The following is a 72,089-nucleotide window of genomic DNA, read 5'->3' on the forward strand; positions in this document are numbered from 1 at the left end:
TCCTGTGTAATGAGTCAGGATTAATTAATAATGTCCTAGTTAAGGATCCCCTTGGAACGAGCGACCACAACATGGTTGAATTCCATATCCAATTAGAGGGTGAGAAGGTTGATTCTCAAACAAGCGTACTGAGCTTGAATAAAGGAGACTATGATGGTATGAGAGCGGAATTGATTAAAGTGGACTGGGAAAATAGATTAAAGGGTAAGACGGTACATGAGCAGTGGTGTTCATTTAGGGAGTTATTTTACAACTTTCAAAATAAATATATTCCACTGAGGAAAAAAGGGTGTAAAAGAAATGACAGCCATCCGTGGCTAAGTAAAGAAATCAAGGATAGTATCCGACTAAAAACAAGGACATATAAGGTAGCCAAACTTAGTGGGAGGATAGAAGATTGGGAATTCTTCAAAAGACAGCAAAAAGTAACTAAAGGATTGATTAAGAAAGGGAAGTTAGATTATGAAAAGAAATTAGCAAAAAATATAAAAACAGATAGCAAGAGTTTCTATAGTTATATAAAAAGAAAAAGGGTGGCTAAGGCAAACGTAGGTCCCTTAGAGGATGAGACCGGGAAATTAATGGTGGGAAACATGGAGATGGCAAAAATGCTGAACAAATATTTTGTTTCAGTCTTTACAGTAGAGGACACTAAGAATATCCCAACACTGGACAAACAGGGGACTCTCGGGGGGGAGGAGCTAAATACGATTAAAATCACTCAGGAGATGGTACTCAGTAAAATAATGGGACTCAAGGCGGATAAATCCCCTGGACCTGATGGCTTCCATCCTAGGGTCTTGAGGGAAGTGGCAGTAGGGATTGTGGATGCTTTGGTGATAGTTTTCCAAAATTCCCTGGACTCAGGAGAGGTCCCGGCAGATTGGAAAACTGCTAATGTAACACCGTTATTTAAAAAGGGTAGTAGGCAGAAGGCTGGAAATTATAGGCCAGTTAGCTTAACATCTGTGGTGGGTAAAATTTTGGAGTCTATTATTAAGGAGACAGTAACGGAACATTTAGATAAGCATAATTTAATAGGACAAAGTCAGCATGGCTTTATGAAGGGGAAGTCATGTCTGACAAATTTGCTTGAGTTCTTCGAGGATATAACGTATAGGGTGGATAAAGGGGAACCAGTGGACGTAGTGTATTTAGACTTCCAGAAGGCATTCGACAAGGTGCCACATAAAAGATTATTACTTAAGATAAAAAATCACGGGATTGGGGGTAATATTCTGGCATGGGTGGAGGATTGGTTATCGAACAGGAAGCAGAGAGTTGGGATAAATGGTTCATTTTCGGACTGGCAACCAGTAACCAGTGGTGTTCCACAGGGGTCGGTGCTGGGTCCCCAACTCTTTACAATCTATATTAACGATTTGGAGGAGGGGACCAAGTGCAACATATCAAAATTTGCAGATGATACAAAGATGGGAGGGAAAGTAGAGAGTGAGGAGGACATAAAAAACCTGCAAGGGGATATAGACAGGCTGGGTGAGTGGGCGGAGATTTGGCAGATGCAATATAATATTGGAAAATGTGAGGTTATGCACTTTGGCAGGAAAAATCAGAGAGCAAGTTATTTTCTTAATGGCGAGAGACTGGAAAGTACTGCAGTACAAAGGGATCTGGGGGTCCTAGTGCAAGAAAATCAAAAAGTTGGTATGCAGGTGCAGCAGGTGATCAAGAAAGCCAACGGAATGTTGGCTTTTATTGCTAGGGGGATAGAATATAAAAACAAGGAGGTATTGCTGCAGTTATATAAGGTATTGGTGAGACCGCACCTGGAATACTGCATACAGTTTTGGTCTCCATACTTAAGAAAAGACATACTTGCTCTCGAGGCAGTACAAAGAAGGTTCACTCGGTTAATCCCGGGGATGAGGGGGCGGACATATGAGGAGAGGTTGAGTAGATTGGGACTCTACTCATTGGAGTTCAGAAGAATGAGAGGCGATCTTATTGAAACATATAAGATTGTGAAGGGTCTTGATCGGGTGGATGCAGTAAGGATGTTCCCAAAGATGGGTGAAACTAGAACTAGGGGGCATAATCTTAGAATAAGGGGCTGCTCTTTCAAAACTGAGATGAGGAGAAACTTCTTCACTCAGAGGGTGGTAGGTCTGTGGAATTTGCTGCCCCAGGAAGCTGTGGAAGCTACATCATTAGATAAATTTAAAACAGAAATAGACAGTTTCCTAGAAGTAAAGGGAATTAGGGGTTATGGGGAGCGGGCAGGAAATTGGACATGAAGCTGAGTTCGGATCGGTCAATGCCCTGTGGGTGGCGGAGAGGGCCCAGGGGCTATGTGGCCGGGTCCTGCTCCGACTTCTTGTGTTCTTTAGATTTGTGGTTGGGATCAGATCAGCCATGATCTTATTGAATGGCGGAGCAGGCTCGAGGGGCCGATTGGCCTACTCCTGCTCCAATTTCTTATGTTCTTATGTTCTTATGACCCAGCTTTTTTAACCATCCCACTGATAGGTTCCAGTATATTTATCAATCCCTTTGATAGGTCCAAGGTTGTTTATTCATGCCTCTGATAGGTTCCAGTTTATTTATTAATCGCTTTTATAGGTTCCAGGATGTTTATCAATCCCTCTGATAGGCCTCACTGTGTTTATCAGTCCATCTGTTTGGTCACATTGAATTGATCAATTCCTCTGATATGTCCCAGTCTGTTTATCTGTCTCTCTGATAGGTCCCATTGTATTTATCAATCAATCTGAAAGGTCCCAGATTCTTTTGAAAACCTTCTGCTAGGTCCTCGTGCATTTATCAAACCCTCTGATAAGCCCCAGTGTCTTTATCAATCCCTAATAGGTTCCATTGTTTTTAACAATCCCGCTAATAGGTCCCAATATGAATATAAAGTCCTCTGTTAGGTCCAAATGTGTGTATCAATCCCTCTGCTAGGTCCCAGTGTGATTTTCAATCTCTCCCATCAGTCCTACTGTGTTTCTGATTATCTCTGACAGGTCACACGGTGTTTGTCAATCCCTCTGATAGGTCTCAGTTTCTTTACCAATCACTCTGGTAGGTCCCAGACTGTTTATCAATCCCTCTGATAGGTCCCAGTGTGTTTATCAATCTCTCTGATAGGTCCCACAGTGTTTATCAATCTCTCTGATAGGTCCCACAGTGTTTATCAATCCCTCTGATAGGTCCCAGTATGTTTATCAATCTCTCTGATAGGTCCCACAGTGTTTATCAGTCCCTCTGATAGGTCCCAGTATGTTTATCAATCCCTCTGATAGGTCCCACAGTGTTTATCAATCCATCTGATAGGTCCCACAGTGTTTATCAGTCCCTCTGATAGGTCCCAGTATGTTTATAAATCCCTCTGATAGGTCCCACAGTGTTTATCAATCCCTCTGATAGGTCCCACAGTGTTTATCAATCCCTCTGATAGGTCCCACAGTGTTTATCAATCCCTCTGATAGGTCCCACAGTGTTTATCAATCCCTCTGATAGGTCCCACAGTGTTTATCAATCCCTCTGATAGGTCCCACAGTGTTTATCAATCCATCTGATAAGTCCAAGTGTGTTTATCAATCCTACTGACTGTTCCCATTGTGTTTATCCATCCCTCTCATAGGTCCCACTATGATTATCAATCCCCCTGATATATACCACGGTATTTGTCAATCCCTCTTTTAGATCCAAGTGTGTTTATCAATCCCTCTGATAGGTCCCAGTGTGCGTCAATCCCTCTGAAAGATCCCAGTGCATTTATCAATCCCTTTGATAGGTGCTGGTGTGTTTATCAATCCCTCTGGCAGGTCCTAAGTTATTTAGCAATCCCTCTGTTAAGTCCCACAGTGTTTATGAATCCCTGTGATAGGACCCAGTGTGTTTATCAAACCCTCCGATTGGTTCCAGTGTGTTTATCCATCCCTTTGATTGGTCCTAATTTATTTTTGAATCCCTCTGCTAAGTTCCACGATGTTTATCAATTGCTCTGATCGTTCCCAGTGTGTTTATCAATTGCTCTGATCGTTCCCAGTGTGTTTATCAATTGCTCTGATCGTTCCCAGTGTGTTTATCAATTGCTCTGATCGTTCCCAGTGTGTTTATCAATTGCTCTGATCGTTCCCAGTGTGTTTATCAATTGCTCTGATCGTTCCCAGTGTGTTTATCAATTGCTCTGATCGTTCCCAGTGTGTTTATCAATTGCTCTGATCGTTCCCTATGTTTTTATCAAAGTTCCACGATATTCATGAATCACTCTGATTGGTCCCATGTGTTTATCAATCACTCTGATTGGTCCCATGTGTTTATCAATCACTCTGATTGGTCCCATGTGTTTATCAATCCCTCGGATTGGTCCCAAATGTTTATCAATCCCTCTGCAGGTCTCAGTTTCTTTATCCAATGCTCTGATAGGTCCCAGTGTGTTTTCTTCAATCCCTCTGATTGGTCCCAGTCAGTTTATCAATCCCTCTCATAGGTCCCAGCGTGTTTGTCAATCCCTCTGAAGCGTCCCAGTGTGTATTCAAATCCCTTTGATTGGTCCCATTGTATTTATCAACCACTCGGATAGATCCCAGTGTGTTCATCAATCCCTCTGCTAAGTCAATCCATCGATTAGGCCTAAGTTTGTTTATCAATCCTTCTGAGAGGACCCAGTGTGTTTATCAGACCCTCTGTTAGGGCCCTGGATGGGTCCCAATGCCTTTTTCCATCACTCTGATAGGTCCCAGTTTATTTATCTATCCCTCTGTTAGGGCTCGACAGGGTAGATGCTGGGAGGATGTTTCCCCTGGCTGGAAAGTCTAGAACCAGGGGTCACAGTCTCAAAATAAGGGGTCGGCCATTTAGGACTGAGATGAGGAGAAATTTCTTCACTCAGAGGGTGGTGAATCTTTGGAATTCTCTACCCCAGAGGGCTGTGGAGGCTCAGTCATTGAGTACATTCAAAACAGAGATTGATAGATTTCTAGATATTAAAGGCATCAAGGGATATGGGGATAGTGCAGGAAAATGGGGTTGATCTTGTTGAATGGCGGAGCAGGCTCGAGGGGCCGGATGGCCTACTCCTGCTCCTATTTCTTATGTTCGTATGTTTTTATGTCCCTGCGTGTTTATCCATCTCTCTGATAGGTTGCAGTGTATTTATCAATCCATCCGATAGGTCCCAGTCTGTTTCACGATCCCTCTGATAGATCCCACTATGATTATGAATCACTTTGATAGGTCCCAGTGTGTTTATCGATCCACTGGATAGGTCCCAGTGTGTTTATCAGTCCCCTGGATAGGTCCCAGTGTGTTTATCAGTCCCCTGGATAGGTCCCAGTGTATTTATCAGTCCCCTGGATAGGTCCCAGTGTGTTTATCGATCCACTGGATAGGTCCCAGTGTATTTATCAGTCCCCTGGATAGGTCCCAGTGTGTTTATCGATCCACTGGATAGGTCCCAGTGTGTTTATCGATCCACTGGATAGGTCCCAGTGTGTTTATCAGTCCCCTGGATAGGTCCCAGTGTGTTTATCGATCCGCTGGATAGGTCCCAGTGTGTTTATCGATCCGCTGGATAGGTCCCAGTGTGTTTATCGATCCACTGGATAGGTCCCAGTGTGTTTATCAGTCCCCTGGATAGGTCCCAGTGTATTTATCAGTCCCCTGGATAGGTCCCAGTGTGTTTATCGATCCACTGGATAGGTCCCAGTGTGTTTATCGATCCACTGGATAGGTCCCAGTGTGTTTATCAGTCCCCTGGATAGGTCCCAGTGTGTTTATCGATCCGCTGGATAGGTCCCAGTGTGTTTATCGATCCGCTGGATAGGTCCCAGTGTGTTTATCGATCCACTGGATAGGTCCCAGTGTGTTTATCAGTCCCCTGGATAGGTCCCAGTGTGTTTATCAATCCATCTGATAGGTCCCAGTCTGTTTCATGATCCCTCTGATAGGTACCACTGTGTTTATCGATCATTCCAATCGGTCTCAGTATGTTTATCAATCTCTCTGACATGTACCACGGCGTTTGTCAATCCCTCTTTTAGATCCAAGTTTGTTTATCAATCCGTTTCAAAGGTCCCAGTGCATTTATCAATCCCTTTGATGGGCTTCAGTCTGTTTATCAATCCCCTGGATGGGTTCCAGTTTGTTTTTCCCTCACTCTGATACGCCGCAGTTTATTTATCCGTCCCTCTGATAGGTACAATGATGTTTATCCATCACTCCGATAGGTCCCAGTGTGTTTATCATAGTACTGTAGTAGGTACAGCACAGAAGGAGGCCATTCAGCCCATCGAGTCTATACCGGCTCTATGCAAGAGCAATCCAGCTAGTCCCACTCCACCGCCCTATCCCTGTAGCCCTGCAATTTTTTTTCCTTTCAAGTACTTATCCAGTTCCCTTTTGAAGGCCATGATTGAATCTGCCTCCACCACCCCCTCGGGCAGTGCATTCCAGATCCTAACCACTCACTGTGGAAAACAGTTTTCCCTCATGTCACCTTTGGTTCTTTTGCCAATCACCTTAAGCCTATGCCCTCTGGTTCTTGACCCTTCCGCCAATGGGAACAGTTTCTCTCTATCTACTCTGTCTGGACCCTTCATGATTTTGAATACCTCGATCAAATCTCCTCGCAACCATCTCTGTTCCAAGGAGAACAACCCCAGCTTCTCCAGTCTATCCACGTAACTAAAGTCCCTCATTCCTTGAATCATTCTAGTAAATCTTTTCTACATCCTCTCTAAGGCCTTCACATAAAAACATAGAAAATAGGAGCAGGAGTAGGCCATTCGGCCCTTCGAGCCTGCTCCACCATTCAATATGATCTTGGCTGATCCTCTATCTCAATACCATATTCCCGCTCTCTCCCCATATCCCTTGATGCCTTTTGTGTCCGGAAATCTATCCAGCTCCTTCTTAAATATATTCAGTGACTTGGCCTCCACAGCCTTCTGTGGTAGAGAATTCCACAGGTTCATCACCCTCTGAGTGAAGACATTTCTCCTCATCTCAGTCCTAAATGTCCTACCCCATATCCTCAGACTGTGACCCCTCGTTCTGGACCCCCCAGCCAGGGGAAACATCCTCCTGCATCCAGTCTGTCTAGCCCTGTCAGAATTTTATATGTTTCAACGAGATCCCCTCTCATTCTTCTAAACTCGAGTGAATACAGGCCGAGTCGACCCAATCTCTCCTCATGTGACAGTCCTGCCATCCCAGGAATCAGTCTGGTGAACCTTCGCTGCACTCCCTCCATGGCAAATATATTCCTTCTTAGGTAAGGAGACCAAAACTGCGCACAATACTCCAGGTGTGGTCTCACCAAGGCCCTGTATAACTGCAGTAAGACATCCTTGCTCCTGTACTCAAATCGTCTTGCAATGAAGGCCAACATACCATTTGCCTTCCTAACTGCTTGCTGCACCTGCATGTTTGCTTTCAGTGACTGATGTACAAGGACACCCAGGTCCCTTTGTACATCAACATTCTCCAATCTATCACCATTTAAATAATACTCTGCCTTTCTGTTTTTCCTTCCAAAGTGGGTAACTTCACATTTATCCACATTATACTGCATCTGCCATGTATTTGCCCACTCACTCAACTTGTCTAAATCACCTTGAAGCCTCTTTGCATCCTCCTCACAACTCACGATCCCACAATTGGTTCCCTCATCCAAATTGTAAATAGCTGGGGCCCAAGCACTGATCCCTGCGGTACCCCACTAGTCACTGCCTGCCACCCCAAAAAAGACCCATTTATTCCTACTCTCTGTTTCCTGTCTGTTAACCAATTTTCTATCAATGCCAATATCTTACCAACAATCCCACGTGCTTTAATTTTGCACACTAACCTCTTATGTGGGACTTTATCAAAGACCTTCTGAAAATCCAAATAAACCACATCCACTGGTTCTCCCTTATCTATTCTACCAGTTACATCCTCAAAAAACTCCAGTATGTTTGTCAAACATGATTTCCCTTTCATAAATCCATGTTGACTTCGTCTAATCCCGTTGATATTTTCTAAGTGTCCTGTTATCACATCCTTTATAATTAACTCTAGCATTTTCTCCACTTCTGATGTTAGGCTAACCAGTCTGTAATTCCCTGTTTTCTCTCTCCCTCCTTTTTTAAATAGTGGGGTTACATTTGCCACCCTCCAATCTGCAGGAACTGTTCCATAATCTATAGAATTTTGGAAGATGACAACTAATGCATCCACTATTTCCATGGCTACCACCTTTAGTACTCTGGGGGTTTATCAGCTTTCAGTCCCGTTAATTTCTCCAGCACTTTTTTTTACTAATCTTTCACATCTTTCCTAAATTGCGGTGCCCAAAACTGGACACAATACTCCAGTTTTGACCGAACCAGTGTTTTATAAAGGTTCATCATGGCTTCCTTACTTTTGTACTCTGTGCCTCTATTTATAAAGCCCAGGATCCCGTATGTTTTTTTTAACCTGCCCTGCCATTTAACCTTTCTCAACCTGCCCTGCCATTTCAACATACACCCCCAGATCTCTCTGTTCCTGCACCCCTTTTAGCGTTGTGCCCTCTAGTTTATTTTGCCTCTCCTCGTTCTTCCTACCGAAGTGTATCACTTCGCATTTTTCTGCATTAAATTTCATCTGCCCCGTGTCCGCCCATTCATCTACTAGGTCCCACTATGTATAACAATCCCTCTTATACATCCCACGGTGTTTGTCAATCCCTCTTTCAGGTCCAAGTGTTATTATCAATCTCCCTGATGGGTCCCAGTGTCTTTATCAAACTGTCTGAGAGGTCCCAATGCATTAATCAATACCTCTGATCGTTCCCAGTGCATTCATCACTCCCTTGGCTAGGTCCCAGTGTGTTTTCCATCACTCTGATACGTCCCAGTTTACTTATCCATCCCTCTGACAGGTCCTAAGTTATTTTTCAATTGCTCAGTTAAGCCCCTCGAAGTTTAACAATCCCTACGATAGGTCTCAGTGCATTTGTCCAATCCTCTGATACATCCCACAGTGTTTGTCAAACCCCCTTCTATGTCCAAGTGTGCTTATCAATCCCTCTGATCAGTCCCAGCATGTTTATCAATCCCTCTGATGGGTCCCAGCGTGTTTATCAATCACTCTGTTAAGTCCTACTGTATTTATCAATCCTTCTGATATATCCCACGGTGTTTGTCAATCCCTCTTTTAGGTCTAAGTATGTTTATCAATTCCTCTGATAGAAACATGGAAAGTAGGAGCAGCATTAGGCCATTCGGCCCTTCGAGCCTGCTCTGCCATTCAATATGATCATGGCTGATCCTCTATCTCAATACCATATTCCCGCTCTCTCCCCATACCCCTTGATGCCTTTTGTGTCTAGAAATCTATCTAGCTCCTTCTTAAATATATTCAGTGACTTGGTCTCCACAGCCTTCTGTGGTAGAGAATTCCACAGGTTCACCACCCTCTGAGTGAAGAAAATTCTCCTCATCTCAGTCCTAAATGTCCTACTCTGTATCCTGAGACTGTGACCCCTCGTTCTGGAGCCCCCAGCCAGGGGAAACATCCTCCCAGGTTGAAACATATAAGATTCTGAGGGGACTCGATAGGGTAGATGCTGAGAGGATGTTACCCCTCATGGGGGAATCTAAAACTAGGGGGCATAGTCTCAGAATAAGGGGTCGCCCGTTTAAGACGGAAATGAGGAGGAATTTCTTCTCCCAGAGGGTTGTGAATCTTTGGAATTCTTTACCCCAAAAAGCTGTGGAGGCTGAGTCATTGAATACATTCAAGGCTGAGTTAGACAAATTTTTGATCAGCAAGGGAGTCAAAGGATATGGGGAAAAGGCGGGAAAGTGGAGTTGAGGTAAAAATCAGATCAGCCATGATCTCATTGAATGGCGGAGCAGGCTCGAGGGGCCGAATGGCCTTATCCTGCTCCTATCTCTTATAGTCTCCCTGCGTCCAATCTGTCTAGCCCTGTCAGAATTGTATATGTTTCAATGAGATCCCTGCTCATTCTTCTAAACTCGAGTGAATACAGGCCGAGTCGACTCAATCTCTCCTCATGTGACAGTCCTGCCATCCCAGGAATCAATCTGAAGAACCTTCACTGCACTCCATCTATGGCAAGTGCACTCCCTCTATGGCCCTCAATGGTAGGTCCCAGTGTGTTTATCAATGCCTCTGATAGGTCCCAGCATGTTCATCAATGCCTCTGATAGGTCCCAGCATGTTCATCAATGCCTCTGATAGGTCCCAGTGTGTTTATCAATCCCTCTGATAGATCCCAGTGTGTTTATCAATCCCTCTGATAGATCCCAGTGTGTTTATCAATCCCTCTGATAGATCCCAGTGTGTTTATCAATCCCTCTGATAGATCCCAGTGTGTTTATCAATCCCTCTGATAGGTCCCAGTGTGTTTATCAATCCCTCTGATAGATCCCAGTGTGTTTATCAATCCCTCTGATAGGTCCCAGTGTGTTTATCAATCCCTCTGATAGGTCCCAGTGTGTTTATCAATCCCTCTGATAGATCCCAGTATGTTGATAAACCCCTTTGATGGTCCCACTGTGCTGATCAATCCCCTGGTGTGCATCAATCCCTCTGCTAGGTCCAATTGAGTTCATCAATCCATCTGATAGGCCCAAGTTTGCTTACAAATCCTTCTGACATGACTCAATATGTTTATCAGACCCTCTGTTAGGTGCCAGTGTGTTTATCCATCTCTCTGATAGGATGGCCCCACGTCTGTTTTACGATTCCTCTGATAGGTCCCATGTTGTTTATCAAACAATCTGATAGTTCTGAGTATGTTTATCAATCCCCATGATATGTCCCAGTGTGTTTTTCCCTCACTCTGATACGTTCCAATTTATTTATCCATCCCTCTGATAGGTCCCACTATGTTTATCGATCCCTCTGAAAGATCCCAGATTACTTATCAATCCCTTGGATAGTTCTCACTGTGTTTTCCATTACTCTGATAGGTCCCAGTCTATTTATCCATCCTTCTGATAGGTGCCATGGTGTTAGTCAATTGATCTGATAGGTCCCAGTGTGTTTATCCATCCGCCTGATAAGTTCTAAGTTAATTTTCAATCCCTCTAAGTTCCACGATGTTTAACAATCCCTCTGATAGGTCCCAATGTGTTTATCAATCCCTCTGATTGGTCCTAGCGTGTCTACCCAGCCCTCTGGTAGATCCTAACTAATTTTTCAATCCCTCTGTTAAATCTCAAATTATTTATCAATCCCTCTGGATGATCCTATAGTTTATATCAATCCCTCTGATAGGTCCAACTGTGTTTATCAAGCCATTTGATTGGTCACAAGTTATTTTTCTTATTTATCAATACCTCTTTTAGGTCCAAATGTGTTTATCAAACCCTCTGATAAATTCCAGTGTGTTTATCAATCCCTCTGATAAATTCCAGTGTGTTTATCAATCCCTCTGATAAATTCCAGTGTGTTTATCAATCCCTCCGATAAATTCCAGTGTGTTTATCAATCCCTCCGATAAATTCCAGTGTGTTTATCAATCCCTCCGATAAATTCCAGTGTGTTTATCAATCCCTCCGATAAATTCCAGTGTGTTTATCAATCCCTCTGATAAATTCCAGTGTGTTTATCAATCCCTCTGATAAATTCCAGTGTGTTTATCAATCCCTCCGATAAATTCCAGTGTGTTTATCAATCCCTCCGATAAATTCCAGTGTGTTTATCAATCCCTCCGATAAATTCCAGTGTGTTTATCAATCCCTCCGATAAATTCCAGTGTGTTTATCAATCCCTCCGATAAATTCCAGTGTGTTTATCAATCCCTCTGATAAATTCCAGTGTGTTTATCAAACCCTCTGATAAATTCCAGTGTGTTTATCAATCCCTCCGATAAATTCCAGTGTGTTTATCAAACCCTCTGATAAATTCCAGTGTGTTTATCAATCCCTCCGATAAATTCCAGTGTGTTTATCAAACCCTCCGATAAATTCCAGTGTGTTTATCAAACCCTCTGATAAATTCCAGTGTGTTTATCAAACCCTCCGATAAATTCCAGTGTGTTTATCAATCCCTCCGATAAATTCCAGTGTGTTTATCAATCCCTCTGATAAATTCCAGTGTGTTTATCAAACCCTCCGATAAATTCCAGTGTGTTTATCAATCCCTCTGGTCAGTCCCAGTGTGTTTATCAATCCCTCTGGTCAGTCCCAGTGTGTTTATCAATCCCTCTGGTCAGTCCCACTGTGTTTATCGATCCCTCTGGTCAGTCCCAGCATGTTTATTAATCCCTCTGGTCAGTCCCAGCATGTTTATTAATCCCTCTGGTCAGTCCCAGCATGTTTATTAATCCTTGTGGTCAGTCCCAGTGTGTTTATCAATCCCTCTGGTCAGTCCCAGTGTGTTTATCAATCCCTCTGACAGGTCATGTGTTTATCAATCACACTGCTAGGTCCCAGTGTGTTTATCAACCCATCTGCAAAGCCGAATTACTTTTGAAAGTTACTATCGATTCTGCTTCCACCACCCTTTCAGGCACTTCATTCCAGATCATCACAACTCACTGTGTAAAAACATGTTTCCTCATGTCGCCTCTGGCTCTTTTGGTGCTCATCTTAAATCTGTGTTCTCTGATAAGTCCCAGTTTGCTTATCAATCTGTCTCAAGGGCCCATTGTCTTTATCAAATGCTGTGATATGTCCAAGTGTGTTTATCGTTCCCTCTGACATGTCACAGTGAGTTTAGCAATCCCTCTGATAGGTTCCAGTGTATTTATCAATCTCTTTGATAGGTCCCATTGTGTTTATCAATCCCTCTGATTGGTCCTAGTGTGTTGATCAATCTCTCGATTACGTTTTTCTCATAGATCCCAGTTTGTTTATCAATACCTCTGATAGGTCCCACTGTGTTTATTAGACCCACTGATTATGTTTATTAAACCCTCTGATAGGTCCCAAAATCTTTATTAATCCTCCTGGTAGGTCCCAGTGCATTTGTCAATCCCTCTGCGAGGTCACAGTGTGTTTATCAAGGCCACTGATAGAACGTAGTGTGTTGATTAATCTCTCTGAAAGGCCCCAGTGTGTTTTTCCATTTTTCTCATAGGTTCCCGTTTGTTTACCAATACCTCTGACAGGTCCCAGTGTGTTTACCAATACCTCTGACAGGTCCCAGTGTGTTTACCAATACCTCTGACAGGTCCCAATGTGTTTATCAATACCTCTGACAGGTCCCAGTGTGTTTACCAATACCTCTGACAGGTCCCAGTGTGTTTATCAATACCTCTGACAGGTCCCAGTTTGTTTACCAATACCTCTGACAGGTCCCAGTTTGTTTACCAATACCTCTGACAGGTCCCAGTGTGTTTATCAATACCTCTGACAGGTCCCAGTGTGTTTACCAATACCTCTGACAGGTCCCAGTGTGTTTACCAATACCTCTGACAGGTCCCAGTTTGTTTACCAATACCTCTGACAGGTCCCAGTGTGTTTATCAATACCTCTGACAGGTCCCAGTGTGTTTACCAATACCTCTGACAGGTCCCAGTGTGTTTACCAATACCTCTGACAGGTCCCAGTGTGTTTACCAATACCTCTGACAGGTCCCAGTGTGTTTATCAATACCTCTGTCAGGTCCCAATGTGTTTATCAATACCTCTGACAGGTCCCAATGTGTTTATCAATACTTCTGATAGGTTCCACTGTGTTTATCAATCTCTCTGATAGGTCCCAGTGTGTTTATTAATCACTATGCGAGGTCTGAATGTATACATCAATCCCTCTGATAGGTCACAGTGAGCTTATCAATAGCTCTGATAGATCCCAGGGTGCTTATCCATCCCTCTGATAGGTTCTATTATATTTATCAATCCCTCTGCTAGATCCCAGTTTGTTTATCAATCCTTCTGAGAAGTTTCAGTTTGATTATCAATTGCTCTGATAAGAACCTGTATGTTTATCAATCACTCTGAAAGGACCCAGCGTGTTTAGCAATCCCTCTGATAGGTCCCACTGTGTTTATTAAAACCTCAGGTGCAGAAAATGATTAATAAGGCTAATGGAATGCTGGCCTTTATATCTGGAGGACTAGAGTACAAGGGGGCAGAAGTTATGCTGCAGCTATACAAAACCCTGGTTAGACCACACCTGGAGTACTGTGAGCAGTTCTGGGCACCGCACCTTCGGAAGGACATATTGGCCTTGGAGGGAGTGCAGCGTAGGTTTACTAGAATGATACCTAGACTTCAAGGGTTAAGTTACGAGGAGAGATTACACAAATTGGGGTTGTATTCTCTAAAGTTGAGAAGGTTAAGGGGTGATCTGATCGAAGTTTATAAGATATTAAGGGGAACGGATAGGGTGGATAGAGAGAAACTATTTCTGCTGGTTGGGGATTCTAGGAGTAGGGGGCACAGTCTAAAAATTAGAGCCAGACCTTTCAGGAGTGAGATTAGAAAACATTTCGACACACAAAGGGTGGTAGAAGTTTGGAACTCTCTTCCGCAAACGGCAATTGATACTAGCTCAATTGCTAAATTTAAATCTGAGATAGATAGCTTTTTGGCAACCAAAGGTATTAAGGGATATGGGCCAAAGGCAGGTATATGGAGTTAGATCACAGATCAGCCATGATCTTATCAAATGGCGGAGCAGGCACGAGGGGCTGAATGGCCTCCTCCTGTTCCTATGTTCCTCTGATAGGTTCCAATGTGTTTATCAATCCCTCTGCTAGGTCCCACTGTGTTTGCCATTCCTTTGATAGATTCCAGTTTGTTTATCATTCCCTCTGATAGGCAAAAGTGTGTTTATCAATTCCTCTGATAAGAACATAACAAATAGGAGCAGGAGTAGGCCATACGGCCCCTCGAGCCTCCTCCACCATTCAGTAAGATCATGGCTGATCATCTACCTCAACTTCACTTTCCTACCCTATCCCCATACTCTTAGTGTCCAAACATCCATCGATCTCAGTCTTGAATATACTCAACGACTGAGCATCCACAGCTCCCTGGGGGAGAGAATTCCAAAGATTCATAAACCTCTGAGTGAAGAAATTTATCCACATCTCGGTCCTAAATGGCCAGGTCCTTATCCTGAGACCATGGCCCCTAGTTCTAGATGCTCCAGTCAAGGGAAACAGCCTCTCAGCATCTATGTTCCAGTTTGTTTATCAATAACTCTGATAGGTCCCAGAGTGTTTATCAATCCCTCTGATAGGTCCCAGTTTGTTTACTGATTCCGCTGATAGGTCCCAGTTTGTTGATGAATCACACTGATAGGTCCTTGTGTGTTTATCTATGACACTGATAGGTCCCAGTGTACTTATCAATCCCTTTGATTTGACCCAGTGTTTTAGTTAAAGCCTTTGATAGATAGGTAAGAAAAAATGGTAATACGACAAATAGGGCCATGGTACAAAAAAATGTTAAGATGTCTAAAAATGTTAAAAAGATAAATCTAAAGGCACTGCATCTGAATGCATGAAGCATTGATAATAATGTAGAGGAATTAACAGCGCAAACAGATATAAACGGATATGATATAATTGTAATTACGGAGACATGGCTGCAGGGTGTCCAAGGCTGGGAGCTGAATATCCAAGGGTATTCGATATTTCGGAAGGACAGGCAAAAAGGAAAAGGAGGTTGGGTGGCGTTGTTAGTAAAGGATGAAATCAGAGCAATAATGAGAAAGGATATTGGCTCAGAAAATCAAGATGTAGAATCAGTCTGGGTGGAGTTAAGAAGCACCAAGGGGCAGAAAACACTGGTGGGAGTTGTCTATAGGCCTCTAAACAGTAGTGATAATGTAGGGGATGGGATCAAGCAGGAAATTAGAGATGCATGTAACAAGGGTACTACAGGAATCATGGGTGACTTTAATCAATGTACAGACTGGCCAAACCAAATTAGCAATAATACTGTGGAGGATGAATTCTTGGAGCGTGTATGAGATGGTTTTTTAGACCAGTACGTTGGGGAGCCAACCAGGGAACAGGCTATCCTAGATTGGGTATTGTGCAATGAGAAGGGGTTAATTAATAATCTTGTTGTGCGGGGTCCTTTAGGGAAGAGTGACCATAACATGATAGAATTCTTCATTGAGATGGAAAGTGAAGTATTCCATCCGAAACTAGGGTCCTAAATCTAAACAAAGGAAACAACGAAGGTATGAGGAGTGAGCTGGCTATGATAGATTGGGAAGCTTCATTAAAAGGCATGACGGTGGAGAGGCAATGGCTAACATTTAAGAAACTAATGCATGAATTGCAACAGTTATACATTCCTTTCTGGCGCAAAAACACAAAAGGAAAAGCGGTCCAACAGTGGCTAACAAAAGAAATTAAGGATAGTATTAGATCCAAAGAGGAGTCATATAAAGTTGCCAGAAAAAGTAGCAAGCCTGAGGATTGGGAGCAGTTTAGAATTCAGCAAAAAAGGACTAAGAGATTGATTAAGAGGGGAAAAATAGAGTATGAGAGTAAACTTGCAAGGAACATAAAAGTGGACTGTAAAAGTTTCTATAAGTATGTCAAAAGAAAAAGATTAGTGAAGACAAATGTAGGTCAGAAAGGGAGAATTTATAATGGGGAACAGGGAAATGGCAGAGCAATTAAACAAATACTTTGGATCTGTCTTCACGGAAGAGGACACAAATAACTTCCCAGAAATGCTAGGGAACTAAAGGACTAATGAGAAGGAGGAATTAAAGGAAATTAGTATTAGTAAAAAAATAGTGCTGGAGAAATTAATGGGACTGAAAGCTGATAAATCCCCAGGGCCTGATAATCTACATCCCAGAATACTAAAAGAGGTAGCCATGGAAATAGCGGATGCATTAGTTGTCATCTTCCAAAATTCCATAGATTATGGAACAGTTCCTGCAGATTGGAGGGTGGCAAATGTAACCCCACTATTTAAAAAAGGAGGGAGAGAAAACAGGGAATTACAGACCGGTTAGCCTAACATCAGTAGTTGGGAAAATGCTAGAGTCTATTATAAAGGATGTAATTAACAGGACACTTAGAAAATATCAACAGGATTTGACAAAGTCAACATGGATTTATGAAAGGGAAATCATGTTTGACAAACCTACTGGAGTTTTTTGAGGATGTAACTGGTAGAATAGATAAGGGAGAACCAGTGGATGTGGTTTATTTGGATTTTCAGAAGGCCTTTGATAAAGTCCCACACAAGAGGTTAGTGTGCAAAATTAAAGCACATGGGATTAGTGGTAATATATTCGCATAGATTGAAAATTGGTTAACAGACAGGAAACAAAGTAGGAATAAATGGGTCTTTTTTGGTGTGGCAGGCAGTGACTAGTGGGGTACCGCAGGGACCAGTGCTTGGGCCCCAGCTATTCACAATATATATCAATGATTTGGACGAGGGAACCAAATGTAATATTTCCAAGTTTGCTGACGACACAAAACTAGGTGGGATCATGAGTTGTGAGGAGGGTGCAAAGAGTCTTCAAGGCGATTTAGACAAGTTGAGTGAGTGGGCAAATACATGGCAGATGCAGTATAATGTGGATAAATGTGAAGTTATCCAATTCGGAAGGAAAAACAGAAAGGCAGAGTATTATTTAAATGGTGATGGATTGGGAAATGTTGATGTACAAAGGGACCTGGGTGTCAGGGTATTTATCAATCCCACTGATAGGTCCCAGTGTGTTCACCAATCACTCTGATTGATCCCAGTTTTTTAACCATCCATCTGATAATTCCATTATGTATATCAATCCCTCTGATAGGTTCCAGTATGTATAACCATCCTTCTAACAAGTCCCGGTGTGATTATCAATCCCTCTGACAGGACCCAGCACGTTTATTTTTCTCTCTGGTAGGTCCCAGAGTATTTATCCATCTCTCTGATCGAACCCAGTTTGTTTATCAATAACTCTGATTGGTCCCAGTGAGTTCATCACTCCCTCTGATAGGTCCCAGTGAGTTCATCACTCTCTCTGATAGGTCCCAGTGTGTTTATCACTCTCTCTGATAGGTCCCAGTGAGTTCATCACTCTCTCTGATAGGTCCCAGTGTGTTTATCACTCCCTCTGATAGGTCCCAGTGTGTTTATCAATCTCCATAGGTCCCAGTGTGTATATCAATCCGTATGATTGGCCATAGTTTGTTTAACAATCTTGCTGATAGGTCCCAGTGTGTCTATCACTCCCTCCGATAGGTCCCAGTGGTTTAAATCTCTCTGATAGATCCCAGTGAGTTATTCAATCCCGCTGAAAGGTCCCAGTTTGTTTTACAATCCCTCTGATAAGTCCGAGAGCATTTATCATTCTCTCTGCTATGTCCCAGAGTATGTATCAATCTCTTTAATAGATCCCATTTACCAATAACTCTGATACAGTTCAGTGCGTTTATCAATCCCTCTGATAGGCACCTGTGTGTGAATCAATCCCCCTGATAGGTCCCAGTTAGATAAACTATCCCATTAATATGTCCCCGTGTGTTTATCAATCCCTCTGGTAGCTCCCGGCATCTTTAACCAGCCATCTGACAGGTCCCAGTGTGTTTATAAACCACTCTGATATGTTCCACAATGTTTAACCACCCCTCTGATAGATACCAGTGTGATTATCCATCCCTCTGATAGTTCCCTGTGTGTATATCAATTCCTCTGAGAGGTCCCAGTGTATTTATCAACCCCTCTGTTAGGTCCCAGTGTGTTTAACCATCCCTCTGATATGTCCCAGCGGATTAAACCATCCCTCTAATTATTCCCAATGCGTTTATCAGATCCTTTGATAGGTCACAATGTATTTGTCAATGTCATTGCTATGTCTTGGTGTTATCAATCCTCCCGCTAGGTCCCAGTGAGTTTATCAATCCCTCTGCTAAGTCCCAATGTGTTAAATCAGCCCTCCGATAGGTCCCAGTGTGTACATCAATCCCTCTGATAGGTTCCACACTGTTTATCAATCCCTCTGATAGGTCCTAGTGTGTTTATCAATCCCTCTGACAGGTCCTAATGTGTTTAATTATTGTTCTGATATGTCCCAGTGTTTTTAAACATCCATTTGATAAGTCCAACTGTGTTTATCAACCACTCTGCTAGGTCTCACACTCAATCCGTGTGAGACGCCCTAGTGAGTTTATCAATCCCACTGATAGGCCCCAGTGTGTTTATCAATCCCTCTCACAAGTCCTGGTTTATTTATCAATCCCTCTGATAGGTCCCAGTGTGCTTATGAATCCCTCTGAGTTTTTTTAACTATCCATCTGATAATTCCATTATGTATATCAACCCCTCTGATAGTCTCCAGTATGTATAACCATCCTTTTGACAGGTTTCAGTGTGTTCATCAATCTCTCTGATAGGCCTCAATGTATTTATCCAACCCTCTGATTAGGCTCAGTGTATTTATTACCCCCTCTGACAGATACCAGTATGCTTAATCAACCCTCAGCTAGGTCCCAATTTGTTAACCAAGCCCTCTGTTAAGTCCCTGTGCGTTAAACTAGCTCTGACAGCGCCCAGTGTGTTTATGAACATAAGAGCATAAAGAAATAGGAGCAGGAGTAGGCCATACGGCCCCTCGAGCCTGCTCCGCCGTTCAAATGATCATGGCTGATCTTTGACCTCAACTCCAAATTCCCGCCCGATCCCCATATCCCTTGGTTCCCTTAGAGTTCGAAAATCTATCGATCTCAGTCTTGAATACACTCAACGACCGAGCATCCACAACCCTCTGGGTTAGAGAATTCCAAAGATTCCCAGCCCTCTGTGTGAAGAAATTCCTCCTTATCTCAGTCCTAAATGGCTGACCCCTTATCCTGAAACTATGCCCCCTAGATCTACACTTTCCAGTCAGGGGAAATAGCATCTCAACATCTACCCTGTCAAGTCCTCTCAGAATCTTATATGTTTCAATGAGATCATCTCTCATTCTTCTTAACTTCAGACACTATAGGCCCATTCTACTTAATCTCTCCTCATAGGACAACCCTCTCATCCCAGGAATCAATCTAGTGAACCTTTGTTGCACCATTTCCAAAGGCAATTATATCCTTCCTTAAGTAAGGAGTCCAAAACTGTACACAGTTCTCCAGGTGTGGTCTCACCAAACCCCTGTCCAATTGCAGCAAGACTTCCTTACTCTTATACTCCAACCCCCTTGCAATAAAGGCCAACATATCAGGTGCCTTCCTAATTGCCTGCTGTACCTGCAGATTAACTTTCTTTGTTTCAATTACAAGGACACCCAAGTCTCTCTGAACACCAGCATTTAATAATTTCTCACCATTTAAAAAATATTCTGTTTTTCTATTCTTCCTACCAAAGTGAATAACCTCACATTTCCCCACATTATACTCCATCTGCCAACTTCTTGCTCACCTGTCTATATCCCTTTGCAGCCTCTTTGCGTCCTCCTCACAAACGTATTTTCCCACCTAGCTTTGTATCATCAGCAAACTTGGATACATTACATTCGGTCCCTTCATCTAAGTCATTAATATAGATTGTAAATAGCTGAGGCCCAAGCACCGATCCTTGCGGCACCCCACTAGTTACAGCCTGCCGACCTGGAAATGACCCATTTATTGCCACTCTGTTTTCTGTCCATTAACCAATCCTCGATCCATGCTAAAATATTACCCCCAACCCCATGAGCCCTTATCTTGTGTAACAACCTTTTATGTTTGTAAACAATTTTACAACACCAGGTTCACCTGAGGAAGGAGGAAGCCTCCGAAAGCTTGTGAATTTAAAATAAAATTGCTGGACTATAACCTGGTGTTGTAAAATTGTTTACAATTGTCAACCCCAGTCCATCACCGGCATCTCCACATCGTGGCAACCTTTTATGTGGCACCTTATCGAATGCCTTTTGAAAATCCAAATATACTACATCCACTGGTTCCCCTTTATCTACCCTGCTAGTAACATCCTCAAAAAACTCCAGAAATTTTGTCAAACACGATTTCCCTTTCATAAAACTATGCTGACTCTGCCTAATCATATTATGATTTTCTAAGTGTCCCCATTACTATGTCCTTGATAATGGTTTGCAGCATTTTCCTGACGACTGATGTCAGGCTAACTGGCCTGCAGTTCCCTATTTTCTCTCTCCCTCCAATTCTGACTGTCCCTGTGTCCGCACTTTAGGAAGGATGTGAAGGCCTTAGAGAGGGTGCAGAAAGGATTCACTAGAATGGTTCCAGGGAATAAATTATGTGGATAGACTGGAGAAGCTGTTGTTCTCCTTGGAGCAGAGAAGGTTGGGAGGAGATTTGATAGAGGTGTTCAAAATCATAAAGGGTTTAGATAAAGTAAATAAAGAGAAACTTACCATTGGTGGAAGGGTCGAGAACCAGAGGACACAGTTTTAAGGTGATTGGCAAAAGAAACAAAGGCGACATGAGGAAAAACTTTTTTAAGCAGCCAGTAGTTATGATCTGGAATGCTCTGCTTGAAAGGGCGGTGGAAGCAGATTCAATCAAAAAGGAATTGGGTAAATAGAAACAGAGAAAAAATTATGGCACAAAAGGCCATTCAAGCTCATTGTTGAAGGGAAAAAATTTGCAGGGCGACAGAAAAAGAGCGGGGGAATGGGCCCAACTGGATGATTCTTACACAGAGCCAGCACAGGCTGGATGGGCCCAATGGCCTCCCCCTGATTCTTGGCCTCGCGCGCCCTCTTGTTGCTATGACGAGGGGGCTGAGCGGCCGCGCACGCGCACTGGGCCCCGTCGGGTAATGGGCGTGGCCGGGTCGAGCCGCGCCTGCGCAGTGTGCGGTGTTGCGAGGCGGGAGGCGCTGGGCCGCGGCGATGGCGTACCAGCTGTACCGGAACACGACCCTCGGCAACAGCCTGCAGGAGAGCCTGGACGAGCTGATACAGGTACCGGGAGAAGCGGCCCCGGCCCCGGCCCCGGCCCCGGGCAGGAGAGGCGTCCGACACCGGACATCAGGCCGCACTCCTCGGGCCGCCCGGGTTCCACCCCCGCCCGCGGGCCCCTTCCCCCCCCCCCCCCTCAAACCCCCTGGTCTCTCCCTCTCTCTCTCCCCCCCCCCCCCCCAAACCCCCGGTCTCTCCCTCTCCCCCCCCCCCCCCCCCTCAAACCCCCTGGTCTCTCCCTCTCTCTCCCCCCCCCCCCCCAAACCCCCGGTCTCTCCCCCCCCCCCCTCCCCTCAAACCCCCGGTCTCTCCCTCTCCCCCCCCCCCCCCTCAAACCCCAGTCTCTCCCTCTCTCCCCCCCCCCCCCAAACCCCCGGTCTCTCCCTCTCCCCCCCCCCCCCCCCTCCCCTCAAACCCCCGGTCTCTCCCTCTCCCCCCCCCCCCCCTCAAACCCCCTGGGGTCTCCCTCTCTCTCTCCCCCCCCCCCCCAAACCCCCGGTCTCTCCCTCTCTCTCCCCCCCCCCTCCCCCCCCCCTCCCCCTCAAACCCCCGGGTCTCTCCCTCTCTTCCCCCCCCCCCCCTCAAACCCCTGGTCTCTCCCTCTCTTTCCCCCCCCCCCCCCCCAAACCCCTGGTCTCTCCCCCTCCCCCCCCCCCCTCTCAAACCCCTGGTCTCTCCCCCTCCCCCCCCCCCCCCCCCTCTCAAACCCCTGGTCTCTCCCCCTCTCTTCCCCCCCCCCCCCAAACCCCCGGTCTCTCTATCCCCCACCCCTCAAACCCCCGGTCTCGCGCTCTCCCCCACCCAAAACCCTTGGTTTCTCTTTCCCCCCCCCCCACCCCTCCCCCAAAACCCTCGGACTCTTTCCCCCCCCCACCAATCCCTAGGTCCCCTCCCCCCCCCTTCCCCCCTCCTCCCCCCCCCCCCCTCCTCCCCCCCCCCCCCTCCTCCCCCCCCCCCCCTCCTCCCCCCCCCCCCCTCCTCCCCCCCCCCTCCCTCCCCCAGGTCTCTGTCTCTCTTCCCCTTCTTCCCCCCCACCCACCGGGCTTTCAGCCTTTCTCCCTGCCCCCCCCCCAGTTTTCCATGATTTGAGCTCACCTCAAGTAACAAACTGATGTTGTTTTCTGAATCGATCGCTGTCGATTCTGTTATCGATCCGCACTCTGAATGCAGGGTTCGTGCCATTTGAACATTTGTGTTATAGCATTTCTGTTTGAAGTAATTTCTCTGCAATGTTTATCCCACAGTCCCAACAGATCACTCCTCAGCTGGCACTCCAGGTCCTGCTACAGTTTGACAAAGCAATCAATAACGCCTTGGCTCAGAGAGTGCGAAACCGAGTCAACTTCAGGGTGAGCTCACTCTGCACTGGTCTACCTTGTTTTTTATTTACTTCCATTTGTCTGTGTTTTGTTTTACGAACTTGCAATCTTTCCAGGGAAGGGGAGCCATGTTTCAAGAATCAACTCTGTTGGTCCAGTTTTGTTTGCTTTGTAACCAGATATTCGATTATTCGAAATTGTTAATCACCATTTCAACAGGGAAAATGTCCTGTATCTGCTGCACGTCAGTTGGGAACGTCTGGGGAGGGGAGTGTTCGATGCCTCACAGGCCACACTGCTGAGCAGTCATTATCCTCCCCCTGGGCCCGAGGTGCTACACCTAAAAAGCGACTGATCGTTCCCTGAAAATCTGAACTAGAATTTTAATTAATAAGTATCTTTCTGGATAGGACACTAATCTTGGAAATGCAGTAAACAATGTGGAGCATCGTAACAGACTTCAGGAGGACATATACTGGTGAAATGGGCAGACATACGGCAGATGAAATGTGAAGTGATACATTTTGGTAGGAAGAACGAGGAGACGCAATATAAACTAAATGGTACAATTTTAAAGGGAGTGCTGGAACAGAGAGACCTGGGGTTCACAAACCTTTGAAGGCGACAGGACAAGTTGAGAAGGCTGTTTTGAAAAAAAAAGCATATCGGATTCTGGGCTTTATTAATAGAGGCATGGAGTACAAAAGCAAGGAAGTTATGCTAAACCTTTATAAAACACTGGTTAGGCCTCAGCTGGAGTATTGTTCAATTCTGGGCACCACACTTTAGGAAGGATGTCAAGGCCTAGGAGAGGGTGCAGAAAAGATTTATTAGAATGGTGTCAGGGATGAGGGACTTCAGTTATGTGGAGAGACTGGAGAAGCTGGGGTTGTTCTTAAAGCAGAGAAGGTTAAGGGGAGATTTGATAGAGATGTTCAAAATCATGAAGGGTTTTGATAGAATAAGTGAGGAGAAACTGTTTCCAGTGGCAGAAGGGTCGGTAACCAGAGGACACAGATTTAAGGTGATTGGCAAAAGAGCAAGAGGCGACATGAGGAAACATTTTTTTTACGCAGCAAGTTGTAATCTGGAATGCACTGCCTGAAAGGGCGGTGGAAGCAGATTCAATAGTAACTTTCAAAAGGGGAATTGGATAAATACTTGAAGGGGGAAAAAAATTACAGGGCAGGGGAGTGGGACTAATTGGATAGCTCTTTGAGGGCCGACACAGGCCCGATGGGCTGAATGGCTGCCTCCTGTGCTGTACCCACTATTATACTACGATATGGGTTGAGACAAGGAGGTGGGGCCTGAGAAGCATCTGGAAATAGGTTTGGGGGCAAATACTACTTGGAGGAGGAAAGGGAAATGTTTGTAACATTTAAAAATGAAATATTAAATAATCTTCGCCCTCACATCAGCATGGAGTGTTGGATCAGATGCACCCGGCTCCCACTCAAAGTCAGGGAATGTCACATTAATTGGAAAATTCTCTAAGAAACATTACAGGTTTCACAGGAAGGGAGTCAGAGAGAGGTGTGCCCACATTTAACATGGGGAGTCCTACAGGGAGATGTTTTCATAGGAGTTTCTGATGAACACAGCATCTACTGATTTTAGTAGATATGTAATAAATTGTTAAATGCTATAATAGCTGTGTCTGTCACATCGGTCGAGAAAATATATTGTACAAATTCAATTTTGCAATCATACAATCCACTTTGCCAATATATTGTGCTGGTTAAGTATCAGTATTTCTCATGTAGTGAGATTGAAGCAGTGGCATTCGAATGGCTTCATGTTGAAAGCTTTAGGGTACTGAGCTGGAATGTGGGAATCTGTTTGGAAACCTGTAACTTTTTAAAATCTGTTTTGGTTTTGACACCTTGTGCATTATTCTTGGTAAAATGGTTCACTTTGGGCCAGTGGTTTAGAAACTGATACTCCATGCAATTGGTGAATTGTTTCATGGTTTTGTTTATTTTAAAGGGCTCTTTGAATACGTACAGATTCTGTGATAACGTTTGGACATTTGTGCTGAATGATGTGGAATTCCGAGAGGTCACTGAACTCGTGAAAGTGGACAAAGTGAAGATTGTAGCATGCGATGGCAAAAGTGAGTTGGGACTTGATGAAAAAGCTTCTCGTGCTCTGAATAAACATTTTAATTAAGGACTGTAACTTTTTTTGTTATGTAAATGTAAACTGATGAGACTAACTCCTGTTAAAATCGAATGCACTGCTTTGTGAATTAAATTCCATTGAGAACTTTTTAGTTTAAAAATTAGTTTTTCTCGCGCTGTAACGTGGACTATCCATGTGTATCTGCATCAGTGTGGAACTGCGCACAGCACATTAACATTAACAGGTCCTGGTAACTGTTCATAACCCAAGATGCCATTGAAGAAGGGGCTTTTGAGAAGGGTTTTAGCAGGAGAATGGGAGTGCAGAGAGTGGCTTTGGGTGGGAGAAGTACATTCACAGAAACACATGCCAGTTGCACACGAGCAAATTGTCCCAAAAAAGTCAAGTCTTGTGGAGCGGAGTAGCGATTTCGGTAAAAACAAGCTGTGTGTCAAGAAGGGACAGTGTTTAACAAAGGGCATTAGTGACTACGGTCACATCCAGGAAAAATAGTAAAAAGTTAAAATTACATGCACTATATCCGAATGCACGAAGCATTCGTAACAAGATCGATGAATTAATAGTACAAATAGAGATAAACGGGTTTGATCCAGTAACTATTAGAGATATGGCTGCAGGATGACCAAGGTTGGGAACTAAATATTCCAGGGTACTTGACAATTATAAAAGACGGACAAAATGGAAAAGTAGGGGGGGTGGGAGTGTAGCCCTGATAAAGGATTAGATAAAGGACAATAGTGAGAAAGGATCTCAGCTCAGAAAATCAGGAAGTAGAATCAGTCTGGGTGGAGATAGGAAATAACAAGGGGCAGAAAACACTGATGGGAGTAATTTATAGGCCCCCGAATAGTTATAGTGTTGCACAGAGTATAAATCAGGAAATTAGAGGAGCTTGTAACAAGGCAATAATCGTGGGGGACTTTAATCTTCATATAGAATGGACAAACCAAATTGAAAAAATAGTTTGGAGGACGAGTTCATGGAATGGATTCAAGACAGTTTTCTAGAACAATATGGTCGAGGAGCATAGAAAATAGGAGCAGGAGCAGGCGTAGGCCATTCGGCCCTTCGAGCCTGCTCTGCCATTCAATATGATCATGGCTGACCCTCTATCCCTATCATATTGCTGCTCTCTCTCTCCATACCCCTTGATGCCTTTTGTATCCAGAAATCTATCTAGCTCCTTAAATATATTCAGTGACTTGGCCTCCACAGCCTTCTGTGGTAGAGAATTACAGGTTCACCACCCTCTGAATGAAGAAATTTCTCCTCATTTTGGTCCTAAATGTCCGACCCCGTATCCTGAGACTGTGACCCCTCGTTCTGGACCCCCCCAGCCAGGGGAAACATCCTCCCTGCATCCAGTCTGTCCAGCCCTATCAGAATTTTATATATTTCAATGAGATCCCCTCTCATTCTTCTAAACTCGAGTGAATACAGGTTGAGTCGACCCAATCTCTCCTCATACGACGGTCCTGCCATCCCAGGGATCAGTCTGATGAACTTTCGCTGCATTCCCTCCAAGGCAAGTATATCCTTTCTTAGGTAAGGAGACCAAACTGCACACAATACTCCAGGTGGTCTCACCAAGGCCCCGTATAACTGCAGTAAGACATCCTTGCTCCTGTACTCAAATCCTCTTGCAGTGAAGGCCAACATACCATTTGCCTTCCTAACTGCTTGCTGCACCTGCATGTTTGCTTTCAGTGACTGATGTACAAGGACATCCAGGTCCCTTTGTACATCAACATTCCCCAATCTATCACCATTTAAATAATACTCTGCCTTTCTGTTTTTTCTTCTGAAGTGGATAACTTCACATTTATCTACATTAAACTGCATCTGCCATGTATTTGCCCACTCACTCAACTTGTCTAAATCGCCTTGAAGCCTCTTTGCATCCTCCTCACAACTCACGATCCCACCTAGTTTTGTGTCGTCAGCAAACCTGGAAATATTACATTTGGTTCCCTCGTCCAAATCATTGATGTATGTTGTGAATAGCTGGGGCCCAAGCACTGATCCCTGCGGTACCCCACTAGTCACTGCCTGCTACCCCAAAAAAGACCCATTTATTCTGACTCTGTTTCCTGTCTGTTAATCAATTTTCAGTCCATGTCAGTATATTACCCCCAATCCCATGTGCTTTAATTTTGCACACTAACCTCTTATGTGGGACTTTATCAAAGGCCTTCTGACAATCCAAATAAACCACATCCACTGGTTCTCCCTTATCTATTCTACCAGTTACATCCTCAAAAAACTCCAGTAGGTTTGTGAAACATGATTTCCCTTTCATAAATCCATTTTGGCTTTGCCTAATCCTGTTGATATTTTCTAAATGTCCTATTATCACATCCTTTATAATGGACTCTACCATTTTCCCTACTACTGATGCTCGACTAAGTGGTCTGTACTTCCCTGTTTTCTCTTTCCCTCCTTTCTTAAATAGTGGGGTTACATTTGCCACTCTCCAATTTGCAGGAACTGTTCCATAATCTATTGAATTTTGGAAGATGACAACTAATGCATCCACTATTTCCATGGCTACCTCTTTTAGTATTCAGGGATGCAGATGATCAGGTCCTGGGGATTTATTGGCTTTCAGGCCCATTAATTTCTCCTGCACTTTTTTTTTACTAATACTAATTTTCTTTAATTCCTCCTTCTCACTGGTCCCTTGGTTCCCTAGCATTTCTGGGAAGTTATTTGTGTCCTCTTCCGTGAAGACTGAACCAAAGTATTTGTTTAATTGCTCTGCCATTTCCCTGTTCCCCATTATAAATTCTCCCGTTTCTGATGTAAGGGACCTACATTTGTCTTCACTAATCTTTTTCTTTTTTCATAAGTGTAGAAGCTTTTACAGTCAGTTCCTTACAAGTTTACTCTCATACTCTATTTTTCCCCTCTTAATCAATCACTTGGTCCTTTTTTGCTCAATTCTAAACTGCTCCCAATCCTCAGACTTGCTACTTTTTCTGGCAACTTGGTATGACTCCTCTTTGGATCTAATACTATTCTTAATTTCTTTTGTTAGCCATGGTTGGGCCACATTTCCTTTTGTATTTGTGTCAGAAAGGAATGTATAACTGTTACAATTCATGCATTCGTTCCTTAAATGTTAGCCATTGTCTGTCCACCGTCATGCCTTTTAATGAAGCTTCCCAATCTATCATAGCCAACTCACTCCTCATACCTTCATAGTTTCCTTTGTTTAGGACCCTAGTTTCAGATTGGACTACTTCACTTTCCATCTTAATGAATTCTATCATGTTATGGTCACCAACTGGGGAACCGGCTATTTTAGATCTGGTATTGTGATTAGACAGGGTTAATTAGTAATCTTTTAGTTAAGGATCCTCTGGGGTAGAGTGATCATATGATGGAATTTCATATTGAGTTTGAGTGTGATGTAGTTAAGTGGAAACTAGTGCCTTAAATGTAAACAAAGCCAATCACATAGATATGAGGGGCGAGTTGGCTAAGGTTGATTGGGAAATTAGATTAGAAGATATGACAGCAGATAAACAATGGCGAACATTTAAAGAAATAATTCATACACTCCTTTGAGGAATAACAACTCCACGGGAAAAGTGATCCAATCATGGCTAACTAGAGAAGTTAAGGATCGTATTAGATAAAAAGGAGGCGTGCAATGTTGCCAAAAAGAGTAGTAAGCCTGAGGATTTGGAGGGTTTTCAAATCCGCAAAGGATGACCAAGAAATTGATAGAGGGAGAAAATTTAAATGAGAGTAAACGAACAAGAAATATTAAAAACAGATTGTAAGAGCTTCTACGAGCATATAAAAGGGAAGAGACCAACAAAGATAAATATGGGTCCTTTAGAGGCAGACAGGAGAAATTATAATGGGGAATAAGGAAATGGCAGACACGTTAAACAAATATATTATACCTGTATTCACAGTAGAAGGCACAGATGAGAGTGAGGAATTATTGGAGCATAGGAAATAGGCCATAAGGCTCCTCGAACTTGCTCTGCCATTCAATAAGATCATGTCTGATCTTCAGCCTCAACTCCACTTTCCCGCCCGATTCCCATATCGCTTGATTCCCAAAAATTTATCGATCTCAGCCTTGAATATACTCAACAACTGAGCATCCATAGCCCCCTGGGGCAGAAAATTCTAAAGATTCACAACACTGAGTGGAGAAATTCCTTCTCATCTCAGTTTTAAATGGCTGACCCCTTATCCTGCGACTATGCCCTCTAGTTCTAGACTCCAGCAGAGGAAACAACCTCTCAGCATCTACCCTGTCAAGCCTCCTCAGAATCTTATGTTTCAATGAGATCACCTCTCATTCTTCTGAACTCGAGAGTATAGGCCCATTCTACTCACTCTCCTCATAGGACAACCCTCTCATCCCAGGAATTAATCTAGTGAACCTTCGTTGCACCATATCTAAGGCAAGTATATCCTTCCTTGGATAAGGAGACCCAAACTGTACACAATACTCCAGGTGAGGTTTCACCAAAGCCTTGTACAATTGGATACTAAGGAGCTTTTTCCCTTCGTTGAGGGTTCTATAACAAGGGGACATAGATTCAAGGTAAAAGGCGGGAGGTTTAGAGGGGATTTGAGAAAGAACTTTTTCACCCAGAGGGTGGTTGGAGTCTGGAACTCACTGCCTGAAAGGGTTGTGGAGGCAGGAACCCTCACAACATTCAAGAAGCATTTGGATGAGCACTTGAAATGCCATAGCATACAAGGCTACGGACCAAATGCTGTATTTTTGGGATTAGAGTAGACAGGGCTTGATGGCCGGCGCGGACACGATGGGCCGAAGGGCCTCTATCCGTGCCGTATAACTCTATGACTCTATGACTCTAATTGTAGTAAGACTTCCTTACTCTTGTACTCCAACCTCCTTGCAATAAAGACCAACGCACCATTTGCCTTCCTAATTGCTTGCTGTACCTGCATACTAACTTTTTGTGTTTCTTGTTTGAAGACATCCAATTCTCCCTGAACAGCAACATTTAATAGTTTCTCAGCATTTAAAAATATTCTGTTTTTCTATTCTTCCTACCAAAGTGAATAACCTCACATTTCCCCTCATTATACTCCATCTGCCACCTTCTTGCCCACTCACTTAACTTGTCTATATCCCTTTGCAGACTGTTTGTGTCCTTCTCATAACTTACTTTCTCCACCTAGCTTTGTATAGTCAGCAAACTTGGATACATTACACTCGGTCCCTTCATGTCAGTTATTAATATAGATTGTAAATAATCGAGGCCCAAGCACCGATCCTTGCGATACCCCACTAGTTACAACCTGCCAGCCTGAAAGTGACCTGTTTATCCCTACTCTCTGTTTTCTGTCTGTTAACCAATTCTCTATCCATGCTAATATATTACCCCCAACCCCATGAGCCCTTATCTTGTGTAACAACCTTTTATGTGGCAACTTAAAGTAATTAAGATTAGTAAAGAAAAAGTACTGGAGAAATTAATGGCTGGATCTAATGGCCTACATCCTAGGGTTTTAAAGGAGGAGGCTGCAGAGATAGTGGATGATTTGGTTTTGATCTTCCAAAATTCCCTAGATTCTAGAACGGTCCCCGTGGATTGGATGGTAGCAAATGTAACCCCGCTATTCATGAAAGCAGGGAACTACAGGCCAGTTAGCCCGACATCAGTAGTAGGGAAAATGCTAGAATCTATTGTTAAGGACATAGTAACATGGCACTTAGAAAATCATAATATGATTAGGCAGAGTCAACACGGTTTTATGAAAGAGAAATCGTGTTTGACAAATCTATTATTTTTTAGGGTGTAACTAGTGGATGTGGTATATTTCGATTTTCAAAAGGCATTTGATAAGGTGCCACCCGAGGTAGTTACACAAGATAAGGGCTTGTGGGATTGGAGGTAATATGTTAAAATGGATCGAGGATTGGTTAATGGACAGAAAACAGAGTGTAGCAATAAATGGGTTATTTTCCAGTTGACCAGTGGAGTGCCGCAAGGATCAGTGCTTGGGTCTCCGCTGTTTACAATCATATCAATGACTTAAATGAGGTGACCGAGCGTAATGTATCCAAATTTGCTGATTACACAAAGCTATGTGGGAAAGTGATCTGTGAGGACACAGAGTCTGCAAAGAGAAATAGACAGATGAAGTGAGTGGGCAAGAAGGTGGCAGATGGAGTATAATGTGGGGAAATGTGAAATTATCCACTTTGGTAGGAAGAATAGAAAAACAGAATATTTTTTAAAAGGTGAGAGAATAAGAAATGTTGGTAGTCAGAGGGATTTGGTGTCTTTATATACGAATCCCAGAAAGTTAACGTGCAGGTACAGCAAGCAGTTAGGAAAGCAAATGGTATGTTAGCCTTTATTGCAAAGTTGGAGTATAAGAGTAAGGAAGTCTTGCTGCAATTACACAGGGCTCTGATGAGACCACCGCTTGAGTACAATGTATAGTTTTCGTCTCCTTACCTAAGAGAAGATATACTTGCCTTAGAAGGGTGCAGTGAAGGTTCACCAGATTGATTCCTGGGATGAGAGGGTTGTCCTATGAGGAGAGATTGAGTAGAATGGGCCTATATTCTCCGAGTTCAGAAGAATGAGAGGTGATCTCATTGAAAGGTATAAAGTTCTTGGAGGACTTGACAGGGTAGATACTTGTAGGCTGTTTCCCCTGGCCAGAGTGTCTAGAACTAGGGGTCATAGTCTCAAGATAAGGGGTCAGGCATTTAGGACCCAGATGAGGAAAAATTTCTTCATTGGGTTGTGAATCTTTGTAATTTTATACCCCAGAAGACTGTGGATGCTCAGTCATTGAGTATATTCAAGATTGAGATCGACAGATTTTTGTACACTAAGGGAATCAAGGGCTATGGGGATCAGGCGGGAAAGTGGAGTTGAGGTCGAAGATCAGCCATGATCTGATTGAATGGCGGAGCAGGCTCGATGGGCCGTATGGCCTACTCCTGCTCCTATTTCTTATGTTATCACAGTTGGCTACTCTCCATATTCCCATATTCTCCATTCCCTTTTCCTTCATCCATCTGTCCACTCTGATCTCAATAGTTTCTGCCTCAATCATTAACCCTGGAAATAAATTCCAAATCACAAAGAATTTACAGCAAAGAACCAGGCTATTCGGCCCAACTGGTCTTTGTCGGTGTTTATGCTGTACACAAGCCTCCTCCCACCTCACTTCATCTCACAACTCTGTGAAGAAGTTTCTCCTCTGCTCTATTATGAATCTCTTGCATCCATCAATGGCCCCTCATTCTTGACCCCTGAAGTACTGGAAACAGTCTGATTCTACCAACCCATCTCATCCTTTCTTAATTTTAAACACTTCTATTATATTACTCTTAATCTCTTGTTAGAATCATAGAAAGGTTACAGCACAGAAGGAGGCCATTCGGCCCATTGAGTCCGTGCCGGCTCGATGCAAGAGTATTCCAGCTAGTCCCACTCCCCCGCCCTATCCTCGTAGCCCTCAGCACATTTTTTCCTTTCAAGTATTTATCCAGTTCCCTTTTGAAGGCCACGATTGAATCTACCTCCACCACCCCCTCGGGCAGTGCATTCCAGATCCTAACCACTCGCTGTGTAAAAATGTTTTTCCTCACATCACCTTTGGTTCTTTTGCCAATCACCTTAAAACTATGTCCTCTGGTTTTTGACCCGTTCGCCAATGGGAAGAATTTCTCTCGATCTACTCTGTCTAGACCCTTCATGATTTTGAACACCTCTATCAAATCTCCTCGCAACCATCTCTGTTCCAAGGAGAACAACCCCAGCTTCTCCAGTCTATCCACGTAACTTTTTTTTTATTCGTTCACGGGATTTTGGCGTCGCTGGCAAGGCCGGCATTTATTGCCCATCCCTAATTGCCCTTGAGAAGGTGGTGGTGAGCCGCCTTCTTGAACCGCTGCAGTCCGTGTGGTGACGGTTCTCCCACAGTGCTGTTAGGAAGGGAGTTCCAGGATTTTGACCCAGCGACAATGAAGGAACGGCGATATATTTCCAAGTCGGGATGGTGTGTGACTTGGAGGGGAACGTGCAGGTGGTGTTGTTCCCATGCGCCTGCTGCCCTTGTCCTTCTAGGTGGTAGAGGTCGCGGGTTTGGGAGGTGCTGTCGAAGAAGCCTTGGCGAGTTGCTGCAGTGCATCCTGTGGATGGTGCACACTGCAGCCACAGTGCGCCGGTGGTGAAGGGAGTGAATGTTTAGGGTGGTGGATGGGGTGCCAATCAAGCGGGCTGCTTTATCTTGGATGGTGTCGAGCTTCTTGAGTGTTGTTGGAGCTGCACTAAAGTCCCTCATCCCTGGAATCATTCTAGTAAATCTCTTCTGCATCCTCTCTAAGGCCTTCACATCTTTCCTAAAGTGCGATGCCCAGAACTGGACACAATACTCCCGCTGCGGTCGAACCAGTGATTTATAAAGGTTGATCATAACTTCCTTGCTTTTGTACTCTATGCCTCTATTAATAAAGCGCAGGATCCCGTATGGATTTTTAACCTGTCCTGCCACTTTCAAACATTTGTGCACGTATACCCCCATATCTCTGTTCCTGTACCCCTTTTCGAGTTGTGCCCTATAGTTTATATTGCCTGTCCTCGTTCTTCCCACCAAAATGTATCACTTAGTATTTTGCAGCGTTCATCTGCCACGTGTCTGCCCATTCCCCCAATGTGTCTGTATCCTCTTGAAGTCTATCACTATCCTCCTCACTGTTCACTACACTTTCAAGAAATGCAGTGGTCCTAGTTCTGACCCCTGGGGAACAGCACTGTACACCTCCCTCCAATTCGAAAAACAACAGTTCACCATTACTCTCTGCTTCCTGTTACTTAGCCAATTTTGTATCCATGCTGCTACTGTCCCCTTTATTCCCTGGGCTTCAGTCTTGATGACGAGCCTGAATGCAGCACTTCATTTTTTTTATTCGTTCATGGGATGTGGGCGTTGCTGGCAAGGCCAGCATTTGCTGCCCATCCCTAATTGCCCTTGAGAAGATGGTGGTGAGCCGCCGCCTTGAACCGCTGCAGTCCGTGCCGTGAAGATTCTCCCACATTGCTGTTAGGTCGGGAGTTCCAGGCTTTTGACCCAGCGACGATGAAGGAACGGCGATATATTTCCAAGTCTGGATGGTGCATGACTTGGAGGGGAACGTGCAGGTGGTGTTGTTCCTATGTGCCTGCTGTCCTTGTCCTTCTAAGTGGTGGAGATTGTGGGTTTGGGAGGTGCTGTCGAAGAAGCCTTGGCGAGTTGCTGCAGTGCATCCTGTAGATGATACACAACTGCAGCCACGGTGCGCCAGTGGTGAAGGGAGTGAATGTTTAGGGTGGTGGATGGGGTGCCAATCAAGCGGGCTACTTTGTCCTGGATGGTGTCTAACTTCTTGAGTGTTATTGGAGCTGCACTCATCCAGGCAAGTGGAGAGTATTCCATCACACTCCTGACTTGTGCCTTGTAGATGGTGGAAAGGCTTTGGGGAGTCAAGAGGTGAGTCATTCACCACAGAATACCCAGCCTCTGACCTGCTCTCGTAGCCACAGTATTTATGTGGCTGGTCCAGTTAAGTTTCTGGTCAATGGTGACCCCCAGGATGTTGATGGTGGGGGTTTAAGTTATGGTAATGCCGTTGAACGTCATGGGGAGGTGGTTAGACTCTCTCTCGTTGGAGAGGGTCATTGCCTGGTATTTGACTGGCGCGAACGTTACTTTATCAAATGCCTTTTGAAAGTCCATATACACCACATCAACCGCATTGCCCTCATCTACCCTCTCTGTTACCTCATCAAAAAACTCTTATCAGGTTACTTAAACACGATTTGCCTTTAACAAATCCGTGCTGGCTTTCCCTAATCAATCCAAAGTTGCCCAAGTGACTGCTAATTCTGTCCCGGATTATCGTTTCTAAAAGTTTCCCCACCACTGAGGTTAAACTGACTGGCCTGTACTTGCTGGGTTTATTCGTACACCCTTCTTTGAACAAGGGTGTAACGTTTACAATTCTCCAGTCCTCTGGCACCACCTCCGTATCTACGGATGTTTGGAAGATTGTAGCCAGCACCTCCAGCCTTAATTCCCTCAGCAACCTAGGATGCATCCCATCTGGACAGGGTGACTTATCTACTTTAAGTACAGCTAGACTTTCTAGTACCCCCTATTTATCAATTATTAGCCCATCCAGTATCTCAACTACATCTTCCTTTACTGAGACTCTGGCAGCATCTTCTTCCTTGGTAAAGACAGATGCAAAGTACTCATTTAGTACCTCAGCCATTCTCTCTGCCTCCATGAGTAGATCTCCTTTTTGGCCCCCGATCAGCCCCACCCCTCCTTTTACTACCCGTTTACTGTTTACATGCTTGTTCTAATGAAAAAAGATCTAATTTTAACACCTCATTATATTTCCACATATCCAGCAGCTTCCTGGTGAATCTACTGTACCCTCTCTGAAGCCTCAATATGCTTCCTTTAGTGTGGAGCTCAATACTGCGCATAGCACTCTCACTGAGGTCTTACTAGATTTTATACACTCATCATTACCTCTTGACTTTTATATTCTATACCCCTTGGGATAAAACCTAGAATGCCATTCTCATTTTTTTACCTGAGGTGCTGCCTTTAATGTCCTGTGAATCTGTGCCCCCAAATGCCTTTGTTCTTCCCCAGCATCGAACCCACTTCCACACCCAGTATCACTACTGCTGATTATTTTTTTACCAAAGTATATCACCTCTCACTGACATTGAATTCCGTCTGACACTTTTCAGCCCATTCCCCCCCCCCCCCCAATCTTAATATCCCTCGCAGCTTCTAAAGAATTAACTATACCTCCTATTTTTGTGTCATCTGCATATTTTGAAACCACTCTCTCCAGGCCTACATCCAGATCATTGATTTACACCATTTCTGGGGCCTCATCAATCTTCTCCCTCAGGACCTGAAGATGTCTCCCTTTCAACCAACTAACTTCTTTAAATTGTTCCTTTTCTCTATCACAATATTGCTCATCTTGCTCTCAGCCCCTTCAGCATTCCCCTCCTCTCCAATATCTTTTTCTTCAGCAAAGACTAATGTAAAATACATTTTTTAAAAAACAAACCTCCCCAATTTTTTGATCAACTACACATTGACCCTCTCCCCTCAGGTCCCACCTCACCGTTAACTATCCTCCCTTTACTATAAACTTACAAAATACTTTACTCTTTCTTTTCATCTTTTAGAATTTTTTCCTCATGCTGCTTGTAACCACTTTTCTTTCTTCAATTTCTCCTTGTTTTTTCATTATTCTTCTGGTCCTCATAGGTTCTCTTCAATTTTGGTTTCTAACCATCCTAAAGCGACTCATAGTTTTCTTTTAATGAAATATCCTTATTCTGAACCTTTGCAATCTCTTTAAAAACACCGTGCGGTTTGTCGACAGTCCCGTGAGCCAATTTTTTCTTCCTCCTCAACTCCCTCCTCCTCAAACTCTGCCCTAATCCACTCTGGTTCTCTAGTTCTTGTACTGACTGTCCCTTTTGTTGGGACTAAAGGGGTTAAATTATGAGGACAGGTTGCATAATTAGGCTTGTATTCCCTTGGACGTAGAAGATTATGGGGTGATCTAATTGAAGTGCTTAAGACGATTAAAGGATTTGATAGGGTTGATAGAGAGAAACTGTTTCCTCTGGTGGGGGGGAGTCCAGAACATGGGAGGGCATAACCTTAAAATTAGAGGTAGGCTGCTCAGGGGTGATGTCAGGAAGCACTTCTTCACACAAAAGGTAGTGGAAATCTGAACACTATCCCTATCCCCTACCCACCCCCCCCCCAAAAAAAAATCAAAACTGCGATTGATAGATTTTTGTTAGGTAAGGGTATTAAGGATTACGGCACAGAGCCGGGTAGATGGAGTTAAGATACAGATCATCCATGATCAAATTGAATGGTGGCTCGAGGAGCTGAATGGCCTCCTCCTGTTAACCCATATCATATTATGGTCACTATTCCCAAGGTTCTCGCCCACAACCATCTCATCCACCTATCTACTTCATTATTCAGTACCACAACTGCTCTGCCTTTGTAGGCCGACTAACATTAGACTAGCAAGATAGGGGGAGGGATCTGGTAGCAATAACAAAAGCCTAAAGAGAAACAGGAGATGAGTGTAAAGGTCGGACCAGGGTATGGAATAAGGATAACAAACGGTCAAGGAACAAATAGTTATAAAACACAAGTATAAAAGGACAGTTAAAAATAATGTAAAAGGAATAACTATTGAAGACAAATTTAACTGTCTGTACTCAGCGTCCAAAATAAAACGGGGGAACTGGAAGTAATAATCTGTAGTGAGGAACCAGATGTAGTAGGAATAACTGAAACATGGCAACATAAAGAGCAGGACTGGCAACTAAATATTACAGATTATAAAATAATCAGGAAGGATAGGGAAGGAAGAAGGGGAGATGGAGTCGCTGTACTAATTAGAGATAAAATTGACAGTGGGAAAAAGGAACATAACTAACAAGGATAGAAACAGAGCCCATATGGATTGAAATAAAAGATAAGGGATCGATCACACTAATAGGGGTATACTACAGACTATCTAATAGTGGAAAGGAGGTGGAGGAAGAAATTTGTAAGAAAATATGTGAAATGAGGAAAGAAGACAATAATAATCGTGGGAGATTTTAACTACCCCAAATAAACTGGCAAGAGGAGGGAGGTAAAGGGGTACAGGGAATGGAGTTTTTACAATGTGTGCAGCACAGCTGGATCTAGTAATAGGAAATGAACCAGAACAGATCAGAGAAGTAAGCATTGGGGAACATCTAGGTAATAGCGATCACAACATAATAAAGTAATAAATTGGAAAGAGATGAGAATGGAACTAGGGAGAATAAACTGGAAAAATTTGCTGACAAAGAAATAGAACAGTGAGAAACATTTAAAATGGTCAATAGAGTCAAGGAGAAATATATCCCACTAAAAAGCAAGAACAAACTAGCCAGTAATGAAACACCTTGGATTAATAAATAAATAAGGGCAAACTTGAAACTAAAGAAAAAGGCGCACACTAAGTACATAGAAGTTTACAACATGGAAACAGGCCCTTCGGCCCAACATGTCCATATCGCCCAGTTTATACCACTAAGCTAGTCCCAATTGCCTGCACTTGGCCCATATCCCTCTATACCCATCTTACCCATGTAACTGTCCAAATGCTTTTTAAAAGACAAAATTGTACCCGCCTCTACTACTGCCTCTGGCAGCTCGTTCCAGACACTCACCACCCTTTGAGTGAAAAAATTGCCCCTCTGGACCCTTTTGTATCTCTCCCCTCTCACCTTAAATCTATGCCCCCTCGTTATAGACTCCCCTACCTTTGGGAAATGATTTTGACTATCGACCTTATCTGTGCCCCTCATTATTTTATACACTTCTATAAGATCACCCCGAAACCTCCTACTCTCCAGGGAAAAAAGTCTCAGCCTATCCAACCTCTCCCTATATGTCAAACCATCAAGGCCCGGTAGCATCCTAGTAAATCTTTTCTGCACTCTTTCTAGTTTAATAATATCCTTTCTATAATAGGGTGACCAGAACTGTACACAGTATTCCAAGTGTGGCCTTACTAATGTCTTGTACAACTTCAACAAGACATCCCAACTCCTGTATTCAATGTTCTGACCAATGAAACCAAGCATGCCGAATGCCTTCTTCACCACCCTATCCACCTGTGACTCCACTTTCAAGGAGCTATGAACCTGTACTCCTAGATCTCTTTGTTCTATAACTCTCCCCAACGCCCTACCATTAACGGAGTAGGTCCTGGCCTGATTTGATCCACCAAAATGCATCACCTCACATTTATCTAAATTACACTCCATCTGCCATTCATCGGCCCACTGGCCCAATTTATCAAGATCCCATTGCAATCCTAGATAACCACCTTCACTGTCCACAATGCCACCAATCTTGGTGTCATCTGCAAACTTACTAACCATGCCTCCTAAATTCTCATCCAAATCATTAATATAAATAACAAATAACAGCGGACCCAGCACCGATCCCTGAGGCACACCGCTGGTCACAGGCCTCCAGTTTGAAAAACAACCCTCTACAACCACCCTCTGTCTTCTGCCGTCAATCCAATTTTGTATCCAATTGGCTAACTCACCTTGGATCCCGTGAGATTTAACCTTATGTAACAACCTACCATGCGGTACCTTGTCAAATGCTTTGCTGAAGTCCATGTAGACCACGTCTACTGCACAGCCCTCATCTATCTTCTTGGTTACATAGACAACAAAGGAGAGGATGACAAAAGGGAACGTGAAAAGGTTAGGAAAGAAGTCAAGAAAACAATTAGGAAAGCAAAGAGAAATTACAAAATTAAATTATCAAGGATTATAAAAAGAAATAAAGTATTCTATATAAATAACAAAAGAAAAATTTGGATAGGCCACGAAGGGATACACAAGATAAACTCACAGGTAATGACATCGAAATGGCAGAAATATTAAATAGTTTCTTCGTCTCCGTGGTAAATACTGAGGCAAACATGGGCATAACGTTAGGAGATGAGATCAAAAAAGATATAAAGACATTTAAGATAGAAAGTGGGGAGATAATTGCTAAACTAATCAGACTTAGAGAGGATAAAACCCCGGTCCAGATGGATTGCATCCGCTCATATTAAGAGGTTAAGGAAGAGATAGCAGAGGCATTATTACACATACATAAAATAAAATCATTAGAAAAAGTAATACTGCCAAAGGACTGGCAGACAGCTCATATGATTCCTATTTAAAAAGGGAGATAGAATTACAAAGAATGTACAGCACAGAAACCGACCATTCGGCCCAATAGGTCCATGCCAGTGTTTATGCTCCACGTGAGCCTCCTGCCACCCTCCTTCATCTAACCTTATCAACATATCCTTTCCCTTCTCCCTCGTGCTTATCTAGCTTTCCCTTAAATGCATCTGTGCTAGTCGGCTCGACTACTCATAGTGAGTTCCACGTTCTTACCACTCTGGGTGAAGAATCATAGAAGTTTCTCCTGGATTTGTTAGTGACTATCTCATATTTATAACCCCTAGTTCTGATCTCCCCCACAAGTGGAAACGTCTTCTCTACATCTACCCTATCAAACCTTTTCATAATCTTAAAGTGTTCTTTCAGTTCACCCCTCAGTCTTTTTTTCCAGTCCAGGGAACTATAAACCATTAGCTTAACGTCAGTGGTAGGAAAGATAATGGAATCCTTACTGAAAGATGTAAAAGAAAAACATCTAGAAAATGAAAATATAATAAAGAACAGCATGAGTTTCAAAAGGGAACGTTATGTTTGACCAATCTTATTGAATTATTTGAAGAAGTAAAAGGGTAAATAAGGGTAATGCATAGATGTAATATATATATTTTCAAAAGGCCTCTGATAAGGCACTGCATAGTAGACTCATGACTAACGACAGCGCATGAGAGTCGGGACAAGTAGCAGAACGGATAGCAAGCTGGCTACAAAACAGAAAATGGAGAGTAGGGGTTAAAGGTAGTTACTCAGACTGGCAAAAGGCGGGATGTGGTGTTCCGCTAGATTGATGCTGGGACCACTGTTGTTCACCATTTACATAAACAATTTGGAATTGGAAGTACAATTTCAAAATTTGCAGACAACACTAAATTGGAGGGGGTTGTAGTTAATACTGAGGAGGACTGCGACAAAGTACAGGAAGATAATAAATTTGCAGAATGGGCATATAATTTGCAAATTAATTTCAGTATAGATAAGTGTGAGGTGGTACATTTTGGTAGGAAAAATAAGGAGGGCACATTCTTGGAAAATAAGAGTCTAAATGGTGTAGAGGAACAGAGGGACCTGGGGGTACAGACCCACATTAAAAGTAGCGACGTGGGTTAATAAGGCCATTTTTTAAAACAAAAAGCAAACAAAGCACTGGGGTTCATTTCTAGAAGGGTAGAATTGAACAGCAGGGAAGTTATGTTAAACTTGTATAGAACCTTGGTTAGACCACACGTGGAGTACTGTGCACAGTTCTGGTCTCCATATTATGGAAAGGATATAGAGGCACTGGAGAAGATGCAACAAATATTTTCTGGGATGATACCAGAACTGAGGATATATTTATCAGGAAAGATTGAACAGGCTGGGGCTTTTTTCTCTAGAAAAGGGAAGACTGAGAGGTGATCTGATAGAGGTTTTTAAGAATATGAAATGGTTTGATAGGGTAGACGTAGTGAAAATGTTTTCACTTGTAGGGGAAGACCAGAACTCCGAGCCATAAATATAAAATAGTCACTAATAAATCCAATAGGGAATTTAGGAGAATCTTCTTTACCCAGAGAGTGGTTAGAATGTGGAACTCACTACCACAAGGAGTAGTTGAGGTGACTAGCATAGAATCGTTTAAGGGGAAGCTAGATAAACACACGAGGGAGAAAGGAATAGAAGGATATGCCGAAAGGGTTAGATGAAGTAGGGAGGGAAGAGGCTCATGTGGAGCATATAGACTAGCATGGACCTGTTGGGCCTAATGGCCTGTTTCTGTGCTGTTAGTTCTATGTAACATCCTGCTCTAGGTAGGAGTTCTGTACAGTTTAGGAATGTCATTCCCTTTTCTCCATTTACTTGTTCTCTATCCCAATCAACAATAACTTGCATTTATATAGCACCTTCAACATAGTAAAACATCCCAAGGCACTTTACAGAAGCGTTATGTGACTCGGTGTCAAATTTTATTTCATAAGGACATATTAGGACAGGCCTGTTCGAAGAAGTAGGTCTTTAAGCAGCATCTTAAAGGAGAGGCGGAGAGGTTTAGGGAGGGAATTCCGGAGCTTAGGGCCTAGGCAGCAGATGGCACGGCCGCCAACGCTGGAGCGATTAAAATTGCGGATGCGCAAGAGGCAAGAATTGGAGGAGCGCAGAGATCTCGGAGGGTTGTAGGGCTAGAGGAGATTACAGCGATAGGGAGGAGCGAGGCCATGGAGGGATTTGAAAATGAGGATGGGAATTTTAAAACTGAGGCATTGCCTGACGGGAGCCATTGTAGGTCAACGAGCGCAGGGGCAATGGGTGAACGGGACTTGGTGCGAGTTAGGATACGGGCAGCAGAGTTTTGGATGAGCCCAAGTTTTTGGAGAGTGGAAGATGGGAGGCCAGCCAGGAGAGCATTGGAATAATCCAGTCTAGAGGTAATAAAGGCATAGATGAGGGCTTCAGCAGCTGGGGCAGGGGCGGAGACTGGCGATGTTACTGAGGTGGAAGTAGGTGGTCTTGGTGATGGAGCGGATGTAGTCTGAAGCTCATCTCAGGGTGAACAAGTATGTAAAAAGGAGAGTAGCAAAAGTAAACATTGGTCCCGTCAAGGCTGGGACAGAAGAAATTATAATGAGTCGTCAGGAAATGGCAGATGCATTAAACAAATACTTTGTGTTTTCACAGTAGAAGACGCAAAAAACATACCAGAAATAGTGGAGAACCCAAGGAGCTAATGAGTGAGGAACTTAAAGTAATTATCAGTGGAGAAAAAGTACTTGAGAAACTAATGGGACTAAAAGCAGATAAATCCACTGGACCTGATGGCCTACATCCGAGGGCTCTAAAAGAGGAGGCTGCAGAGATAGTGGATGCATTGGTTGTGATCTTCCAAAACTTCCTAGATTCTAGAACGGTCCCAGTGGATTGGAAGGTAGCAAATGTAACCCCGCTATTCAAGAAAGGAGGGAGAGAGAAAATGGAACTACAGGCCAGTTAGCCTGACATCGTTGGAAAAATGCTGGAATCCATTATTAAGGAAGTGGTAACACAGGGCACTTTGAACATCATAATATGATTAGGCAGAGTCAACATGGTTTTATGAAAGGGAAATCATGTTTGACAAATGTATTAGTTTTTCGAGGATGTAACTAGCAGGGTAGATAAAGGGGAACCAGTGGATGTAGTATATTTGGATTTTCAAAAGTCATTCAATAAGGCACCACAAGATTATTACACAAAATAAGGGCTCATGGGGTTGGGGGTAAAATATTTGCATGGGTAGATGATCTCTTAACAGACAGAGAAGAGAGTAGGGACAACCGGGTCATTCTCAGGTCGGCAGGCTGTAACTAGTGGGGTGCCGCAAGGATCAGTGCTTGGGCCTCAGCTATTTACAATCTATATCAATGACTTGGATGAAGGGACCGAGTGTAATGTATCCAGGTTTGCTGATGATACAAAGCTAGGTGGAAAAGTAAGCAGTGAGTAGGCCACAGTCTGCAAAGGGATATAGACAGGTTAAGTGAGTGGGCAAGGAGGTGGCAGATGGGGTATAATGTGGGGAAATGTGAGGTTATTTGGTGGGAAGAATAGGAAAACAGAATATTTTTTAAATGGTGAGAAACTATTAAATGTTGGTGTCCAGAGAGACTTGGGTGTCCTGGTACAAGAAACACCAAAAGTTAACATGCAAACATGCAGGTACAGCAAGCAATTGGGAAAGCAAATGGCATGTTGGCCTTTATCACAAGGGGATTGGAGTACAACAGTAAGGAAGTCTTACTACAATTGTACAGGGCTATGGTGAGACCTCACCTGGAGTACAACATAGAGTTTTGGTCTCCTTATTTAAGGAATAATAAACTTGCCTTCAAAGTGGTGCAATGGAGGTTCACAGATTAATTCCTGGGATGAGGAGGAGAGATTGAGTAGAATGGGCCTATACTCTCTGGAGTATAGAAGAACGAGAGGTGATCTCATTGAAACATAAGATTCTGAGGGGGCTTGACAGGGTAGATGCTGAGAGGTTGTTTTCCCCTGGTGGAGAGCCTCGAACTCGAGGGCATAGTTGCAGGATAACGGGTCGGCCATTTAAGACTGAGATGAGGAGGAATTTCTTCATCCAGAGGGTTGTGAATCTTTGGAATTCTCTACCCGAGGGCTGTGGAGTCATTGAGAATATTCAAGGCTGAGATGGACAGCTTTTTGGACTCTCGGGGGAATCTCGGGTTATGGGGGTCGGGCAGGAATGTGGAATTTGAGTTTGAAGATCAGCCGTGATCTTACTGAATGCCGGAGCTCGAGGGGCCATGTGACCTACTCCTGCTTCTATTTCTTATGCTCTTATGTCAAATAGGACGCCAAGGTTGCAAACGGTCTGGTTCAGCCTTAGACAGTGGCCAGGGAGGGGGATTGGTAATATGATTAGACAGAGTCAACACTGCTATATGAAAGGGAAATTATGTTTGACAAACCTATTCGAATTTTTTGCGGGTGTAACTTCGATAAGGGTAAACTAGTGAATGTAGTATATTTGGATTTTCAAAAGGTATTTGATAAGGTGCCACACAAGAGGTTGTGCATAAGATTATGGCTCATGGGATTGATTAACGCACAGAAAACAGAGGGTAGGAATAAATGAGTCATTTTCAGGTTAGCAGGCTGTAGCTTGTGGGGTGCCGCAAGGATCGGTGCTTGGGCCTCAGCTATTTACAATCTATATCAATGACTTAGATGAAGGGACCGAGTGTAATGTATCCAAGTTTGCTGACGATACAAGGCCGGGTGGGAAAGTAAGCTTGTGAGGAGGACGCAAAGAGGCTGCAGAGAGGTGTAGACAGGTTAATGAGTGAGAAGGTGGCAGATGGAGTATAATGTGGGGAAATGTGAAATGATCCACTTTAGTAGGAAGAATAGAAAAGCAGAATATTTTTTAAAAGGTGAGAGACTAAGAAATGTTGGTCTTCAGAGGGATTTAGGTGTCTTTATATATGAATCGCAGAAAGTTAACATGCAGGTACAGCAAGCAATTAGGAAGGCAAATGATATGTTAGCCTTTATTGCAAGGGGGTTGGAGTAGAAGAGTAAGGAAGTCTTGCTGCAATTATATAGGGCTCTGGTGAGACCACCCCTGGAGTACTGTGTACAGTTTTGGTCTCCTTACCTAAGGAACGATATTCTTGCCTTTTGAGGGGGTGCAATGAAGATTCACTGGATTGATTCCTGGGATGAGAAGATTGTCCTATGAGGAGAGATTGAGTAGACTGGCCTATATTCTCTGGAATTTAAAAGAATAAGAGGTGATCTCTTTGAAATGTATAACATTTTTGAGAGAGCTTTTAGAGAGTAGATGCTGATAGATTGTTTCCCTGGCTGGAGTGTCTGGAATTAGGGGTCATAGTCTCAAATTAAGGGGTCGGCCATTTAGGACCGAAATGAGGAAAAATTTCTTCACTGAGGGTTGTGAATCTTTGGAATTCTCTATCCCACGGGACTGTGGATGCTCAGTCGTTGAGTATATTCAGGACTGAGTTCGATGGATGTTTGGGCACTGAAGGAATCAAGGGATATGGGGATAGGGTTGGAAAGTAGAGTTGAGTTAATGATCAGCCATGATCTTATTGAATGGCGGTGCAGGCTCGGGGGGCCATATGGCCCACTCCTGCTCCTATTTCTTAAGTGCTTATGGAGTCGGTGGCTAGGGAACGGAGTTTGTGGCAGGGACCAAAGGTAATGGCTTCAGTCTTCTCAATATTTATCATAGGTACAGCACAGGAGGTTCGGCCCATCCTGCCTGTGCCGGCTCTTTAAAAGTGCAATCTAATTAGTCCCATTCCCCTGCTCTTTCCCCATAGCCCTACAACTTTTTTCCTTTCAAGTATTTATCAAATTCCCTTTTGAAAGTTACTATTGAATCTGCTTCCCCTTTCAGGCAGTGTATTTCAGATAATCACAACTCACTGCGTTAAAAAAAAAATGTTTTCTCATGTCGCCTCTGGCTCTTTTGCCGATTACCTAAAATCTGTTTCCTCTGATTGCTGACCTTCCTGCCACTGGAAACAGTTTCTCCTTATTTACTCTGTCAAAACTGTTGATGATCTGAACACCTCTATCAAATCTCCTCTTAAACTTTTCTGCTCTGAGGAGAGCAACCCCAGCTTCTCCAGTCTCTACACATAACTGAAGTCTCTCATCCCTGGTACCATTCTAGTAAATCTCTTCTGCACCCTGTCTATGGCCTTGACATCCTTCCTAAAGTTTGGTGCCCAGAATTGAACACAATACTCCAGCTGAGGCCTAACCAGTGTTTTATAAAGGTTTAGCACAACTTCCTTGCTTTTGCACTCTGCCTCTATTAATAAAGCCCAGGATCCCATTTGCTTTTTTAACAGCCTTCTCAACTTCTCCCACCTTCAAAGATTTGTGTGCATACACCCCCAGGTCTCCCTGTTCCTGCACCCCCTTTAAAATTGCACCATTTAATTTTTATTGCCTCTCCTCATCCTACCAAAATACATCACTTCACACTTCTCTGCGTTAAATTTCATCTACTATGTGTCAGCCCATTTCACCAGTTTGTCTGTATCCTCCTGAAGTCTGTTACCATCCTCCACATTGTTTACTACGTTTGAGTTTTGTGTCATCTGCAATCTTTGAAATTATACCCACTATGCCCAAGTCCAGGTCAGTAATATATGTCAAAAAGAGCAGTGGTCCTAATACTGACCCCTGTTGGAAGAAATTTTTGCTCATCCAGTACTGGCTGTTGGTCAAGCAGTGTGACGAATCCGACAGTGGAGGGGTTGAGGAAGGTGGCGGTGAGGTAGAGCTGGGTGTCGTCAGTATACAGGTGGAACCTGATGTGTTTTTGGATGATGTCGTCGAGGGGCAGCGTGTAGAAGAGAAATAGGAGAGGGTCAAGGATAGATCCTCGGGGGACTCGAACTAACGGAGCGGGAAGAGAAGCCATTGCAGGAGATTCTCTGGCTATGACTGGATAGAGAGGAATGGAACCAGGTGAGGGCAGTCCCACCCAGCTCGACAACGGAGGAGAGGCGTTGAAGGAGGATGGTGTGGTCCACCGTGACTTTGAGTTTGAATGTCAGTTCAAACAAGACACTGAAACTGTGCTCACCAGGACCGAGGGTTCATGGGGGAGTGGGGGGACACAGGACACTGAGGGTGCACGGGGGCAGCCCGGTGGGACTGGCCTTTCCTCGTTCCACTATTATTCTAAACAATCATAGACAGAGCATGTCCAGCAATAACGTCTCTTTCTAACCCTACCTTGTCAACTCAGGGGTCCTCCACGGATACACCATTGACCCCTTACTCTTTCTCATCTACATGCTGCCCCTTGGTGACATGAAGTAAGGTTCCATGTGTATACTGACACTGTGCTGTCAGGCTGTCTGGCCAATAACTCATCTTTGAGACTGTTCAACCTCAACATCCTGTTTAGCCCAAGCTCTGCTTCTTACCCCATCACAAAGACTGCCTACTTCCACCTTCATAACATGTCCTGCCTCTGTCCCTGCCTCAGTCCATCTGCTGCTGAAACCCTCATCCTTGCCTTTATCTCCAGACTCGACTATTCCAATGCAATCCTGGCCGGCCTTCCACCCTCTAAATCTCAGCTCATCCAAAACTCTGCTGCCCGTATCCTATCCCACACTACGTCCCGTTCACTCTTCACTCTTGTCCTCACATTGACTCCCAGTTCGCCAGTGCCTTAAGTTTACAATTCTCATCATCGTGAATCACTTCACGGCCTCACCCCTTCCTATCTCTAACCTCCCTCCCCATTCAAACCCCTTCCCAAACTCTTTGTGACTGCAACCATCTAGGCTTTAGGCTCTGAAATTCCCCCCCTTAAACTCTGCCTCTCCGTCTCCCTCTCCCTTAAGACCCTCATTAAAACCCACCTCTTTGACCAACTTTTATCACCTGTCCTAATATCTTATGCCCCGTTGTCCATTTCCTCCTTATGCCTCTGTGAAGCACCTTGGGATGATCATCTTCGCTAAAGCTACTGCAAGTTTTAGAATGATGTTGGGAATGAGCGGGTTATAGTTATGAAAGGTTTGAAAAACTGGAGCTTTTCTGCTTTAACAGTAAAGTTTAAGGGGGGTTAGTTTTTCTCCATATTTTCCTGTGCTTCTTGAGGTGTGGGATGTTGGTGCTGGGATTTGGAACACTTCATTTCTGGTTCCCAGGGTCACCATCAAGGACTCCAGGTCAGTTACAGCACAGCAAAGTCACGTCACTCATTCTTTTACTGCTCGAGGATATAGCAGATCTCAACTAAAGTAAAAAGTACCTTTTACTGTCACTGTTCACTCCGTGGTTTTAACTCTGGTGCTTTGAAAGGCGGGGAGCACCCTCTGGAGGAATGGGACAGAACCAGCAGCTCAAATAAACCAAAAAGGGATTTCTGTTTGTTCACTGGACTTGCTACGAGTTTATGCAAGTGAATTATTCTTTAGGATACAGGAAGCCAGAGCTTACCCACTGGAGTAATCAAACACTGAGCCATTGATGTCTAGGCAGAGGGCATAGCTGAGGTACTAAATGAATACTTCGCATCGGTCTTCACTAGAGAAAAGGATGCTGCCATTGTAGCAGTAAAGGAGGAGGTAGTAGTGATATTGGAGAGGATAAAAATAGATTAAGTGGAGGTACTTAAAAGATTGGCAATACTTAAAGTAGAAAAGTCGTCCGGATGGGATGCATCCTCGGTTACTGAGGGAAGTAAGGGTGGAAATTGCGGAGACTCTGGCCACAATCTTCCAAACGTCCTTAAATATGGGGATGGTGCCGGAGGACTGGAGGCAAATGTTACAGCCCTGTTCAAAAAAGTGGAAAGGGAAAAACCCAGCAATTACAGACCAATCAGCCTAACGTCGGTGGTGGGGAAACTTTGAATCGATAATGTGCGACGATAATTGGCACTCTGAAAAGTCTGGGTTAATAAATGAAAGTCAACACTGATTTGTCAAAGGAAAAATGTGTTTGACTAACTTGAGTTCTTTGATGAAGTAATGGAGAGGGTTAATGAGGGTAATGCGCCTGATGTGTAAATGGACTTTCAAAAGGCATTTGATAAACTTAATAGACGTGTTAGCACAATTAAAGCCCGTGGGATTAAAGGGACAGTGGCAGCATGGATACAAAATTGGCTAAGAAAGCAGAGAGTAGTGGTGAACGGTTATTTTTCAGACTGGAGGGAAGTATACAGTGGTGTTCCCCAGGGGTCAGTATTAGGACCACTGCTCTTTTTGATATATATTATTGACCTGGACTTGGGTATAGAGGGTACATTTTCAAAGTTTGCAGATGACACGAAACTCGGAAATGTAGTAAACAATGTGAAGGATAGTAAGAGACTTCAGGAGGATATAGACAGACTGGTGAAATGGACAGACACATGGCAGATAAAATTTAATGCAGAGAAGTGTGAAGTGATGCATTTTGGTAGGAAGAATGAGGAGAGGCAATATAAACGAAATGGTACAATTTTAAAGGGGGTGCAGGAACAGAGACACCTCGGGGTGTATGCACACAAATCTTTGAAGGTGGCAGGACAAGTTGAGAAGGCTGTTAAAGCATATGGGATCCTGGGCTTTATTAATAGAGGGATAGAGTACAAAAGCAAGGAAGTTATGCTGCACCTTTATAAAACACTGGTTGGACCTCAGCTGGAGCATTGTGTTCAATTCTGGACACCACACTTCTGGACACATGTCAAGGCCTTAGAGAGGGTGTTGAAGAGATTTACTGAATTGTGCCAGGGATGAGAGATTTGAGCTTTGTGGTGAGACTGGAGAAGCTGGGGTTTTTCTCAGAGCAGAGAAGGTTAAGACGAGATTTGATAGAGGTGTTCAAAATCATGAACAGTTTTGACGGTAAATAAGGAGAAACTGTTTCCAGTGGCAGAAGGGTCAGTAACCAGAGGACATGGATTTAAGGTGATCGGCAAAAGGGCCAGAGGCGACATGAGGAAACACTTTTTTATGCAGTGAGTTGTTATGATCTGGAATGCGCTGCCTGAAAGGGTGGTGGAAACAGATTCAATAGTAACTTTCAAAAGGAAATTTGATAAATATTTGAGTGGAAAAAATGTAAAGGCCAAGGGGAAAGAGCAGAGGAATGGGACTAATCGGATAGCTCTTTCAAAAAGCCAGCACAGTCATGATGGGCCGAAAGGCTTCCAGTGCTGAACCATACTATGATACCAAGTGGAGATATTATAGGATATTGTCATCTCTCCTTTACCTCTAATACAAGTTCAAGGACTGGGAAACACTGTCTGGTTAATACTCTTTATTAAATGAAGTCACTGATGTAATAAAACACAACCCCTTACATGCAACAAAAGCCAAATAGTGCAGAGGCTTGAAATCTGAATTAAAAACACAAAATGCTGGGAACACTCATCAGGTCAGGCCTCATCTGTGGAGAGAGAAAGTGGGTTAATGTTTCAGGTCGATGAAAGGTTATTGACCTGAAACTTTAACTCTTTCTCTCTCCACACATGCTGAAATACAATGTGTTAAGTTCTGGGTTCCTATTAACTCATGAGACGTCCATTGGACTTACCCCTTTATTAATCATAGTCCATGTGAACTCAGACACATTACATAGAATGTACAGCACAGAAACAGGCCGTTCAGCCCAACTGGTCCATGCTGGTGCTTATGTTCTACATGAGCCTCCTCCCTCCCTACTTAATCTCATCCTATCAGCATATCCTTCTATTCCTCTCTCCCATGTACGTATCTAGCTTCCCCTTAAATGAATCTATGCTATTCGCCTCAACTACTACTTGTGGTAGCGAGTTCCACATTCAAACCACTGTCTGGGTAAAGAAGTTTCTCCTGAATTCCCTATTTGATTTATTAGCGACTATCTTATATTTATCGCCCCTGGTTTTGAAATCCCCATAGGTGGAAACATCTTCTCTCCGTCTACCGTATCAAACCCCTTCATGATTTTATAGACCTCTCGTCACCCCTCAGCCTTCTCTTTTCTAGAGAAAAGAGCCCCAGCCTTTCTTAACAGTTTATAACCTCTCTGTTCTGGTATCATTCTTATAAATATTTTTTGCACCTTCTCCAGTGCCTCTATCGTTTTTGTAATATGGAGACTAGAACTGTGCACAGTACTCCAACTGTAGTCTAAGCAAGGTTCTAGACAAGGATCATAGAATGGTTACACACAAGGTGGCCATTCAGCCTATCAGGCCAAAGCTGGCTCTTTGTAAGAGCAATCTGGTTAGTCCCATTCCCCTGCTCTTTCCCCACAGCCCTGCACATTTTTTCCCTTCAAATATTTATCCAATTCCTTTTTGAAAGCCACGATTGAATCTGCTTCCACTACCCTTTCAGGCAGCGCATTCCAGATCATAACTACTTGCTGCGTAAAAAAAGTTTTTCCTCATGTCGCCTTTGGTTCTTTTGCCAATCTTGTCCTCTGGTTCTCGACCCTTCCGCCAATGGGAACACTTTCTCTTTATTTACTTCATGATTTCGAACACTTCTATCAAATCTCCTGTCAACCTTCTCTGCTCCAAAGAGAACAATCCCCAGCTTCTCCAGTCTATCCACGTAACTGAAGTCCCTCATCCCTGGAACCATTCGAGTAAATCTTTCCTGCACCCTCTCTAAGGCCTTCACATCCTTCCTAAAGTGCAGTGCCCGGAATTGGACACAATACTCCAGTTGTGGCTGAACCAGTGTTTTATAAAGGTTCAACATAACTTCCTTGCTTTTGTACTCTATAAAGCCCAGGATCGCGTATGCTTTTTTAACCGCTTTCTCAACCTGTCCTGACACCTTCAAAGATTTGAGCACATGTACCCCCAGATCTCTCTGTTCTTGCACCCACTATAGAATTATACAATTGTAATGTGCCCCCTTGTTCCTGCGAAAATGTATCACTTCACGTTTGTGTTAAATTTCATTTGCCATGTGTCCGTCCATTCCACCAGCCTGTATGTCCTCGTGAATTCTATCACTATCCTCCTCACTGTTTACTACATTTCCAAGTTTTGTTTCATATGCAGATTTTGAAATAGTGCCCTGTCCACCCAAGTCATTAATATACATCAAAAAAAGCAGTGGTCCGAGTACCGACCCCTGGGGAACACCACTGTATCCAGTCCGATAAACTACCACTCACCACTAACTTCTGTCACTTAGCCAATTTCGTATCCACTGCCCCTTTTATTCTATGGGCTTCAAGATTACTGACAAGCCAATTGTGTGGCACTTTATCAAACGCCTTTTGAAAGTCCACACCAACCGCATTGCCCTCATCGACCCTTTCTGTTACCTCTTCGAAAACTCAATCAAGTTAGTTAAAAACTATTTGCCTTTAACAGATCCGTGCTGGCTTTCCTTTATTAATCCACACTTGCCCAAGTAACTGTTAATTTTGTCCCAGACTATCATTTCCAGAAGCTTCCGCATCACAGAGGTTAAACTGGCTGGCCTGTAGTTGCTGGGTTTATCCTTACACCCTTTTTTGAACAAGGGTGTAACATTTGCAATTCTCCAATCCTCTGGCACCACCCCTGTATCTAAGGATGTTTGGAAGATTATGGCCAGCACCTCTGCAATTTCCACCCTTACTTCCCTCAGCAACCTAGGATGCATCCCATCCGGACCGGTGACTTATCTACTTTAAGTACAGCCAGCCTTTCTAGTACCTCCTTTATCAATTTTTAGCCCATCCAGTTTCTCAACTACCTCCTCTTTTACTGTGACTTTGGCAGCATGTTCTTCCTTGGTAAAGACAGATGCAAAGTACTCATTTAGTACCTCGGCCATGCCCTCTGCCTCCATGAATAGATCTCCTTTTTGGTCCCTAATCGGCTCCACCCCTTCTCTTATTACCCATTTACTATTTAAATGCCTATAGAAGACTCTTGGATTCCCTTTTATGTTGGCCGCCAGTCTATTCTCAAACACTCTTTGCCCCTCTTATTTCCTTTTTCACTTCTCTGAACTTTCTGTATTCAGGCTGGTTCTCGCTTGTATTATCAATCTGACATCTGTCATACGCCCCTTCTTTCTGCTTGATCTTTCTCTTTCTTTTGTCATTCAGGGACCTCTGGATTTAGTTGCCCTACCTTTCTCCCTTGTGGGAATGTACCTAGACTGTACCCGAACCATCTCCACTTTAAAGACCCCCATTGTTTGATTACAGTTTTGCCTTCCAACCTTTGATTCCAATTTACCCGGGCCAGATCGCTGTTCCCTAAATGCTCCCCCACTGACACTTGCTCCATTTGACCCACCTCATTCCCTAGAACCAGATCCAGCAATGCCTCCTTCCTCTTTGGGCCGGAAACATACTGATCAAGAAACTTCTCCTGAACACACTTCAGAAATTCCTCCCTCTCTTTGCTATCTATTACTATCCCAGTCTATAGTAGGATAGTTGAAGAACCCCATTATCACTACTCTATAGTTCTTGCACCTCTCTGTAATTCCCCTGCAAATTTGCTCCTCTATATCCTTCCCACTAGTTGATGGCCCATAGAATACGCTCAGTAATGGCACCTCTATTTCTGACTCCTCAAGGGCATATCCTCTTTCTCCAGAACTGCAATATTCTCCTTAATCAATACTGCCACCCCCACTCCTTTTTTTTCCTCCCCTATCTTTCCTGAACACCTTGTATCCAGGAATATTTAGTACCCAATCCTGCCCTTTTTTGAGCCAGGTCTCCATTATCGCCACTACATCATATTCCCATGTGGCTATTTGTGCCTGCAGCTCACCGACCTTGTTTCTTGCGTTTACACACATGCACTGCAAACATATAGACCTTCTCGTAATCTTAGTCTGATCTCACCTAATGCTGTATTATTTCTTACTGTAGTGCTATCTGTCTCTCCCGACACCTTGTTCCTTGTTTCTCCTTTCCAATGCTACACCCTGGTGCCCATCTCCAGCTTCTGCTTCCTATATGGTTTGCTTAAGATGTTATCTCGTCCAATCTTTATTGCAAAAGGAATTTACAGCAGTGTCTACACTGTAGCACATTTAGCCATTGACATTCCTTTATCATCTCCACCCCTTCCCCCCCCCACCCCCCCCACCGGCTGTGCCAAAAGCCTGGCTGGTCCATCTTCGTATCCACCTGGTGTGTTTTAAACAAGGAACCCGACAGTACCCTAGTGCAGAATTATATAATGCAAAGTAGCTTATTCTATTTAATAATCTATACATGCACCTCCTTACACAAACATAACGCCATCTTTAAGCCCATGGGTATGACACTGCTGAATCAAGGGCTGGTTTGTACTGTGAATCAAGACCGCCCCAAACTAATATCCCAGAAGATATTTGCAGCCAGCAGAAACATCTTCCATCAGGCTGGGCTGATATCCAGGACCCAGAGGTGAAAAACCAGTGTCTAACTAGTGTCTGAACCACTGCTACATCCAGTTCCGGGGGAGTCTGAGGTTTTGAAGACTGAAGTGAGTTTTCATGTGTTTTTGTTCACAGATACTGGTTCGAATGCTGCAGAATGATCCATAACTGGATGGGGGCCTTCCAGTGAAGCAGCATCCAGACCAGACATATTGTGAATGATTCCGATTATCTGACAGCAGCTAACTGATCTGTAACTGCTTCATTCAACATAGAACAAAGAATGGGGGCAAAACGTATCTCCCAGGGTGTACAATATTAGTGAGAAAATTACTTTTTATAAACTCAACTTGTAGCTCTTTTTTATGTTTGAAAGATAAATCTGTAATAAAGTTTTACTTAACTCTTTTCTTTGCTCATCCTGGCTGACTTTTTTTGCCTTTTTTGTTCTCAGGTGATGAGGCCTCATTGCCCCTCCCCAGTAGCCCTGTGCAGGTGGGACACCACACAGCAGTAGTGTGTGGCACTGGAGTCATGTGTAGGCCCAGGCTGGGTATCATAGAATCATGGTATGATACAGCACAGGAGGAGGCTATTCGGCCCATCGTGCCGGTGTGGGCTCTTTGAAAGAGCAATCCGATTAGTCCCATTCCCCTGCTTTTTCCCCATAGCTCTGTATTTTTTTTTCCCTTCAAGAATTTATCCAGTTCCCTTTTGAAAGTTACTATTGAATCTGCTTCCACCGTCCTTTCAGGCAGTGCATTCCAGATCATTACAACTCACTGCATAAAAAATGTTTCCTCATGTCATCTCAGGCTCTTTTGTCAATCACCTTAAATCTGTGTCCCCTGGTTACCGACCCTTCTGCCACTGGAAACAATTTCTCCTTATTTACTCTATCAAAACCATTCATGATTTTGAACACCTCTATCAAATCTCCTCTTAAACTTATCTGCTCTAAGGAGAACAATCCCAGCTTCTCCAGTCTCTCCACATAACTGAAGCCTCTCATCCCTGGTACCATTCTAGTAAATCTCTTCTGCACCCTCTATGGCCTTGACATCCTTCCTAAAGTGTGGTGCCCAGAATTGAACACAATACTCCAGCTGAGGCCTAACCAGTGTTTTATAAAGGTTTAGCATAACTTTCTTGCTTTTGTACTCTATGCCTCTATTAATGAAGCCTAGGATCCCATATGCTTTTTTAACAGCCTGTCACCTTCAAAGATTTGTAAACATAAACCCTCAGGTGTCTCTGTTCCTGTACTCCCTTTAAAATTGTACCATTTAGTTCATACTGTCTCTCCTCAGTCTTCCTACCCAAATGTTCACTTCACACCTGTTAAATTTCATCTGCCATGTGTCTGCCCATTTCAACAGTCTGTCTCTGACCTCCTGAAGTCTGTTACTATCCTCCGCATTTTTCACCGCATTACCGAGTTTCGTGTCATCTGCAGATGTTGAAATTATACCGTGTATACCCAAGTCCAGATCATTAATATATATCAAAAGGAACAGTGGTCCTAATACTGACCCCTGGGGAACATCACACTATAATTCCCTCCAGTCTGAAAAACAACCGTTCACCATGACTCTCTACTTTCTGTCCCTTAGCCAATTTTGTATCCACGCTGCCACTGTCCCTTTAATCGCATGGGTTTTAATTTTGCTAACAAGTCTATTATGTGGTACTTTATCAAATGCCTTTTGAAAGTCTATATACACATCAGGCAGACTACCCTCATCAACCCTCTCCGTTACTTCATTAAAGAACTCAATCAAGTTATCCAGGGTAGAGGTGGGAGTGGAGTCACATGTAGGCCCAGACTGGGTCGAGGTGGGACTGGAGTCGTGTGACCAGGTAGGGTTGGCATGCTCCCTTCCTGAAGGACATGGGGTCTAGAACGAGGAGACGTAGATATAACATTACATGTACAACAACAACTTGCATTTCTATAAGAACATAAGAAATAGGAGCAGGAGTAGGCCATATGGCCCCTCGAGCCTAAACCACCGTTCAATAAGATCATGGCTGATCTTCGATCTCAATTCCATTTTCCCGCTCGATCCCCATATCCCTTGATTCCCTTAGAGTCCAAAAATCTATCACACTCAGTCTTGAAGATTCTCTGGGGTGGAGAATTCCAAAGATTCACAACCCTCTGATGAAGAAATTTCTCCTCATTTCAGTCCTAAGTGGCCGACGCCATATAACCAAGTCCATGCCCCCTAGTTCTAGACACCCCAACCAGGGGAAAAAGCCTCTCAGCATATGATGAGATCACCTCTCATTCTTCACTCCAGAGAGTATAGGCCCATTCTACTCAATCTCTCCTCATAGGACAACCCTCTCATCCCAGGAATCAACCTAGTGAACCTTTGTTGCACCGCCTCTAAGGCAAGTATATCCTTTTGGTAAGGAGACCAAAACTTTACACAATACTCCAGGTGTGGTCTCACCAAAGCCCTGTACAATTGCAGCAAGACTTCCTTACTCTTGTACTCCAACCCCCTTATAATAAAGGCCTTCCTAACTGCTTACTGTACCTGCATGTTAACTTTTGTGTTTCTTGTACAAGGACACCCAAATCCCCCTGAACAATATTTAATAATTTCTTACCATTTAAAAAATATCCTGCTTTTCTATTCTTCCTACCAAAGTGAATAACCTCACATTTCCCCATATTATACTCCATCTGCCACCTTCTTGCCCATTCACTTAACCTGTCTATATCCCTTTGCAGACTCTTTGTGTCCTCCTCATAGCTTACTTTCCCAACTAGGCTTGTATTGTCAGCAAACTTAGTTAACAGACAGAAAACAGAGTAGGAATAAATGGGTCATTTTCATGTTGGCAGGCTGTAATTAGTGGGGTATCGCAAGGTATACTCAGTCCCTTCATCTAAGTCATTAATATAGATTGTAAATAGCTGTGGCCAAACTCTGATCCTTGCGGTACCCCACTAGTTACAGCCTGCCAACGTGAAAATGACCCGTTTATTTCTACTGTTTTCTGTCTGTTAACCAATCCTCTATCCATGTTAATATATCACCCCCAACCCCATGAGCTGTTATCTTGTGTAACAACCTTTTTATGTGGCACCTTCTCGAATGCCTTTTGAAAATCCAAATATACGACATCCACTGGTTCCCCTTATCTACCCTGTTAGTTACATCCTCAAAAAACTCTAATATAGTGCCTTTAACGTAGTAAAATGTTCCAAGGCGCTTTGAGTGATTATCAAACAAAATTTGACACACTTAACCAAAAAAGGAGCTATTAGGACAGGGCTTGGTCAAAGAGGTAGGTTTTAAGGAGCGTCTTAAAGGAGGAGAGAGAGGCAGAGGGGTTTAGGGAGGGAATTCCATAGCTGCCAAAGGTAAGTGCTTTAGGATAGAGAGCAGGAAAAAGGTATTTTTTTTACATCGGGATGTGAGGATGTGTAATTAGTGAGTGAAGCAGAGACCAGATCAACATTTAAAAATGAGTTCGATAGGTGGTTGAAAGAAAGGGGGTGAGGGGGTTGGTGTGCAGAATAAAGACCAGCACAGGCGCTCTGACCCAGTGCTATATTTTGTCGAGGACAGTTGAACTAGTTGGAAGAATGTTTCTGTGCAAAGTGTCCCTGGCGACCATGTGTGCAGGAAGTGTGTCCAGCTGCAGCTACTGGCTAACTGCATTTCGGAGCTGGAGCTGTGGGTGGATTCACTGGAGCATCTGCACTGCTGAGATTATCGTGGATAGCACGTTCAGTGAGGTGGTCACACTGCAGGTAAAGATTACGCAGGCAGAAAGGAAATGGGTGACCGCCAGGCAGAGTGAAAGGACTAGGCAGGTAGAGCAGGAGTCCCCTGGGGCCATCTCCCTCTCTGATATTCCGCTTTGGATATTGTTGGGGGAGATGGCTCATCAGGGGAATGCAGCAAGAGCCAAGACCGTGGCATCACGAGTGACTCAGCTGCACAGGAGGGGAGGAAAAAGAATGGGAGAGCAATAGTGATAGGGGATTCCATCATAAGGGGAACAGATAGGCATTTCTGCGGCCGCAGACGTGACTCCAGGATGGTATGTTGCCTCCCTAAGGTCAAGGATGTCATGGAGCGGCTGCAGGACATTCTGAAGGGGGAGGGTGAACAGCCAGAGGTCATGGTCCATATCGGTACCAACGACATTGGTTTAAAAAAAAGGGATGAGGTCCTGCAAGCAAAATATAGGGAGTTAGGAAATAAATTAAAAAGCAGGACCTCTAAGCTAGTAATTTCAGGATTACTCCGAGTGCCATGTGCTAGCGAGAGCAGAAATAGGAGAATAGACCAGATGAATGCGTGGCTTGAGAGATGGTGTAGGAGGGAGGGGTTTAAATTCCTGAGGCATTGGGACCGATTCTGGGAAAGGCGGGACCTGTACAAGCTGGACGGGCTGCACCCAAGCTGAACCGGGACCAATATCCTCGCGGGGGCATTTGCTAGTTCTGTTGGGGAGGGTTTAAACTAGTATGGTGGGGGATGGGAACCAAAGGGCAGGTACAGATAGGACAAATTCAGACCAGGAAACAGGAAGTAGAAAAGCAGTTCGTGACGTAGTTAGTGACTCAAAGGCAAAAGAAGCAAAGGTTAAATAATGTTCAGCACAGGAATTTGACGGGGTTAAAGGGTATATACTTCAATGCAAGGAGTATTACAAACAGAGCAGATGAGCGAAGGGCACAGATAGACACATGGCAGCATGATATCATTGCTATAATGGAAACCTGGCTTAAAGAGGGGGATAATTGGCAGCTCAATATCCCTGGATATAGAGTTTTCAGGCAGGATAGAGTGGGTGATTAAAAAAAAAGGGGTAGCATTATTGGTTAAAGAATCAAAATGTGAGAAGGGATGATATGGCCTCGATTGATGACCCATTTAGCATATGGATTGAGCTAAGAAATAAAAAAGGGGCAGTCACTACTAGGAGCCCCGAATAGTGAAAGGGAGATAGAAGAACAAATATATAGGCAAATTTCTGAGTGCAAAAATAAGAGGGCAATAATAGTAGGGGACTTCAACTACCCTAACATCAACTGGGATTCAAATAGTGTGAGGGGCACAGAGGGGGCAAAATTCTTGATCGGTGTCCAGGAGAACTTTTTTAGCCAGTACGTGACAGGCCCAACAAGAGAGGATGCAATTCTAGATTTAGTCCTGGGAAATGAAGATGGGCAAGTCGGTGAAGTGACAGTGGGTGACCATATTGGGGATAGTGACCACAATTCAGTTGGTTTAACCATTATTATGGAAAAGGACAGAGTTAAATCAGGAGTAAACGTTTTACATTGGGGGAAGGCAAATTTTACAGAACTAAGAGGTGATTTGGCAAAAGTGGACTGGACACAAATACTTGAGGAGAAATCAGTGGGAGGCACTAAAAAGTGAAATTCTATGGGTACAATGCAGACACGTCCCCTCAAGGAAAAAAGGTGGCACTGCCAAATTTAGAGCCCCCTGGTTATCTCGAAGTATACGGGGCAAGATAAAGCAGAAAAAGAAAGCTAATGACTGTCACAGAAAACTAAATACTGCAGAAAGCTTAGAGGAGTATAGAAAGTACAGGGATGATGTAAATAAGGAAAGCAAAGAGAGGGCATAAAAAAATATTAGCTAGTAAGATTAAAGAAAACTCAAAGATGATTTATCAGTACATTAAGAACAAGAGGATAGCTAAGGAAAAGGTGGGACCTATCAGGGATGATAAGGGTAACTTGTGTGTCGAAGCAGAGGATGTGGGTAGGGTTTTAAATGAATATTTTGTCTCCTTATTCACAAAGGAAAGGGATGATCCGGACATAGTAGTTAAAGAGGAGAGGTGTGAAATATTGGATAAGGTAAACATAACGAGAAAGGAAGTACTAGAGGGACTGGAATCCCTGAAAGTTGATAAGTCACCAGGGCCGGATGGATTGTTTCCTAGGCTATTGAAGGAAGCCAGGGAGGAAATAGCGGATGCTCTGAGGATCATTTTCCAATCCTCACTAGATACAGGGGAGGTACCGGAGGACTGGAAGACTGCAAACATAGTACCATTGCTTAAAAAGGGTACGAGGGAAAGGCCGAACAATTATAGGCCGGTCAGTCTTACCTCGATGGTGGGCAAACTATTAGAATCAATACTGAGAGATAGGATAAACTGTCACTTGGAAAGGCATGGTTTAATCAGGGATAGTCCGCATGGATTTGTTGAGGGAAGGTCATGCCTTACAAATCTGATTGAATTCTTTGAGGAAGTGACGAGGAGGATTGATGAGGGTAGTGCAGTGGATGTTGTCTACATGGATGTTAGTAAGGCATTTGACAAGGTCCCACATGACAGACTGGTCAGAAAGGTAAAAGCCCGTGGGATACAGGGAAATGTGGTGAATTGGATCCGTAACAGGAAACAAAGGGTAAAAGTCGATGGATGCCTGAAAATGGAAATCCGTTTCCAGTGGTGTGCCACAGGGCTCAGTGTTGGGTCCCTTGCTGTTTGTGGTATATATTAATGATTTGGTCTTGAATGTAGGGGGCATGATTGGCATATTTGCAGATGACACAAAAATTGGCCGTGTAGTTGATAGTGAAGAGGATAGCTGTAGATTCCAAGAAGATATCAATGGGTTGGTGGAGTGGGCAGAAAAGTGGCAAATGGAGTTCAACCTGGAGAAGTGTGAGGTAATGCACTTAGGGAGGGCAAACAGTAAAAGGGAATACACAGTAAACGGGAATATATTGAGAGGGGTAGAGGAAGTGAGAGACCTTGGAGTGCATGTGCACAGATCCCTGAAGGTGGCAGTACAGGTAGATAAGGTTATGAAGAAGGCATACGGAATGCTCTCCGTTATTAGCCGAGGTATAGAATACAAAAGCAGGGATGTAATGATGGAACTGTATAAAACGCTGGTAAGGCCACAGCTGGAGTATTGTGTGCAGTTCTGGTCACCACATTACAAGAAGGATGTAATTGCTCTGGAGAGAGTGCAGAGAAGATTTACAAGAATGTTGCCAGAGCTTGAAAATTGCAGCTACGAGGAGAGATTGGACAGGCTGGGGTTGTTTTCCTTGGAGCAGAGGAGGCTGAGGGGAGACTTGATTGAGGTGTACAAAATTATGAGGGGCCTAGATAGAGTCGACAGGAAGTACCTGTTTCCCCTAGCGGAGAGTTCAAGAATGAGAGGACATAGATTTAAGCTGATTGGTGGAAGGATTAGAGGGGACATGAGGAGAAACTTTTTTACCCAGAGGGTGGTGGGTGTATGGAATTCGCTGCCCGAATTGGTGGTAGAGGCAGGGACCTGCACCTAAAGAGCTGTAAGCTGCAGGGCGATGGACTGGGTGCTGGAAGGTGGGGTTAGAATGGGCACCTGGTTGTTCTTCAAGCCAGCGTGGACACAATGGGCCGAATGGCCCCCTTCTGTGCTGTATCCTTTCTATGGTGCTGTTTGGAGGGAATCCGTAATAGCTTTTAAAAGGGAAATGGATAAATATTTGAACATTTAAAAGGGTTTGGGGAAATAGCAGGGTAAAGGGATGAAGTGGATAACTGAGTGCCCGCATAGCCGTGATGGGCTGAATGGCCTTTTGTGCTGTAAAATTCGATGGTCTGCCTGAAGCCCTCATTAAAGATTGTGTAATGATTCCGAAGCCTGGCCTGAGACATGGGGCAGGGGAGCTATCACCTGTATACCTAAAATATTTATGATCATAGTTAACCCACTGCCTGTTTCTAGCGTTTTGAAAGTGTTAACCTAACTCTGTGGAGGTATCAGATCCACTGAATTTACCAGAAGCTAGTGCAAACCCTACTGCGGCAAGTAAAACAATGATAGGAAGGGACCAAACGTTGATAACCCACGTTTTGGGACTCTGAACTAATCATAACCTGGTGGCTGGAGGCAGTCGTACAGCCCAAGACCATAAGACCATAAGAGATAGGAGCAGGAGTAGGCCATTCGGCCCCTCAAGCCTGCTCTGTCATTCAATGAGCTGCTACTCCGTGCGGCCCAGTCCTCCGTACATCGTAGACCTCCGTACGGCCCTGAATCCTCCATATGTCACAGACCAAGGGCAGCAGGCACATGGGAACACCACCACCTGCACGTTCCCCTCCAAGTCACACACCATCCCGACTTGGAAATATATCGTCGCTGCGTCAAAATCCTGGAAGTCCCTTCCTAACAGCACTGTGGGAGAACCGTCACCACACGGACTGCAGCGGTTCAAGAAGGCAGCTCACCACCACCTTCTCAAGGGCAATTAGGAATGGGCAATAAATGCCAGCGATGCCCACATCCTATGAATGAATTAAGAAAAAGACCTTAGTACTGCCCAGACCTTTGCAATATCCATTTACATATTGTCTAAAGAGTGAATGTGTGCGTGCACTATTGTCATATCCACTCACCACAGGAGATTGACTAACTCATATACACACACACACTGACGTGCGCACGCACTGATGTACACATATACACGCTGACATATACAGACACGCATTGACAGAAACTGACACACACATACCCAGAAAGATGAGCTGTCACTGGGTCGTTGGATAGAACACCACTAGGAGTTTGTCGCAGAAAGTTGGTGAAAATGCTGAGTGGGCAACACAGGGAATGCTGAAGATTGGATCCAATATTAAAGAACTCTTTGAATTATAACAGGATACACGCTGAGAGCTTGGCAGAGCTGCACAACACTCTGATACAGATATTTGAGTGAAATCTGCAAATATAAGAATCGTTTGCTTATCATTGATATTTGGTTCCATTGGGCCAGATTTTCTTGTGAAAATAATGGCGATGCTAACAGGGCTCACTGTTAGCACAGAGCAAGGCTGCTGTCTACCCCCTTAACTAATTAGATTGAAGGATGTTAATAAGCTAGAGGTCATAAATATAAGATAGTCACTAATACATCCAATAGGGAATTCAGGACAAACTTCTTTACCCAAAGAATAGTACGAATGTTGAACATGTTACCACAAGGAGTACTTGAGGTGAATTGCACAGATACATTTAAGGGGAAGCTGGGAAGCTCGATAAGCATGAGGGAGAGTAGACTGGAAGGATATGTTAGGGTTTGATAAAGAGGGGTGGGAGGAGACTTGTCTGGAGCATAAACACCGGCATAGACCAGTTGGGTCGAATGGCCTGATGGTGCTATGTAACATTGTTATTTCTGTGCATCTCATACACCAAATTCCGGCAACCGCACATGCACAGTTAAATGCGGAAATGTCTAAGTTGCGACCAGATGCGACCCTCCTCCATAAACTCCACCAAATCGGCATCTTACCGGCTGGCTCACCGTTCAAACGATTGGAACAGCGTGAAGTTCCTGCATAGACCTGATGGATACGAACTAATCTCGCCAAAAAAAGGTACGTCAAGTCATTTATGTCGAAGCACACTTTTAACGGCGTGGTAAGTCTTAATGACGGCCAAACAACCTCTCTGGCACTGAAAATTAACTTTTACAAGTGTGGAGTCTCATTCTGTCAGATTTTAATGGACATTTTTTTTAAAAATTACAATTTTTATTTTAACTTTTTTTTTCTGTCTCTTTTCTCTGTCTCTTAATTCAATATTTATTTCCCTCTTTATTTAGCTTTCTGTGCCTGATTGGACATTGAATTCACTATTCTAACTCACACTTCCTGGTTCAGTCTTTGTGCAGCTTATGAACGTCCTTCACTCTGATTAGTTCGGGGGATAGACAGCAGCGTGCCCCGTTCACATGGGTCCCAGTTGGGGCCGGGGCGGATTGAGGGCCGTGCAAAATCCCATGAAAGATTTGTGGCCAAGTACACATCTAACGAGTGCTGTTTGTTCACTGCTCAGAGCAAAACCGGCCCAATAAGATGCGAAATGGATTTTTTTGTAATTCGGCAAACTGGCTCCAGTGATGAGCCCAGTTCAGTAAGTTACAAGAGAAGCAGCGAAATGAATGAGAATCATACATCACTTCATTCATTTAAACATACGGAATAAAATTGCCATGGTGATTTTTGGCGTGACACTGAGGGGCCCCTCACCTTTAATTCAGTCACTCGCTCTGTTAAAACTCAGCCTTTTTCTCTCTTTTTTTCTGACATTTCCAGAAAATGATAATTGGAGCGATCTTTGATTGGAGGATGGGCATTGTGGTGACACATTCCTTCAGTGACCCGGAGAGACTGGAGAAGCTGGGGTTGTTCTCCTTAGAGCAGAGAAGGTTAAGAAGAGATTTGAGTGTAGATTCAGATGGGACAGAATCAGAACTGGAGATAGAAGGCAGAAAATGAGTAAGTGACTTAGGAAGGCAGAGGAAACAAAGGTTAGAAAATAAACAGCAAGGGAGTTTGGCATTGTTTAATGGTATATACCTCAATGCAAGGAGGATAGTGAATAAGGCAGCTGAGCTGAGGGCACAGCTAGACACGTGGCAGTACGATATCTTAGCTATTACTGAAACATGGCTTAAAGAGGGGCAGGAATGGCAGCTCAACGTTCCTGGTTACATGGTTTTCAGACGAGATAGAGAAGGGGATGAAAAAAGGAGGGTGTGCTACGGGCATAGTGGTTATGTTACTGAACTAGTAATCCAGGGGCCTGGACTAATAATCTGGAGTTATGAGTTCAAATGCTGCCATGGAAGCTGGGGAATTTAAATTCAATTAATTAAATAAAATCTGGAATAAAAAATCATCAGTAATGGTGGCCACGAAACAACCGGATTGTCGTAGAAACCCATCTGGTTCACTAATGTCCTTTAGGGAAGGAAACCTGCCGTCCTTACCCGGTCTGGCCTATATGTGACTCCAGACCCACAGCAATGTGGTTGATTCTTAATTGCCCTCTGAAATGGCCGAGCAAGCCAGGCAGTTGTACAATCTCGCTACAGAAAGTCACAATAAGAATAAAACCGGACGGACCACTAGGCACCGGACACGACAAAGGCAAACCAAGCCCAGTCGACCCTGCAAAGTCCTCCTCATTAACATCTGGGGATTTGTGCTAAAATTGGGAGAGCTGTCCCACAGACTAGTCAAGCAACAGCCTGACATAGCCATACTCACAGAATCATATCTTTCAGCCAACGTCCCAGACTCTTCCATCACCGTCCCTGGGTATGTCCTGTCCCACCGGCAGGACAGACCCACCAGAGGTGGCGGTACAGTGATATACAGTCAGGAGGGAGTGGCCCTGGGAGTCCTCAACGTTGAGTCCAGACCCCATGATATCTCATGGCATCAGGTCAAAAATGGGCAAGGAAACCTCCTGCTGATTACCACCTACCGCCCTCCCTCAGCTGATGAATCAGTCCTCCTCCATGTTGAGCACCACTTGGAGGAAGCACTGAGGGTAGCAAGGGCACAAAATGTACTCTGGGTGGGAGACTTCAATGTCCATCACCAAGAGTGGCTCGGTAGCACCACTACTGACCGAGCTGGCCGAGTCCTGAAGGACATAGCTGCCAGACTGGGCCTGCGCAAGGTGGTGAGAGAACCAACACGAGGGAAAAACTTACTTGACCTCGTCCTCACCAAACTACCTGTCACAGATGCATCTGTCCGTGACAGTATTGGTAGGAGTGACCATCGCACAGTCCTCGTGGAGATGAAATCCCGTCTTCGCACTGAGGACACCATCCAACGTGTTGTGTGGCACTACCACCGTGCTAAATGGAATAGATTCAGAACAGATCTGGCAGCTCAAAACTGGGCATCCATGAGGCGCTGTGGGCCATCAGCAGCAGCAGAATTGTATTCCAGCACAATCTGTAACCTCGTGGCCCGGCAAATTCCTCACTCTACCATTACCAACAAACCAGGGGATCAACCCTGGTTCCATGAGGAGTGTAGAAGAGCATGCCAGGAGCAGCACCAGGTGTACCTAAAAATGAGGTGCCAACCTGGTGAAGCTACAACTCAGGACTACATGCATGCTAAACAGCGGAAGCAACATGCTATAGACAGAGCTAAGCGATTCCACAACCAACGGATCAGATCAAAGCTCTGCAGTCCTGCCACATCCAGTCATGAATGATGGTGGACAATTAAACAACTAACGGGAGGAGGAGGCTCTGTAAACATCCCCATCCTCAACGATGGCGGAGTCCAGCACGTGAGTGCAAAAGACAAGCCTGAAGCGTTTGCAACCATCTTCAGCCAGAAGTGCCGAGTGGATGATCCATCTCGGCCGCCTCCCGATGTCCCCACCATCACAGAAGCCAGTCTTCAGCCAATTCAATTCAGTCCACGTGATATCAAGAAATGGCTGAATGCATTGGATACAGCAAAGACTATGGGCCCCGACAACATCCCGGCTGTAGTGCTGAAGACTTGTGCTCCAGAACTAGCTGCACCTCTCGCCAAGCTGTTCCAGTACAGCTACAACACTGGTATCTACCTGACAATGTGGAAAATTGCCCAGGTATGTCCTGTCCAAAAAGCAGGACAAATCCAATCCGGCCAATTACCACCCCATCAGTCTACTCTCAATCATCAGCAGAGTGATGGAAGGTGTCGTCGACAGTGCTATCAAGCGGCACTTACTCACCAATAACCTGCTCACCGATGCTCAGTTTGGGTTCCGCCAGGACCACTCGGCTCCAGACCTCATTACAGCCTTGGTCCAAACATGGACAAAAGAGCTGAATCCCATAGTTGAGGTGAGAGTGACTGACCTTGACATCAAGGCAGCATTTGACCGAGTGTGGCACCAAGGAGCCCGAGTAAAATTGAAGTCAATGGGAATCAGGGGGAAAACTCTCCAGTGACTGGAGTCATACCTAGCACAAAGGAAGATGGTAGTGGTTGTTGGAGGCCAATCATCTCAGCCCCAGGACATTGCTGCAGGAGTTCCTCAGGGCAGTGCCCGAGGCCCAACCATCTTCAGCTGCTTCATCAATGACCTTCCCTAAGGTCAGAAATGGGGATGTTCACTGATGATTGCACAGCGTTCAGTTCCATTCGCAAACCCTCAGATAATGAAGCAGTCCGTGCCCGCATGCAGCAAGACCTGGACAACATCCAGGCTTGGGCTCATAAGTGGCAAGTAACATTCATGCAAGACAAGTGTAAGGCAATGACCATCTCCAACAAGAGAGAGTCTAACCACCTTCCCCTTGACATTCAACAGCATTACCATCGCCGAATCCCCCACCATCAACATCCTGGGGGTCACCATTGACCAGAAACTTAACTGGACCAGCCACATAAACACTGTGGATACAAGAGCAGGTCAGAGGCTGGGTATACTGCGGCGAGTCACTCACCTCCTGACTCCCCAAAGCCTTTCCACCATCTACAAGGCACAAGCCAGGAGTGTGATGGAATACTCTCCACTTGCCTGGATGAGTGCAGCTCCAACAACACTCAAGAAGCTCGACACCATCCAAAATAAAGCAGCTCACTTGATTGGCACCCCATCCACCACCCTGAACATTCACTCCCTTCACCACCGGCGCACCGTGGCTGCAGTGTGCACCATCCATAGGATGCACTGCAGCAACTCGCCAAGGCTTCGTTGACATCACTTCTCAGACCTGCGACCTCTACCACCTAGAAGGACAAGGGCAGCAGGCACACGGGAACAACACCACCTGCACGTTCCCCTCCAAGTCACACACCATCCCGACTTGGAAATATATCGCCGTTCCTTCATCGTCACTGGGTCAAAATCCTGGAACTCCCTACTTATTAGCGCTGTGAGAGACCCTTCACCACACGGGCTGCAGCGGTTCAAGAAGGCGGCTCACCACCACCTTCTCAAGGGCAATTAGGGATGGGCAATAAATGCTGGCCTTGCCAGCGATGCCCACATCCCATGAACGAATAAAAAAAAATGTTGGTTAAAGAAACAATTACAGCTGTGAGAAGGGATGATATTTTAGAAGGATCATCAAATGAGGCCAAATGGGTTGAGCTAAGGACATTCACACTACTGTCAGTGTACTTTAGACCCCCAAAAAGAGGGAGATAGAAGGGCAAATATGTAAGCAAATTTCTGCAAAGTGCCAACACAGTCGGGCAGTAATAATAGGTGATTTCAACGACCTTAATATTAACTGGGACACAAACAGTGTGAAGGATATAGTGGGCACAAAATTCTTAAATCACATTCAGGAAAACTTTCTTAGTCAGTACGTAGCAAGCCCAACAAGAATTGGGCAGTTCTCGATCTAGTTTTAGGAAATGAGGCTGGGCAGGTGGAAGGAGAGCATTTTGGAAGTAGTGATCATAATTCAGTTAGTTTTAGCATAGTTATGGAAAAGGACAAAGACAGAACAGGAGCAAAAGTTCTCAACTGGGGAAAGGCCAATTTTGCTAAGTTAAGAAGTGATTTAGCAAAAGTGGACTGGAAACAGCTACTTGATGGTAAATCAGTGTCAGAGCAGTGGGAGGCATTCAAGGGGGAGATTCAAGGGGTTCAGAGTAAACATGTTCCCACTAAGAAAAAGGGTGGGACTGCCAAATCTAGAGCCCCCTGGATGTCAAGGAGCATAGAGGGTAAGATAAAGCAGTAAAGGAAAGCTTATGTCAGACTTCGAGAACTCAATACTACATAAAGCCTAGAGGAATATAGAAAGTGCAGGGGTGAAATTAAAAAGGAAATTAGGAAAGCAAAGAGAGGGCATGAAAAAATATTGGCAAATAAAATCAAGGAAAACCCAACGATGTTTGATAAATACATAAAGAGCAAGAGGATAACTAAGGAAAGAGTAGGGCCTATGAGAGACCAAAAAGGTAACCTATATGTGGAGGCGGAAGATGTGGGTATGGTTCTTAATCAATACTTTGCATCTGTCTTCACAAAAGAGGGGGACGATGCAGACATTGTAGTTAAGGAGGATGAGTGTGAACTATTGGATGGGATAAACTTAGTGAGAGAGGAAGTATTAAGGGGATTAGCATCTTTGAAAGTAGATAAATCAGCAGGGCCAGATGAAATGTATCCCCGGCTTTTAAAAGAAGCAAGGATGGAAATCGCGGAGGCTCTGACCATCATTTTCCAATCCTCACTGGATACAGGCGTGGTGCAGGAGGATTGGAGGACTGCTAACTTTGTACCATTGTTTAAAAAGGGAGCGAGGAATAGACCGAGTAATTACAGGCCAGTCAGTCTAACCTCGGTGTTGGGCAAATTATTGGAATCAATTCTGAGGTACAGGATAAACCGTCACTTAGAAAGGCATGGATTAATCAAGGACAGTCAGCACGGATTTGTTAAGGGAAGGTCGTGTCTGACTAACTTGATTGAATATTTTGAGGCGGTGACAAGAAGGATCGATGAGGGTGGTGCATTTGATGTAGTCAACATGGATTTTAGCAAGACTTTTGACAAGGTCCCATATGTCAGACTGGTCAAAAAAGTAAAAGCCCATGGGATCCAAGGGAGAGTGGCAAATTGGATCCAAAATTGGCTCAGTGGCAGGAAGCAAAGGATAATGGTCGAAGGGTATTTTTGTGACTGAAAGGCTGTTTCCAGTGGGGTTCTGCAGGGCTTAGTACTGGGTCCCTTGCTTTTTGTGATACATATTAATGATTTGGACTTAAATGTAGGGGGCATGATTAAGAAGTTTGCAGATGATACAAAAATTGGCCGTGTGGTTGATAGTGAGGAGGAAAGCTGTAGACTGCAGGAAGATATCAATGGACTGGTCAGGTGGGCAGAAAATAGGCAGATTGAATTCAATCCGGAGAAGTGTGAAGTAATGCATTTGGGGAGGGCAAACAAGGCAAGGGAATACACAATAAATGGGAGGATACTGAAAGGTATAGAAGAAGTGAGGGACCTTGGAGTGCATGTCCACAGATCCCTGAAGGTAGCAGGACAGGTAGATAAGGTGGTTAAAAAGGCATACGAGATGCTTTCATTTATTAGCCAAGGCATAGAATATAAGAGCAGGGAGGCTATGCTGGAACTGTATAAAGCATTGGTTAGGCCACAGCTCGAGTACTGCGTACAGTTCTGGTCACCACATTACAGGAAGGATGTAACTGCACTAGAGAGGGTACAGAGGAGATTTACGAGGTTGTTGTCAGGACTGGAGAATTTTAGCTATGAGGAAAGATTGGATAGTCTGGGGTTGTTCTCTTTGGAACAGAGGAGGCTGAGGGGTGATTTAATTGAGGTGTACAAAACTATGAGGGGCCAAGATAGAGTGGATAGGAAGGGCCTATTTCCCTTAGCAGAGAGGCCAATAACCAGGGGGCATAGATTTAAGGAGATTGGTAGAAGATTAGAGGGGAGCTGAGGAAAAACATTTTCACCCAGAGGGTGGTGGGGGTCTGGAACTCACTGCCTGAAAGGGTGGTAGAGGCAGAAACCCTCAACTCATTTAAAAAGTACCTGGATGTGCACCTGAAGTGCTCTAATCTATAAGGCAACGGACCAAGTACTGGAAAGTGGGATTAGGCTGGGTGGCTCATTTTTGGCCAACACGGACGCGATGGGCTGAATGGCCTCCTTCTGTGCTGTAACCATTGTATGATTCAATGATTCCTGTTGCCCGTCAATAATTGCTCTCTGCTTAAACAGCACTTTGTGAATTGTACCAAGTACGGCGATCACACATTAGGAATGGCAATTAGTCTACTTAAATCAGGCAAAAGTACTCGGTTCCTACCCAGAAATATTATTTTAGTAGAATATTTAACACATGACATTCAGTTGAACCTATCATTGTTTTCCCGAGAGGCACTCTTTGTTTTATCTCAATTCCCATTGCTATTCTTCCCGCTTTTCAAATGCTTTTCACACCCATTCAAGTCAGTGTAACAGACACTGATCCATCGAACAGTCAGCCCAAAACAGGCGGAGAGAATCTAATTTCTAAAATGTACATTTGTGATCCCCTGTTATAGAAATAAAATTCTCTTTTGTGATTCACGTGATGCTAAAATGATTACATCTCCTATCTTCCAAAAGGCCAAAAGTAACAATGGGATTTAATAATGGGAATGTGGCTTAGTATTAATAGAGTCAATAATAATGGGATTTAATAATGGGAATGTGGATTAGTACTAATAGAGAGTAATAAGGGATTTATTAATGTGAATGTGGATTAGTACCAATAGAGAGTCAGTAATATGGGATTTGGTGACATGTGGCTATGTAACGCTGATAGGACAAGTGACTTGACAGTCCCATAAATCAGCCGCACAGATCAGGAAACCATTGAATGATCAAACCAGAGAGCTTTACAGCACAGAAAGTCATTCAGGCCACCGTGCCTGTGCTGGCTCTTTACTGCAGCAATTCCAAATTAATCCTACTGCCCTGCTTTCTTCCCAATCCAAAACTAAAACCACTGCCCTATGCCCTCCCCACAGCCCTGTATCAATCGAAACCTAATCCCAAAGAGATCACCTCTCATTCTTTTAAACTCCAGAGAATATAGGCCAGAATCTCCCCTCATAGGACAATCCTCTCATCCCAGGAATCAATCCACTGAATCTTCATTGCATCCCCTCTAAGGCAAGTATATCCTTCTTTAGGTAAGGAGACCAAAACTGTACACAGTACTCCAGGTGTGGTCTCACCAGAGCCCTATATAATTGCAGCAAGACCTCGTTACTCTTATACTCCAACCCCCTTGCAATAAAGGCTAATATACAATTTGCCTTCCTAATTGCTTGCTGTACCTGTATGTTAACTTTTTTTTTATTCGTTCATAGGATGTG

At 44.0% G+C, this 72,089-nt stretch overlaps 1 protein-coding gene across 2 annotated transcripts; it reads left to right on the plus strand.

Annotated features, from left to right (window-relative positions):
- Nucleotides 1-21,662: 21,662 nt before the first annotated feature.
- Nucleotides 21,663-54,815, plus strand: gtf2a2 (general transcription factor IIA, 2). 2 transcript variants are annotated; one of them, XM_067973298.1, is made up of 4 exons: nucleotides 21,663-21,800; nucleotides 23,042-23,146; nucleotides 25,106-25,232; nucleotides 54,543-54,815. In XM_067973298.1, exons 1-4 carry the CDS (start codon nucleotides 21,729-21,731, stop codon nucleotides 54,566-54,568), a joined length of 330 nt encoding a protein of 109 aa, XP_067829399.1. In that variant the 5' UTR covers nucleotides 21,663-21,728; the 3' UTR covers nucleotides 54,569-54,815. The 2 variants fall into 2 exon arrangements, with proteins under 2 accessions (XP_067829399.1, XP_067829398.1); XM_067973297.1 differs by lacking the exon at nucleotides 54,543-54,815 and having other exon boundaries at nucleotides 25,106-25,384.
- Nucleotides 54,816-72,089: the final 17,274 nt, after the last annotated feature.

This window comes from Heptranchias perlo, chromosome 38 (assembly GCF_035084215.1).
Source record: "Heptranchias perlo isolate sHepPer1 chromosome 38, sHepPer1.hap1, whole genome shotgun sequence".
Classification (NCBI taxonomy): domain Eukaryota; kingdom Metazoa; phylum Chordata; class Chondrichthyes; order Hexanchiformes; family Hexanchidae; genus Heptranchias; species Heptranchias perlo.

Excerpts from the sequence above, each read along its gene's own strand:
- gtf2a2 (XM_067973297.1), top strand. The coding sequence starts at position 21,729 with ATGGCGTACCAGCTGTACCGGAACACGACCCTCGGCAACAGCCTGCAG. Across the intron at positions 21,801-23,041 it reads GCCTGGACGAGCTGATACAG|TCCCAACAGATCACTCCTCA; the intron begins GTACCGGGAGAA and ends TTTATCCCACAG. Across the intron at positions 23,147-25,105 it reads GAAACCGAGTCAACTTCAGG|GGCTCTTTGAATACGTACAG; the intron begins GTGAGCTCACTC and ends TTTATTTTAAAG.